The sequence below is a fragment of the Citrus sinensis genome, chromosome 1 (assembly GCF_022201045.2).
Source record: "Citrus sinensis cultivar Valencia sweet orange chromosome 1, DVS_A1.0, whole genome shotgun sequence".
Taxonomy (NCBI): Eukaryota; Viridiplantae; Streptophyta; class Magnoliopsida; order Sapindales; family Rutaceae; genus Citrus; species Citrus sinensis.
Window position 1 is genome coordinate 10394424 of NC_068556.1, and position 72089 is coordinate 10466512.

The 72089-nt window shown below is 32.6% G+C and overlaps 1 protein-coding gene across 1 annotated transcript; it reads right to left on the bottom strand.

The window, feature by feature from the left end:
• Nucleotides 1–30543: 30543 nt before the first annotated feature.
• Nucleotides 30544–57889, bottom strand: LOC102615601 (cytokinin dehydrogenase 3-like). Its single transcript, XM_015529405.1, has 6 exons — nt 56941–57889; nt 34894–35400; nt 32107–32234; nt 31698–31956; nt 31015–31288; nt 30544–30835 (listed from the first exon to the last, which is right to left on the bottom strand). Exons 1-6 carry the CDS (start codon nt 57887–57889, stop codon nt 30544–30546), a joined length of 2409 nt encoding a protein of 802 aa, XP_015384891.1.
• Nucleotides 57890–72089: the final 14200 nt, after the last annotated feature.

The window sequence follows — 72089 nt, forward strand, 5'->3', positions numbered from 1 at the left end:
GACAACATCTCTCTTGGCAAAATCTTCCAGTTTGCCAAAACTTGTCTTGATAAACTTTGTGAGCAGAAGCAGTTTTTCAAAGAACTGTTGAAAGACAAAGAGCCATTTCGGAGTGCTTGCAAAAAGCCTTATTTGCAGATCAAATGCAAAAAGAAAAAGGATTGTGATTGCAGTCCTAAAAAGAAAAGGCATTTTAAGAAATTCAGAAATCCAGAATTTTCATCCAGACCTCGTCGATCCAGAAAGCCTTACAGATTCTTCAGAAAGAAGTCATCCTTTTCTAGAGATTTCCAAAGGCAAAAATCAAGCAGATGTTTTATCTGCAAAAGAAAAGGTCATTATGCCAAAGATTGTCCCAACAAGCGAGAAAAATCTATTCAGTTAGTTGAGCATCTCCAAGCCACTACAGATTATTCTCCAGAAAAGGATGAACTGGAATTCTATTTCTCTGAGCAAGATGAACCCAATGATGAAACTGTGTTCGCCCTACAAACTTCCTTTGATGACTCAGACAGTGATCAGTCCCAAGTCATTTTCCATCAACAGTTACTGTCCCTTGACACTACTGTCCCTATACCTTCCATCAAACTCCAGATTTTACCCTCAAAATTCCAAAGGCCCATTCCAGCAATTGGTCTCATCGACACTGGTGCCCAGCACAGTATGTTAAACCCCCATATTCTCCCACCAGACCACTGGATAGAATCTGAAGAACATTTCAAAGCTGTCAATGGCAAACTCTTCACCACTTCTTTGATTACCAAAAAGCCCATTGGTATTCAAATTTTCCCCAATTGTGTCATTTGGACCAAAGTTATCGATTCAAGTCTTCCTAATAAGGACATCTTATTAGGTTTTGACATCCTTCACCAGATCAAACACCTCCAGATCATTCCCACTAGAATCCGAGTCAAGTCCATGTTCAAACCATTTACAAACATTCTGAAGCTCTACAATCTGTCTAAAACTCCTCCGTCCTACCAGGATATTTCAACTAAACTTTTGAGTTTCTGTCCAGAGTCCCATATTGAGTTCACCCATCCAACTCCATTGTGGAAAAACAAGTCTTTCTTCATTAAGTTACCGTTCATAACTAAATGAAGATATTAACCCAACTAAAGCTACCCATCCAGGAATGAGTCCTTCTGACTTACTCTTAGCCCAACAGGAATGTTCCTAATTGCTAGCCCAAGGCCTTATCGAACCCACAAATTCTCAATGGGCTTGCCAAGCCTTTTATGTTGAAAAACATGCTGAGATTGTTCGAGGAAAGAAACGCCTCGTCATTGACTACCAGCCATTAAACATGTTTTTGCAAGATGACAAGTTTCCTTTACCCCGTCGACAAAGCATGTTTACTTTTCTCAAAAATACCCAGATCTTTTCAAAATTCGATTTAAAATCAAGTTTCTCGCAATTAGGCATTGAACCCTCTGAACGGTACAAAACTGCTTTTTGTATCCCAAATGCCCATTTCCAATGGATCGTCCTACCCTTTGGCCTCAAAACAACCCCATCCATTTTTCAAAAATCCATGGTCAAAATCTTTCAGCCAATTCTACATCATGCATTGATTTACATTGATGATATCTTACTTTTTTCAGGATCACATGATGAACATTGCCAGCTGTTAACTCAGTTCTATGATATTGTCCAAAGTCATGGAATCATGTTATCGGTAAAAAAAAAGCACCATTGCGACAGACAATATTGAATTTCTTGGTATGGTCATAAAAGATGGCCATTATCAGCCAGGAAAACACATTGCCCAAGAATTGCTTCACTTTCTAGATCACCAACTTTCCAAAAAGCAAGTTCAACAGTTTCTCGGCATCATCAATTACATCAGAGACTTCATCCCACATGTGGATCACTACACTCATCACCTCTCGGCTTTATTGAAAAAGAAGCCCCCAGAGTGGAATGCTGACCACACAACTGCTGTCACTACTCTCAAGCAAATTGCGCAAAATCCGCCTCCATTAAAGCTGATTACTGATGGAAAGTGCATATTACAGACAAATGCAAGTGATGAATCATGGGGTGCCATCCTCCTTGAAGACATCTTCCACACCTCCTTAGGACCTCAACATGACCTCATCATGATTCCTACTCCATCCGCCATATTCAAACCAAAGTCCATAGGTATCATTATCAAGGAAGAAAAACCAGACTACACTGACTTCCTGTTCCAAGATTCCCAAGACCCATGGGATGCATTTCTCCCTCTAAGTCAACACCTCCACTAGTTTCCCCAACCGACAATGGATGAACCCGGACCCTCTCAACCAGGATCCTCCTTCCAACCAGCACCACCAACTCAACCTACCAAAGTTGACAAAGCCACCCAAACTTCCCCTCAGTATACTCTAAAGTGTACTCCCAGAGACTATAATTGCCCTCGTCCACCATGCCGTGGTCCCTCTTGTAAGCATCCAAAGCTTTCCAAAACCTTTTTCCCAAAGCATACGGACCCAGATACAACGGACAGCTCATCCGACGATGACTACCTGAATCTCTTCTCTCCATAAAGTAGTTTGTCTTGTTGTAATAATCGTATTTTACTTTATGGTTTTGTCTTGTATAATTATTGCACTTTGCTTTTACTTTTGTCAAAGTCATGCTTTAATTATTAAAGCACTTTGTCTCTTTGTAATAATTAAAGGTGTGTCATGATGTACCTTTTACTTTTACTTTTGTAAAAGATAGGGATCCTGTCCTATCTTCCCTGAGATTTCTCCTATATATAGGAATCTCCCCTTTGCTTGTAACATATAGAAGCTTGTAAGAAGTTTGAAGCAATAAACTCGTGTTTTTCCTCAAACCATGAATTTCTAAACTGTCATCTCTCTGTCTGCAAATGAAGTTCTAAAGAAAGAAAAAGAATAAAGAATTAAATTTGTTCATTTTGAAACCTAAGGAAGTATGCTCTGCACTTGCCTTATTGCAAGGATCCTGTGCATCAGAAAACTTTTGATCGTTTTCTTATCTGGTTTGGTACCTTGTTTTAGACTAAAAGAAAGTCTGTTTTGGGTTATATAACCCGAGATGAAAAATATTTTAGAGGTTTTTCTGATTCCCCATTTGAGTATATCGACGAGAAACCGACGACGTAAATTCCAGAGGTGATCCTGAATAGGCACTAATCTGGTCTGCACTGTCGGATAACAAGTCATGTACCTAAGTGGTATCAGAGCCATACCCATCCTTGAAACTTTCATGTTTTCTAAATCCCTATTTTCTTGCTCAAAATGGTATAATTTAAGTCTTTATCCCTAATTTGCTCTTTAGACTTCAGGCGCAGAGAGAACTTCTCAGAGACTCAAGCGTTTCATTTGCATTGGTTTTATCTTCAGTTCATTCCCGTCATTTTATTTTAAATCTTAAGAAAAAACAATCACTTCCAACCAACTCACATTTACACCTAGAAAATTAACCCTAAGCATAATTAAATCTACCTCCTCGTGGGATCAACACTCGTCATCACAAAATCTATTCTACAATAAATTCGTATACTTGTGAGTACAATAAAATTTGCACAACAAGTTTTTGGCGTCATTGCCGGAAAGGTAAGTTATTTTAATTTGTACAGTTAATTTTCTTTATAAATATTGTTTAAATAATTGTGTCTGCAGGTTTTAAGTGTGTTTTCATAGTAAGTGTCTAGCAGCGTGATAAGGTCAGTATTGTAACTTCTCTCATCTTTCTTTGTTTTCATCTATTTTGTTTTTATTTTTTACGTGCTCTTTGCCTGCATGCTCGAAGGTCACAGGCACCTAATCTAGAACCTGTAAACGACTGGTGTGTACAATCTTTAATACTATAAGTGTCAATATGCAAGTGTACACAACAAGTAATATACTGATGAATATTCATATCATCTCCACAGGGATTGATGTTATCAAATTTGCTACGGCAATCTTCGATAGTGCAATTTTGTTTTAATTGAAAATAAAGCAACTAATAAAACTAATAAACAAATTAAAATAAAAATGTAATAAATAAAATTCTCACATCAAACACAAGGATAAAACTAATGGGAATTGAGTAGTTGAGTGAATAAACTCATTTAATGGCTTTGACTAATTTTCAATTACAGTACCGTTGCTACATCATCTACAACAACACTGGGCAAAATCTCTCATACATCCTCAGCTGTCACATGTTGGATATTTTATATCTAATGCAACCTAACAGTGACTAATTGTTACACCAACATTAAATATAGAATTAATCGATCTAGCTTCTATTTACCCTACAAGGTGAATTCATATGTCTACTTCATCACTAATTTTAGATCAAGCATGACCCTATTCAAATTGAGATTCCCTGAACTTGGGAAACCCAATTTAAAAGCACGTATTGTCTTAATGAGATCAACTAAATCAGACATTTTTTAGACTCTTTTTTAGCTAGTATCCCTAAATGAGTAGTCAGCCAAAATAGAGAATTAAAAGAAATTTAAGTAAGAGAAAATACTATAGCAAACACAGAGCAACGTGCATATATCAGTCAATCATCCATTAAGATCGTTTATCACTCAACTATAATAAAATTAGTTCATGATTTGTGATAGAAAAAAAAAGGGTTTCAGCCATCATATTCATCCCCATAATAAAATAGAAAACAAGAAAATAAGAAGAATAACTGATTTCTATTTTACTTTTCAATTTCTCCTCTGTCCGCCTTTAATCTCTCTCTTGAATTTTGTTTTCTTGTTGTTTCTTTATGGTTATTCCTTTGGTTGACGGCTCTCCCTTTCTTCTTTGCGTGTGTAATCTTTTTATAGATTAAAATTAGGGAAATTATCATTCATATACCCTATATTTGCTCTGTTATAAAAAATACTACAACACTTTGAGGGTGTATCAATCGTCCACCCTAGTTGACAAAATGTATCAGCCGACCACCAAATAGTTAGTTGCCGTTTGAAAGTTAACGGAGTTACAGTGAATTGACGATTTTACCCTTGAAAATTATCACTTGTATACCCTTAAATTCTCCTTTTATCACTTGTATACCCTTAAATTATCACTTGTATCATATGAAAAGACCAAATTACCCTTTTGACGTCATCATACTTAAACGGCAACTAACGGTTTGGTGGTCAACTGATACATTTTGTCAACTTAGGGTGGACGATTGATACACCCTCAAAGTGTTGTAGTATTTTTGATAATGGAGTAAACTAATGGTATAGAAATGATAATTTCCCTTAAAATTAAGGCAATTGGAAGTCTAGGGCGCGCATCTTTTAGTTTTGGAACCTCCAGATTGCAATCTTCTAACTATCTCATGTGAAATCTTCTCTATCATGCTATAAGATTGCCACAGCAACAGTGCTACAGCAATGGCTACTTCATCTTACTTGTTTCAATTCTTCTGTAGCCAAGTTCTTTCCTTATCTTTGCAAGTCTTTGATAGTAAAATGCACTTTTTGGCAAACCTTGGTACTGACATGATATGTTAGTAAAATTTTGGTAGTAAAATGATAATATCTCTTAAATAATCAATTCAAAATGTCAAAAACCATAAAGAAAATCATGAAAAATTAGACTTAATGAAAAACTGAAATAACTCCTTAATCATTGGGTTGCCTCCCAATTAGTGCTTGATTTTAGGTCTTTTAGTTTGACCATCTTTAATTGCTCATGATATTGGATCCCTCAGGATCAAGTCCTCCTTTGGGTGAGTCACAACAACTCCCATGTAATGTTTTACTTTGTGCCCATTAACTTTAAATTCTTGACCCGTTCTTTCATCTAAGAGGTCAACGGCCCCATGATGATATACTTTAAGAAGCTTGAAAGGTCCTGACCATCTAGATTTCAATTTTCCAAGAAAGAGCCTTAATCTAAAGTTGTGAAGCAGAACTTGATTTCCTGGGATGAGATCCCTTTGCTGAATTCTTTAGTCATGCCATTGTTTAGTCTTCTCCTTATAAATTATTGTATTTTCGTAGGAAAATAACCTGAACTCCTCTAACTCATAAAGTTGTAATTTTCATTGCTTTGCTGCAGCAGTCATGTCCATATTCAATTACTTGACTACCCAATATGCTTTATGCTCTAGCTTCAATGGCAAGTGACATGCTTTTCCATAATTATAAGCCCATATGCAGTCATTTAATCTAAGTGACTAATCCTTTCTGTTGGGACTTACAACTTTCTCTAAAATCTTCTTTATCTCCCTATTGGATACCTCCGCCTGTCCACTTGTTTGCCGATAAGATGATGTAGCAACCTTATGCTTGATTTTATATTTGGCCAATACTGTAACAAATGTTCGATTGCAAGAGTGTGTTCCTTCATCACTAATTATAGCTCTTGGAGTGCCGAATCTAAAGACGATGTTCTTTTGAAGGAACTTCACCACTGCCTTGGCATCATTAGTTGGTAATGCTACAACTTCCACCCATTTGGAGACATAGACTACAACCACTAGGATGTATAGGTTGCCGAAAGAGGGTGGGATAGTCCCATAATATCTATCCCTAATACATCAAAAATCTCTACTTCCAAAATGTTAGTGAGTGGCATCTCATGTTTTTTAGAGATGTTTCCTGCCATTTGACACCTATCACAACATTTAACAAACTCATAAGTATATTTAAAAATATAGGGCCAGTAATAACCTGATTGTAGGACTTTTGCTGCTGTCTTATGCCCTCTAAAGTGTCTTCCATATGCTGCAGCATGACATAATTGCAGGATGTCTGAAATATTTTCATCTAGTACATTGATCACATGGTCTGAACACATATTGTATAAATAAGATCCATTGGTAACTTTTTACATCATGAAGAAACCTCTTTTTCTGTTGGTAACTCAAATCTAGCGGTAATAGTCTACTCACCAAATTATTAGCAAAGTCTGCATACCATGGGAATCTCGACTGTTGTAGCATCTGAGAGTGCTGTAACATCACCAATTGCTCATCCGAAAATGTTTCTGTGATATCTTTCTTTGTCAGAGTGCTTTCATTTGCTTCCAGCCTTGAAAGGTGATATGCTACTTGATTCTCAGTGCATTTTCTGTCTTTAATCTCCAAGTCAAACTCTTATAGCAATAGGATCCACCTAATCAACCTTGGTTTGGCATCCTTCTTCGAAATCAAATACTTTATAGTCAAGTGATCTGTGTAAATAGTCACTTTGGTGCCAATCAAATAAGCTCTAAATTTGTCAAAAGCAAAAACAACCACCAACAATTCTTTTTTAGTAGTAGTATAGTTGAGTTGTACATTAGCTAAGGTCTTGCTGACATAATAAATGAAGTGAAACATCTTGTCTTTCCTTTGCCCTAGCACTGCTCCAACAGAATGGTCGTTGACATCACACATCAACTCAAAAGGCATACTCCAATTTGGTGCTATAACCATTGGTGCTGTTACAAGAGCTTTCTTCAATACAACAAAAGCCTTTTAATAATCTTCATCAAAATTGAAAGGCCTGTCATGTTCCAGCAACATGCATAAAGGTTTAGTTATTTTGGAAAAGTCTTTTATGAACCTTCGATCGAACCCAACATGTCCTAGGAAACTCCTAATACCTTTTACTGAAATAGGTGGCGGAAGTTTATCAATCACTTCTATTTTTGCCTTGTCCACCTCTATTCCCTTTCTAGAAACTTTATGGCTTATGACTATCCCTTCTTGTACCATAAAATAGTACTTTTCCTAATTTAGCACCAAATTAGTCTTCTCACATCTCTTAAGCACATTTTCTAGGTTATGCAAACAATCATCATATGATTCCCTAAAAATCGAGAAGTCACCCATGAATACCTCAAGTGTTTGCTCAACCATATATGAAAAAATAGACATCATGGACCTTTGGAAAGTTGTGGAGCATTGCATAGCCCAAAAGGCATCCTTCTAAAGGGAAAGGTGCCATAAAGACAAGTGAATGTTGTCTTCTCTTGATCCTTCGGTGCTTAGCAATCTGGTTGAAGCCCGAGTATCCATATAAGAAACAATAGTTTTCTTTTCCAGCAAGTCTGTCCAGCACCTGATCTAGTAAACGCAATGGGAAGTGATCATTTCTCGTGGCCTTGTTTAGCTTCCTATAATTCATGCAAATTCTCTATCCGATCACTGTTCTTTTAGGAGTAAGTTCATTCTTCTCATTTGCTACAATAGTCACTCCACATTTCTTTAGAACACATTATACTGGACTTACCCATAAACTATCTGCTATTGAGTAAATAATTCCAGCATCAATCCACTTAATGATCTCCTTTTCCAAACTTCTTTTATAATGGGATTCAATCGTCTCTGTTGCTCCCTAGAATTATTATAGCATTCTTCTAGCAGAATCTTGTGCATGCATATGGATGGGTTGATTCCTTTAATATCTACCATGGTCCATCCAATAGCCTTCTTATATCTCCTCAATTGATCTTCTATTGATCTACATTCAAAGAAGATGAAATAATTACCCGGAGTGTATTATTGTCACCAAGATAAACATATTTTAAATGTGAAGGTAAAAGCTTTAATTCTAAAGTAAGAGGTGACATAATAGACAGAATAAATGGTTTTACTTCCCTGTTTGAGAGGTCTAAAGATTCAAAATGTTTGTCAGCCTTCACGAGTTGCTTCTCTCCTAACCATGCTATGTTAACTACTTGAGGATCTTCATCTTTAAGTTCTTCAAATGTTACAACATTGATTTCCTCCTTACTACAGCAACTGTTTAACCTTTCTGTTATAACAAAGTTCACAACACTGATAAAATTACAGTCTTCAACCTCATCGGGATTCTTCATAGCATCCAGCACATTGAATGTAACTTGCTGATCATTCACCCGCATAATGAACTCTCCTTTTTGCACATCAATTAGAGTATTTCCCGTAGCTAAGAAAAGTCTTCCTAGAATGATTGGTACTTCTTTGTCTGCTTCAAAGTTTAGCACTATGAAATCCATTGGAAAAATAAATTTATCCACATTCACCAACACATCTTCAATCTTCCCTTCTTGATAAGAATGAGATCTGTTTACAAGGTCACTATCGTTGGCCTAACCTCCCCAACTCTCAATTGCTTGAACATTGATAATGCCATAAGATTGATGCTAGCCCCTGTTGTGCAAATTTTATTGAACTCACAAGTGCACGAATCTATTGTAAAATATATCAATGGTGACGAGTTTCGATCCCACGAGAAGGTAGATTTTAATTGTGCGTAGAGTTAATTTTCTAAGTGGGTGGTTGGATTTATGGTGAAAGTGATTTAGACTATCCTAAAATTTAAATTAAAATGGCGGGAATAAATTAAAGTTAAAACTATTGAAATGAAGCGCTTAGGTCTCTGGAGCTCCACTCAACATGCACCATGGGCTTACTATTCCTTATTAGTGTCAATTAAATTATGAACCTTACTTCAATAAATGTGGTGCTAAGTTCTTATCTTGCCAAATAGTAATAACCTTGCACTAAGGAGACAATTATACCAGTGTAATATCTAGATAAGATTATTGCTATCTGTCGACGAAAGGTCAAAACATCCACAAATATTAGAGGGAATAGAAAGTAAATTTACCAAATTAAGCCCATGGAACATGTTCAGACTTTACCTTTAACTCAAACTTCAAAGAAAATTAACTACTCATAATTGAAATAAGGGTAAAATAGAAATTTATTAAAATATATAGAAAATATAAGATAGAGAAGGAATTACAGAAAATAGAACTCAAAAATAGATTCAGGGGTGTCAAATTAGGTGGGTGAGCCCCTTATTTATAGATACAATGAGTAAATCATGGCAATCAGATTAAAACAATTTCGACACTCAGGATTGCGACACGTGGCAAGTTCTAATTGGATAGAACACATCATCAGGGCTGTCATTCCGTGCATATGCATGTATCACACGCATGTTTTTTCAGTCCACTAACATACTGTCACATCACCAGTCAACGCCACATCATCATTTTAGTCCAATAGAATCGTGACACATCATTGGTCAAGCCATGTCATCAGTCAATGCCACATCATTTGTCCAATCGAATGCTGCCACATCATCGGTCAGTGCCACATCAGCGGTTAATGCCATGTTATCGTATCATATATGTGAACAGCATCGTGAACATTATCATGCACAGTACCGTATATGTGAATAATGTCGTTTATCCTTTTATACTCCTCGTAAGGTTTTTTACTGTGCGGAGTTTAAAATTGTTGTCCGTTTTGCTATCTGATCTCTTATTCATTGTGAAATGACCATGTGGCTCCTAAAATACATAAAATACTTAATTATAATAAAACACATAATTAAATCACAAAAGACTTAAATACACAAAAGTAGGGATGTTAGTGAGACTTGGAGTGTAAAATAACGATTTTCTCTTTTATAAAAATACATTTTCTAGCACTCAACACACCCCCTAACCAGCTTGTTGTTAGTCCCTAGCAAATTAAGCGATAACACAATTCAAACCCAAAATGATTTTTTTTAATGGGAAATTATCTACCGTCCACCCGTTTTTTCGAACTTTTTCAAAAATACACAATTCTTTTTTTTTTTAGCTGGAATCCATTTGAAGTTACATTTCTTTTCACTTTTCCACTTCCGTTTGGAGACAGTTAAGAAAACTAATAGAATATTGTTTAAATGACTTTTTTTACCCTTAAATGTAAAAGAAAATTTATCCACGGACCACCTGTTGTTTTCTTATTTTTTCAGAAATACATAATTCTTAATTTTTTTTGTTGAACTCCACTTGAAGTTATATTGTTTTGCACCTATCCACCACTCAGTCGTTGTGAAATGATGATTTTACCCTTATGATGTTAGAAAAGTTATAACGGTCTCCAAACGGAAGTGGAAAAGTGAAAAGAAATGTAACTTCAAGTGGATTCCAGCAAAAAAAAAAGATTTGTGTATTTTTGAAAAACAGTGAAAAAACGGGTGGACGGTGGATAATTTCTCTTTTTTAATTAAACAGTCATGTTTATTCAATCAGACTAATGATAGCAATCAAATAAAAGTATAAGCATTATCTCTAGCCTAAGGAAATATTACCCCGACATCAACCATCCACATGAATGAGTCCAATAGACTTTGTCATAGCTACAGTAATCAAGTCACTTTCAAGAATGACATGCCAAACCCCAAAATCTTACCGATAGTAGTGACACTCTCACAAGAAAATTGAACCCAATAAAATAGTCACTCCAATGAATGGTAAATTGAGAGAAAATAATAAAGAAGTAATATCACACACTCTCACCAAGATGAAAGAAATATGCCCACAGCTTAGAAATAATACAATCTTAAGTCAAACAAAATGCTAGTCAAACTAAATTTTTTTTTTTGTACCACTACATCTTTTTAGCCTATATAACTAGCTTCTACTTCAGACCATAGTTTCCTAAAATCAAGGACTTTTATTAGGACGTAATGTAGGCTAGGGACATGGCTAACAAAAGAGGAGAAATAGGAAAAAAAACAAAATATATGTTCAAGAAAAAGTAGAGATCTTTAGAAATTACAAGGTACATTTCGCTTATTTATTATTATTATTATTTTTCTTTCTTTTTCATTTTTTTCTTCACTTTTTTTTTCTTTTTTTTTTTAGTATGGCACAACTTTACTGAACAAAATAATTATTTACATTTTTCTCAAACATGAATAGGTGATGGAACTTGTAAGATATAGGGTAATATTCCTAATCGGAGTGGGTCAAGATGATAAGTTGACAAAGAAAAGTATATTTATTTATTTATTATTATTTTATATAAAATGATAAAAATGGTTAACTATGGATATTTCACAAAAGGGATGGCTAGAAAGGCTTAAACTTAAGAAAGAGTTTCATAGAGTGTCTAGTTGCGAAAGTGCTAATGAGATTTGGCACAAACTTGAAGTTGTCTATGAAGGCACGAACCAAGTGAAAGAATCTAAAATAAGTAGGTACACTTGACAATATGAATTGTTCCAAATGGAACAAAATGAGAATGTGTACTCTATGTATACTAGATTTACGGACATAGTGAACACTTTAGGAGCCCTAGGAAAGACTTTTTCAAAATGAGAAAGTTAAGAAAATCATTAGGTCGCTACCTAAGGAATGGAGACCAAAAAGGACTGCCATTGAGGAAGCCAAAGATTTAAATGTTTTACCTATTGATGATTTAATTGGTTCTCTCATTTCATATGAAGAAGATTTGGCAGCTGAAAAAGGGCATGAGGAAAAGAACAAAAATATTGCTCTCAAGGCTTCAAAACATGAGAGTGATGATGAAAGCGAAATGGATGATGAAGAGTTGGCAATGTTGGCTAGAAGATTCAGAAAATTCTACAAAAAGAATAATGAGCAGAAAAAGTTCAGAGGCTACAAGAATAAGAAGGAGAAGAAAGGGCCAATCACTTGTTATGAATGCAAAAAGCCCGGACACATACGACCGGAATGTCCTCTTCTCAACAAACTCAAGAAGACAACTATGGTGGCCACATGGGATGATAGCGATGAGGAAACAAGTGATGATGATGAGCAACAAGAAATGACAAATTTAGCTCTCATGGCCGTTGGGGAAGAATCATGTGATGAACGTGATAAGGTAAATGTTCTTCCTACATATGATGAATTACATGATGCCTTTAAGGATTTGCATGATGAGTTGATGAAGATTGGTAAAAAGAATATATGTCTTAAAAAGAAGATGATAGAGCTTAAAAATGAAAATGAATCATTTAGTGCAAAGATTACATGCCTAAAATTAGAAAATAAAACATTGCATGATAGCATTGCATTATTTGAGAATTCCAGCACTCCACATGAGCACTTAGAGTCACACATGAATGACTTGAAAAGTGAAAATGAAATACTCAGAAAGAAGAGCAATGAACTAAATGAAATTGTGCTAAAATTCACAAATGGGCAAAAGATGTTGGACAATTTGCTAAACTCACAAAAATGTGTATTTGACAAAAGTGGCATTGGTTATAAACCAAATTTGAAACAAAAAATTTTACACAAGTTATATTGTGAAGAATACATCTATTAACAATCAAATTGTATGTCATTATTGTAATCAAGATGGTCATATGAAAAATAGATGTGCAGTGAAGAGAAATGCATATTATGGTGTGAAATGTGTTTGGGTTCCGAAAGGAACCATTGCTAACTCTCAAGGACCCAAAAAGGTTGGGTACCTAAAACTTTAGATTTTCTCTATAGGGCTTGAAGAAGAAGAAGAATAAGTGGTACTTGGACAACGGTTGTTCAAGACACATGACAAGGAATTATTCTTGGTTTTCAAGTTTTACTAAGATCGAAAATGGTGGAGATGTATCGTTTGGAGATAATTCAAAAGGAAAAATCATTGGGATTGGAAATGTCGGTAATGTATTCTCTACTCTCATTGAAAATGTGTGTTTGGTTGAAAACTTGAAACACAACTTGCTTAGTATTAGTCAATTATGTGATAAAGGATATAGAGTTATCTTTGATGAATTAAAATGTGTTATTGAGAATGCATGTGATGGCAAAGTCTTGTTTGTAGGAAATAGATGTGTTAATGTCTATACCATTAATATAGATTGTGCATCAATACATGAAAAATGTCTCTCCGCATTGCATAATGATGGTTGGTTATGGCATAGAAGATTAAGTCATGCAAGCATGGATTTGATTTCAAAAATCGGGAAAAATGATTTAGTTAAAGGTCTTCCAAAAATCAGTTTTCAAAAAGATAGAATTTGTGAAGCATGCCAATTTGGAAAACAAATCAAAACTTCCTTCAAAAGCAAGAATCATATCTCTACTTCAAAATCACTTCAATTACTTCACATAGATTTGTTTGGTCCTTCTAGATATGCTAGCTTAAGTGGCAAATTTTATGCATTTGTAATTGTGGATGATTATTCTAGGTACACATGGGTATTGTTCTTAGTTAATAAGGATGATGCCATTGATGCATTTTGAATTTTCTATAAAAAGGTTCAAAATGAAAAAGGCTATTCTATTTCTTGTATTAGAAGTGATCATGGTGGAGAATTTGAAAATCATGCATTTGAAAATTTTTGTAATGACTTTGGCATTGAACATCAATTTTCATCACTTAGGACTCCACAACAAAATAGAGTAGTAGAGAGAAAGAATAGGTCTATTCAAGAAATGGCTAGAACCATGTTGAATGAAAACTCTTTGCCTAAGTATTTTTGGGCTGAAGCTGTCAACACCACTTGTTATGTTTTAAATCGTGCGTTGATTAGACCTAATCTTAATAAAACTGCATATGAGCTTTGGAAAGATAGAAAACCCAACATTGACTATTTTAAAGTTTTTTTATGCAAATGTTTTGTTTTGAACACAAAAGATAATCTTGGTAAATTTGATCCAAAATCTGATGTTGGTATTTTTCTTGGTTATTCAAATTCAAGCAAAGCTTATAGAGTTTATAACAAAAGAACTTTAGTTGTAGAAGAATCTATGCATGTTACATTTGATGAGTCTAACCCCTCCTCTATGGAGAAAGTCGTTGTTGATGATAATGCAGAAGAAGAACAACAAGAAGAAGCATCAAATGACAACCAAAAAGACGCACTACATGGAATTCAAGAGGAACATAATGAAGAAATAAATGTAGAGCAAAATAAAGGTACTTCTCAAACACTCCCCAAGGAGTGGAGATATGTTTCCTCTCACCCTAAAGATGTAATTTTAGGAGATCCCTCATGAGGTATTACCACTAGATCATCTCTTAGGAACACATGTGAGCATGCTGCATTTATTTCTCAAATTGAACCAAAATCCTTTGCGGATGTGGAAAATGATGAATCTTGGATTATGGCAATGCAAGAGGAGTTGAATCAATTTGAGAGAAACAATGTGTGGAAGTTAGTTCCTAATCCAGAACATCAATCCATTATAGGCACTAAATAGGTATTTAGAAACAAAATGGATGAATCCGGTGTGATTGTAAGAAATAAAGCTAGATTAGTGGCTCAAGGTTACAACCAAAAAGAAGGAATTGATTTTGATGAAACTTTTGCACCTGTAGCAAGGTTAGAATCCATTAGGATGTTGTTAGCATATGCATGTCATAAGGATTTTATTTTATATCAAATGGATGTCAAAAGTGATTTCTTAAATGGATATATTATGGAGGAAGTTTATGTGAAACAACCTCTTGATTTTGAAAATGAAAAATTTCTAGATCATGTGTATAAGTTATCTAAGGCTTTGTATGGTTTAAAACAAGCACCTAGAGCTTGGTATGATAGGCTTAAAAACTTCTTGTTGGGTAACAATTTTTCGATGGGAAAAGCAGACACAACTCTTTTTGTTAAGCATAAGAACCAAGACATACTTATTGTTCAAATTTATGTTGATGATATTATTTTTTGTTCTATTAATGAGTTGTTGTGTAAAGATTTTTCATCATGTATGAGCCAAGAATTCAAGAGGAACATAATGAAGAAATAAATGTAGAGCAAAATGAAGGTACTTCTCAAACACTCCCCAAGGAGTGGAGATATGTTTCCTCTCACCCTAAAGATGTAATTTTAGGAGATCCCTCACGAGATATTACCACTAGATCATCTCTTAGGAACACATGTGAGCATGCTGCATTTATTTCTCAAATTGAACCAAAATCCTTTGCGGATGTGGAAAATGATGAATCTTGGATTATGGCAATGCAAGAGGAGTTGAATCAATTTGAGAGAAACAATGTGTGGAAGTTAGTTCCTAATCCAGAACATCAATCCATTATAGACACTAAATAGGTATTTAGAAACAAAATGGATGAATCCGGTGTGATTGTAAGAAATAAAGCTAGATTAGTGGCTCAAGGTTACAACCAAAAAGAAGGAATTGATTTTGATGAAACTTTTGCACCTGTAGCAAGGTTAGAATCCATTAGGATGTTGTTAGCATATGCATGTCATAAGGATTTTATTTTATATCAAATGGATGTCAAAAGTGATTTCTTAAATGGATATATTATGGAGGAAGTTTATGTGAAACAACCTCTTGATTTTGAAAATGAAAAATTTCTAGATCATGTGTATAAGTTATCTAAGGCTTTGTATGGTTTAAAACAAGCACCTAGAGCTTGGTATGATAAGCTTAAAAACTTCTTGTTGGGTAACGATTTTTCGATGGGAAAAGCGGACACAACTCTTTTTGTTAAGCATAAGAACCAAGACATACTTATTGTTCAAATTTATGTTGATGATATTATTTTTTGTTCTATTAATGAGTTGTTGTGTAAAGATTTTTCATCATGTATGAGCCAAGAATTTGAGATGAGTATGATGGGAGAGTTGAAGTACTTCCTTGGACTTCAAATCAAACAAAACGAGGAAGGAATTTTCATAAACCAAGCCAAATACATGAAAGATCTACTCAAAAGATTTGGCTATGATAATGGAACCGCAAAAAGCACTCCTATGAGTACTACCATCTAGCTGGACAAAGATGAGAAAGGTAAGGAAGTTGATATCAAGACATATCGAGGTATGATCGGATCTTTACTCTACTTGACTGCTAATAGGCCTGATATTATGTTTAGTGTATGCTTGTGTGCTAGATTTCAATCTTGTCCTAAAGAGTCTCACATGCTTGTTGTCAAACACATTTTTCGATATTTAATTGGCACTATTAATCTTGGCCTTTGGTATCCTAGAGGAACTCATATTTATTTAACTTGTTATTCAGATGCCGATTTTGCTGGATATAAGGTTGATAGAAAAAGTACTAGTGGAACATGTCACTTCCTAGACCATTCTCTTGTCTCTTGGTTTAGTAAGAAACAAAACTCGGTTGCACTTTCAACCACCGAGGCAGAATATATTGCCACAGGTAGTTGTTGTGCACAAATTCTTTGGATAAAACAAACCCTTAGAGACTATGGTATTAAACTTGATCAAATACCTATCTTATGTGACAATATTAGTGCTATAAATCTTTCCAAGAATCCCATTCAACATTTTAGGACCAAGCACATAGAAATTAGACATCATTTCCTTAGAGATCATGTTCAAAAAGGAGATGTTGTAATTAAATTTGTTTCCACTAAAAATTAACTTGCGGATATCTTTACAAAACCTCTTAGCAAAGAGCACTTTATAAAGATAAGACATGAGCTTGGAATGATGATTGTTGAATCCTAATTTATGTTTTACTACATGGCTTGATATGTTTGTTATCATATGGATTTATGCTTCATGAATTAGATAGCTTGATATGCTTGTAATTTTATGATTTTATGTTTCATGCATTAAATGGCTTATTGAAAAGTTTTAAATCTCAAACTGATTTAAAATTAATCAATTTTTAAAGCCAAAAATAAAATGGTGTGTGTAGTACAAGTATAAGAGCTAGCCAATATTCAATTAGAGCCAAATAGATTTCCAAGTCCAAACCGGTAAGCTGAATCATCTTTTGTTTCTCTAGGGTGATCATTCGGATAACCGGTTTCTCAATCCGAAAAACCGGATTTGCTAAGCCTCATCTTTGCCTCATAACCGGTCTACCGGTTCTTCAAATCCGGCAAATCAAATTTGGAAGGCAACTCACTGCCTCACAACTGGTCTACCGGTTAGTAAAACCGGAAAGCCGGATTCGCGTGAAAACTTGCTGGAAGATAACCAGATTACCAATTCAAGACAATTCGGAAAGTCGAATTTATGGAGTCACAAATCTGTCTCGAAACCGGCCAGCTGGTTATGCAAACCGGCAAGCCGAATTCGCGCTTTTCACTCTCTGGACGATATCCGGGGGACCGGATCACAAATCCGGCAATCGATTTTCGGCTTTCACCTTTCTGCCCACTAACTGGCTAGCCGGTTAGTGAAATCTGGCAAGCCAGATTCGGGGGTTTCTTAACACTATTCATCTTTCTTCCTCATTTGGTCTTCCGGTTCTCTTTCTCTCACTTAAAACTGATTGTTCCTCACTTGATTTCACTCCAAAATTCATCTTTTTCTTCCGTTTTCGCATCAATTTGAGTCTCAAAAATCATTTCCCATCACTTTATTTACTCAAAATCATCCTTAAACTCTATTTTCAACATCCAAATATCTAGATCCCAAATTTAACCTAAGTTTCAGGCTGATTTTCCTCTCTCTAGATTTCTCCCTCTTTAGCCGTTTTTTATCCAATTTGTTTCTCAAACTATCTTTCAATCTTCATCATCTACGTTCCTTTTGCTCTCTTTAACTTCAAATCAATCCAAATCACAATGTCAAGCTCTCGGCCAGTTCGAAGAAAAGGTAAAGAACCGGTTCAACCAACCAACCGGTCACGGCAAGCAGGGGGCACCTCTGATCAATCCAATTTCGAGTCCACACACTTTCAGAACAAGAAACATCTAGCCAAATGTTTTCACCAACAGTTCATGACTCGTGAGGTACTCCAAACCTTTTTTGTTTTACCAGATTAGTTAAATCATCTTAGTATTAGCAATAGAACTTTATTGCAATTGTTGGAAGATGTTGGTTGGCTTAATGCACTTGTTGTTGAGGAAAATGTATATCCTGACTTGGTGAAAGTATTTTACTCGAATATGGATTGTTCCACGGAGAAAGAAAATCGAGTAATCACCACAGTTAGAGGAGTTTTGATTGAATTTGATGATTCGGAGTTGAACTCCATCCTAGGATCTTCCGATGATGGCCTAGACATTTTTTCTCCTAAGAAACCTCTTGACATTGATGACTATGTTTATATTGATGCTGTTAAGAATATATGTCGTCGTGTCGACCTTTTCGATGAAGATTGTACTGTCCATTTTCGAACCCAATGTCTTTGTTGTCAAACCCGGATATTACTTCGTTTTATTCAGAGTATTGTCCTTCCTAGATCCGGCCATTTGGATGAGGTCTCTCATATGGATGTCGCCTTGCTTGATTGTATTCTTAGACATCATCCAGTCGACTTAGGATATACCATTGTCCGAAACATGCTCAGTATACCTAAGTTGATTACCCGCTCTCTTCCATATGGTCATTTCATTGCCCGAATCCTGAAATTTTTTGATGTACCGATTAAAGAACCGTCGTGTAGACCATCTAAGGGTATTGGGGATGATGTTATTTTCAGCTTAGGCTTTGAGTGGAAAAATGGCACTTGGGTCAAATACAGTGAGAACAAGTTTACCTTTCTTGCTCTAAGTGATGATCGGCCACTTAATGTTGTGGTTCCAGCCAATCAGCTACCCATTTCTCACTCTCATTTCGAGGGCAGCGTAGACGCCGAGATCCTCCTGTGATTGCTTCAGCTCCTGGTATCTCTGCATCCACTTCATCACCTCCACAGCCTCCTCCCTCTGAAGAGGTTACTCTTTAGCAGCTTATGGATGAGGTGCGGACACTCTCGGTGCGGCAGACTGAGTTTCAGCAGCAGCAGCTCATTCATGGACAGCTCCTTCTCTTTGAGCACTTCGGCATTCCATATCCATATCCACCCCCATCACCACCATCCTCACCACTTCCATAGTCTCTTATGCTTGTATTTGGACACACCTACATCTCATTTACTGCATTATGTTCTTTTATTTTCGACTTTATGGATGGTTATTATGCTTTTGGATTATGTATTTGTTTTGGATGATATGGTTTTGTTTTGGATAATATAGATTTATTTTGATTGTTTGTTATGGATTATATGGATTTCCTTATGCTTATGGATATTTTTGAACTAATGTGCTTATTGCGATTTTGATGATTGATAAGGGGAGATCTTATTTTTTAATTTATTCTTTTATTCTTTTTTATGATGAAGGGGGAGAATAATTTAATATGTGTTATAAAAAGTGTTGTAAAAATATGCATGTATCCAGGGGGAGTATGCATGTATGCAGGGAGAGTCTGTTTTAAATCAATTTTTTAACCTTACATTGATTAAGGGGGAGCTTTTCCTAACTAGATTAAATTTTTGTAATGTGTTTTGTCATGATAAAAAAAGGAGAGATTGTTAGCTTATATAGCTATCGATATTGATTTTGATGATAAGAAACCACATGTATTGATTAAACAATGATTTATGAATTGTGTTTTTATAATAAGAAAATGATGTTATAGAATCAAAGTGTTTTGGACTAAAATGAATGTATTTTAGAACCTTTGATATTGTTTTAAATTTCGGATTTGGACCTAGTTGAAACTATTTAAATATTTTGGGTCATTTTATAATTTCACATAGTTTGGGTGAAATCATAATTTCAAAAAGTTTTGGGATTGACAAAGTAATATTTAGAAATTCTGAAATTGGACCTATTTGCAAAGTTTCATAACGTTTTGGGCCATAATATAGTTTTATAAAGTTTTTAGGTCAAACTGTAAAATTAAAAAATATTTCACTGTAGCAGTTACTGTAGCAAGCGGCTAACCGGATCCTGACAAACAGAAATCCGGTTGTTGGGCAGTAAGCTTCTGAGTATAAGCGGCAATCCGGATTTGACAAAGCGGCATACCGGATGTTCAGAAATTTAAAATTGTGGCTGTAACGGTAACATTAAGCGGCTAACCGGATGTCCATAACCGGCAATCCGGTTACGACCAAAATGTGTATAATGGTTAGTTTTTGAGCTCAAACTATAAGAACTAAAATCCAACTCATTTTCAGTCTCTCCAACAAGCATAAACAAAAAAGCTCTTGAGCCTTCAACTTGCAAAACAAAAAAAAAACCTTGAATCATTTCTTGTTCTTCATTTTTGAATATCTACTCATTGAGTGAGTTTCATTGTAATTTTCATTTCTTCATCTCAATTGTAAGAGTTTGAGTGTGTGAGACACTTGAGTGAAGAGATTGGGAGATAATCTCTTTGTTGTAAAGGTTCATTGACACCTTGAAGTCAATTGTAAACGGTTGAAGCCTTGGAAAGGCTTGGATAGTAAAATCCTCAAGCTTAGATCGCTTGGAGTGTGGACGTAGGCGGGGTTTGCCGAACCACGTAAAAATTCGTGTGTTTATTTCTCTTATCCCTTACTCATTAGTTATTGTGCTTTTATTGAACTTATTGCTTTCAATTTTTATTAAGACATTAGATTGCTTGTTGTGTGGATTTGCTAGGATAATTTTTAAAATTCCAATTCACCCCTCTCTTGGGTTGCACACTTATATTTCAGATATCGGGTCTACTTGCAGTTAAATAAAGTAAAGATCCGATCATACCTTGATACATTTTGATATCCACTTCCTTGCCTTTTTCATCTTTGTCAAGTTTGGTTGTTGTGCTCATTGGGTGTTTTTGGTCTTTGAGTCATCAATGCCGAATCTTTTGAGTAGATCTTTTACATACTTGGCTTGATTTATGAAAATTCCTTCCTCATTTTGTTTTATTTGCAGCCCAAGGAAGTACTTCAACTCTCCCATCATACTCATTTCAAATTCATTACTCATGCAAGATGAAAATTCTTTACACAATAATTCATTAGTAGAACCAAAAATAATATCATCAACATAAATTTGAACAAGTATGTCTTTGTCCTTATTTTTGACAAATAGAGTAGTATCCGCTTTACCCATTGAAAAATCATTTTCTAACAAGAAATTCTTAAGTCTATCATACCATGCTCTAGGTGATTGTTTTAAGCCATACAAAGCTTTAAATAACTTATAAACATGATTTGGAAATCTTTCATTTTCAAAACCAGGGGGTTGTTTTACATACACTTCTTCCATTATAAAACCATTCAAAAAAGCACTTTTCATATCCATTTGAAATAAAATGAAATCTTTATGACATGCAAATGCCAACAACATTCTAATTGATTCTAGTCTAGCCACGGGTGCAAATGTTTCATCAAAATCAATTCATTTCTCTTGGTTGTAACCTTGAGCCACTAATCTAGCTTTATTCCTTACAACCACACCGAATTCATCCATCTTATTTCTAAATATCCATTTAGTACCTATGACGGATTGATGTTCCGGTTTAGGAACTAATTCCCATACATTGTTTCTTTCAAATTGATTTAACTCCTCTTGCATTGCCATAATCCAAGATTCATCATTTTCCGCAAGGCTACTAACTCTGGTGGTTGTAGAGCCCAAATGCGATGTGTTTTACAAAATTGAATCTTCCTTTTTAGATGAGTTTTGACACGTTGAAGTGGTTTAAGAATGTTCAGGAGGAACGGTCTAAGTAAGGTACTCATGATTAAAAACGATAAAAGAAAACTTAATAGTTAAACAAACACACTTATGCAAAAATAATTTCAATTAGTAGAAGAATAATATAAAGAAAGAAAAAAAAATCAAATCAAATTTGGTGGGTCACTCAAATTTATTTCGGTGTCTTCTCCACGTGGTTGGTATTCTAGATATGGCTTTAATCTTTGACCATTAACTTTAAACGTGACACCGTTCTTTGGGTCCTTAATTTCAATTGCCCCATGTGGAAAAACAGTATGAACAATAAAGGGACCAAACCAACGAGAGCGTAACTTACCTGGGAATAGGTGCAAGCGAGAATTGAATAAAAGCACTTTCTGACCTGGAGTGAAAAATTTTCTCATAACGTGCTTGTCATGGAAGACTTTCATTCGTTGCTTGTAAATCTTGGCATTTTCCTATGCATTATTGCGAATTTCTTCAAGTTCTGCCAGTTGTAATCTTCTTTCTAAGCTAGCTTGCTGCATGTCAAAGTTGAATTTCTTGATGGCCCAATACGCACGATGCTCAAGTTCCACAGGTAGGTGGCAAGATTTTCCATACACTAGCCTGTAGGGTGACATCCCAATCGGGGTCTTGAAAGCCGTTCTATATGCCCATAATGTATCATCAAGTCTTAATGACCAATCTTTTCTATCCGGCCTCACCGTCTTTTCTAATATGTGCTTTATTTCTCGATTGGAGATTTCAACTTGGCCACTGGTTTGCGGATGATACGGAGTCGTCACTTTGTGTGTGATTGAATACTTTGTCAAAAGAGCTTTGAATGCTTTGTTACAAAAGTGGGCACCACCATCACTAATTATTGCTCGAGGGAATCCAAAGCGTAAAACAATGTTGCTTTTCAAAAATGCTATCACCACCTTGTAATCATTGGTCCTACATGGAATTGCTTCTACCCATTTTGATACGTAGTCAACAGCAACCAATATGTATTGATGGCCAAAAGATAGGGGAAAGGGTCCCATGAAGTCGATACCCCATACGTCAAAAATTTCAACCACTAAAATTGGATTTAGTGGCATCATATTCCTTCGCGTAATGCTCCCCATTCGTTGACACCTATCACATGAAGAACAGAAAGTGTAAGCGTCTCGAAATATAGTTGGCCACATTGTAAAACTTTAGTCGCTGTTTTCTTAGCACTGAAATGGCCTCTACAAGCTTGTTCATGGCAGAATGAAAGGATATTTTGAATTTCACTTTCTGGGACACATCGTCTAACAATTTGATCTGCACAATACTTGAACAAATACGGGTCATCCCAAAAGAAATTCTTTATCTCTGCAAAGAATTTAGCATTGTCTTGCTTGGTCCAATGCTCTGGAAGTTTACCTGTAACAAGATAATTAACTATATCAGCATACCAAGGTAATACTTCCACACTCATTAATTGTTCATCTGGAAATGACTCATTCAATATTAATGGCTCTGTAATTGTGTCAAAATGGAGACGAGAGAGGTGGTCGGCCACAACATTTTCTGTCCCTTTCTTATCTTTGAATTCCAAGTCAAACTCCTGCAAAAGTAACACCCAACGAATTAGTCTGGCTTTTGCATCTTTCTTTGTGAGAAGATATTTAAGAGCAGCATGATCCGTGAATATAATTATTTTACAACCAATGAGATATGATCGAAATTTTTCCAAAGCAAACACTACTGCTAGCATTTCTTTTTCAGTAGTTGAATAGTTCAACTGTGCATCATTTAATGTCATACTAGCATAGTAAATAATGTGGGGAATTCGATCAACTCTTTGTCCTAATACTGCTCCTACTGCATAATCAGATGCATCACACATTAGCTCAAATGATAAGCTCCAGTTTGGGGCCTAAATGATGGGTGATGATGTCAACAATTGTTTTAATTTTTCAAACGCCATAGGACATGAATCATTAAACATAAAAGGTACATCCTTAGCAAGTAAATTGCATAAGGGTCTAGAAACTTTGCTAAAATCTTTAATGAAACGTCTATAGAAACCAGCATGCCCAAGGAAAGATCTTACTTCTCTTACTGTTTTGGGTGGAGGAAGATTAGAAATGAGATCCACCTTGGCTTTGTTAACCTCAATACCTTTGCTCGAAATGATGTGACCGAGAACAATACCTTGTTTTACCATAAAATGGCATTTTTCCCAATTTAAGACCAAGTTCTTCTCGATACATCTCTGCAAAACTAGTGTTAAATGATGTAAACATTGATCAAACGAGTCACCAAAGACAGAAAAGTCATCCATAAAGACTTCAAGAAATCGTTCAACCATATCAGAAAAAATGCTTAGCATGCATTGTTGAAATGTAGCAGGTGCATTACATAATCCAAATGGCATCCTCCTATATGCAAAAGTGCCAAAAGGGCAAGTGAAAGTAGTTTTCTCTTGATCTTTTGGTGCTATGAGAATTTGATTATATCCTGAGTAGCCATCTAGAAAGCAATAAAATTCATGGCCTGCTAATCTATCAAGCATTTGATCAATAAATGGTAAAAGAAAATGGTCTTTACGTGTGACAGAATTTAATTTTCTATAATCAATGCATACACGCCATCCTGTAGTTACTCTAGTGGGTATCAATTCATTATCAGCATTGGTAACTACTGTGACTCCTGACTTTTTGGGGACGACTTGTACAGGACTGACCCATGAACTATCAGAAATTGGGTAAATGATACCTGCATCTAATAGCTTAAGGACTTCTGTTCTAACAACTTCTTTCATGTTAGGATTTAACCGACGTTGCATCTCCCTAGTAGTTTTAGCATTTTCATCAAGGTGAATGTAATGCATGCAGTCTACTGGATTTATACCTTTTATGTCTGCTATGGTCCATCCTAATGCTCCTTTGTGCTCTTTTAAAACATCCAACAACTTACATTTTTGTTCGTCATTTAGGGATGATGAGATGATTACCGGTAGAGTACTTTCTTCTCCCAAAAACGCATATTCCAAAGTGTTGGGCAATGGTTTGAGCTCGAGTTTCGGTGGTGATTCTGATGATGGAATGAGTTGCTTCTCTGATTGTGCTAGTTGCTCAACTCTTGACTTCCATTTATTAGTGTCCATAGATGGTGCTGAGTCAAGCAGGGCATTAACCTCATCGACCGATTTGTCAATATCAAAATCCAAACCAAAGTGAGTTAAACATGTTTGTAAAGGATCACTAAGGTTTGAAACAAAAGTATCATCAACTAATGCTTCAATTAAATCCACATCAACAATTCCATCATCTGCACTGTGAGGTTGTTTGGCAATGTTGAAGATGTTCAGCTCCATAGTCATGTTGCCGAAAGGCAACTGCATATTTCCAGTCCTGCATTGAATGTGAGCATCCGCAGTTGCCAAGAAAGGTCGGCCTAGGATAATAGGGATGTGCTTCCTTGAATCCTGTATTGGTTGAGTGTCAATTACAATGAAATCAACAGGAAAATAAAACTTATCTACCTGGATAAGCACGTCCTCCACAATACCACGAGGTATTTTCGTGGACCGATCTGCAAGCTGTAACACCACCGGAGTTGGGTGTAATTCTCCCAGTCCAAGTTTCACAAATACTGAATAAGGCAACAAATTTACACTAGCTCCTAAGTCCAACAAAGCATTCTCAATTGTGTGGTTCCCTATGCTACATGAAATAGTAGGGGAGCCTGGGTCTTTGCATTTTAAAGGAATTTTATGTTGGAGGATAGAACTAACGTTTTCTGTTAAAAATGCCTTCTTTTGAACATGCATGTTTCTCTTTTTAGTACAAAGGTCTTTAAGAAACTTGGCATAAGATGGAACTTGTTTAATAGCATCAAGTAAAGGGATGTTAACACTTACCTGTTTAAAGATTTCAAGAATCTCACCTGTGGATTTTCCCTTCTTGCCTTTAGCTAACCTCTGGGGGAATGGAGCTTTGGGAACGTATTCTCGTGGGTTGGTTTCTTCTTTCTCCTCCGGTGATGAGTCATCAACACTCACAGGTACAATTTGATTTTCTTTTGTTACCGGCATCTCTACTTTGTTGTCGACTTCTTTTCCTTTTCGCAAGGTCATGACTGCTTTGACCTCTCCATGCTGCTGTGGTGAACTGGTACTTGCTTCATGCACTCCTTTAGGATTAGGCACTGGTTGACTTGGAAACTTGCCTTTTTCAACAATCATTGCCAAGGTCTGAACTGAAAAAGCAAGCTGTCCCACCATCTTCTCGAGGCTTGAAACTGATTGAGCTTATGAGTTGAAGCCTGCTCTCAACTCATTTCGTAGTCCATCAATGGTGCGGTTCTGTTGCTCAATCGTGGAGTAACATTCCTGAAATTCTGGAATGCATCCTCCCATGGTCTAGGTTGAGAGTGGTTCTGGTTCTGATTGTATGGTCTAAATGATGGCTGAGAGACTTGAGGATTTTGTGGAATTGGTGGAGTTGGAGCTGCTGGTCCATTCTGTTGGAATCCTTGAGACCATGAAAAATTGGGGTGGTCTCTCCATCCAGGGTTATATGTGTTGGAGTATGGGTTGTAATTTGAAGGCTTTCTCATTACACCTATGGCATTGGCTTGATCTGGATATGAGTCAGGGTCATGTGGCTCTGTTGATTTAGCAGTCGATAACGATGCTATTTGTCGAGAGAGACCTTCAATTATTACTTTGACTTCTTTAATTTCTGAACTAGATTCGCCAATGTGAACCTCATTCACTCCCTTAATTCTTCTAGTATTCCTGAGTGATCGACTCCGTTGTTGGGAATTATCTGCTTGTCGCTGGAAGAATTCCCAAATCTCTTATGCACTTTTTGACATTAGCTCTCCTCCACTTGTTGCCATTAGCCATTCTTGCACATTCGGCAATAATCCCTCCAAAAAGTATTGGTATTGGTGCCATTTCTCGTACCCATAATGTGGACACTTCAAGAGTAGCCCATTGAATCGCTCTCATGTTTCGAAAAATTGCTCGTCCTCTCTCTGGGTAAACTCCGAGATTTCCCTGCGAATAACATTGGTTTTATGCACTGGGAAATATTTATTCAAAAATTTTGTAACCATTTGTTCCCATGATGAAATGCTATTGGCAGGCAATGTATTTAACCATGAACGAGCTCTATCCTTTAAAGAAAATGGGAATAATCTAAGTTTAACATCATCGTCTGAAAAATTCTCATATTTAAATGTTTGACAAATAGCGTGAAAATCATTCAGATGATTATATGGGTCCTCCTTTTCTAAGCCATAGAATGTGGGGAGACAATTTAGCACACTAGGTTTTAATTCAAAACTCCTAGCAACTACATTTGGGTATCTTATGCATGATGTGCTCAAATTAGCTAAGGGACTGAAATAGTCCTTAAATGGCCTCTCCTGTGGTTGCAAATCCATTTCAAATTTATTTTTAATGTGCTTTTGTGTGCGAAGTGTTTTCTCAAGTTCAAGGTCTATAGGTTCAAGATTTGGTAATAATGACCTACGACCATGCATGCAAAACAAATAAAATAAAAATAAAGAAGAGGGAGAAATTACGATACTAACCTTATTGCGCTATTACAACCTTTCTATAAAAATACACAAAAATAAATACGTGAAATAAATTAAATAAAAATAAATTAATAAGATAAAAATAATTACAAAGAAAAATAAATTGAAAATTAAATTACAGAATTTTAAAGAAGAGAAAAATAAAATAAAATTCTTAACTCAAAATGTAAATTCACTCTTTTTTTCTTTAATAAAAAAAATAAAATACAAGAAAACAATTTAAAAGAAATTATTCACAAAAATTAATTCTATGAATTAAAATTACTTACCTCCTCGGCAACGGCGCCAAAAACTTGTTGTGTAAATTTTAATGTACTTGCAAGCGCACGAATCTATTGTAGTATAGATCTATGGTGACGAGTGTCGATCCCACGAGGAGGTGGATTTTAATTGTGTATAGAATTAATTTTGTAAATGGGTTGTTGGATTTATGGTGGAAATGATTTGGTATATGCTAAAACTTAAATTAAAATGGCGAGAATAAATTCTAAAATTGGAATTGCAATGACGAGAATAAATTGAAGCGAAATCTATTGAAATGACGTACTTGGGTATCTGGATCCGTATCAACATGCATCATGGGCTAAATCATCCATATTAATGCCAATTAAATCATGAGGGGGGAATCCACACTTCATGAACCACGCTCTAATCAATATGGTGCTAAGGGCTTATCGTGCCAAATAATAATAACCTTGTACTAGAGGGCCGGTGAAACCAAGGCGGTACTAGACAAGAATATTATTATTTGTCGACGAGAAGTCAAAACATCCACAAAAACTAGAGGGGAAGAGAAAATAAATTTACCAAATTAAGCCCATGACACATGTTGAGACTTCACCTTCAACCCAAGCTTGAAAAAAAATTAGCCACTCATAATTGAACTAGGCGCAAAATGGAAATTTATTAAAATACATAGAAAATACAAGATGGAGAAGGAATTACAGAAAATGGATCCCAAAAATGGATTCAGAGATATCAAATTAGGGGGGAGAGGCCCCCTTTTTATAGATACATGGAGTAAATCATGGCCATCGGATTAAAAACAGTTTGGACGCTCAGGATTGCGCCACGTCATCAGTCAACAGTCCACGGTTTGACCACGCGGATGAACAGTAACACGGTTTGACCTGACTTTGAACAGTAACGCGGTTTGACCCGGATGAACAGTAACACGGTTTGGTTGAAAATAATCCTATGTGATGCATGCACCGTATGCGAGATTTTTCGTCCATTGATATGCTGCCACGTCACCATCAACAGTATATAAGAATTTTAGTCCAACAGGATCATGACACCTCATCAGTCAATGCCACGTCATCGGTCCGTCTATGTGAACAGTGTCGTGAACAGTAACGTATACAGTACCGTACACGTGAATAGTACCATTTTTCCTTTTATGCTCCTCCTAAGGTTTTCGACTGTCCTGAGTTCAAAAGTGATGTCTGTTTTGCCATCTGATTTCTCGTTTATTGTGAAATGACTATAATGCCACTAAAATATATAAAATACTTAATTAAAATAAAACACATGTAATTAAATCACAAGTAGGTTAAATACATAAAAGTAAGGGTTGTTAGTAAGACTTGAAATGTAAAATGACGGTTTTCTCCTTTATAAATATGCATTTTCTAACACTCAACAGTAGATTAAAAGAAAAAAGTGTAAACAAAACAAAACCTTAGAAAAATGGCATAAAACTTGTAAATTGACATTAAGTGTTAAATGAAACAAAAAGTTTGTAAACCACACATAAAAATACTAAATTGATGGAATAATGAGTAAATTAATGTTGTTGTAAATTTCAAGAAGAACTTGTAAGCAAAACAAAAACTTTGAAATATGACATAGAACTTGTAAATTGATATTTACTATTAAATGAAATAAAAAATGTGTAAACCATAGATAAAATTAGTAAAATGATGGAAAAATACGTAAATTAATATTGGAGTTGTAAATTGCAAGAAGAACTTGTAGATAAAACAAAAACTTTGAAAAATGATATAAAACTTGTAAATTGACATTAAGTGTGAAATGAAATAAAAACTTTGTAAGCCACATATAAAACTAGTAAATTGATGGAAAAATATGTAAATTAATGTTGAAGTTGTAAATTGCAAGAAGTAATTGTAAACAAAACAAAAACTTAAAAAAATGAGATAAAACCTGTAAATTGACATTAAGTGTGAGATGAAATAAAAAATTTGTAAAGCACATATAAAGCTAGTAAATTGATGGGAAAATGGGTAAATTAATGTTAGGGTTGTAAATTATAAGAAGAACTAGTAAACAAAACAAAAACTTAGAAAAATGACATAAAACTTGTAAATTGATATTAAGTGTAAAATAAAACAAAAAATTTGTAAACCATGCATAAAACCAGTGAATGGATGGGAAAATGGGTAAATTAATGTTGGAGTTATAAATTGCAAAAAGAATTTGTAAACAAAACAAAAACTTAGAAAAATGACATTAAGCTTGTAAATTAACATTAAGTGTTAAATGAAACAAAAAATTTATAAACCACACATAAAACTAGTAAATTGATGGGAAAATGAGTAAATTAATGTTGGAGTTATAAATTGTAAGAAAAACTTGTAAACAAAATAAAAACTTGTAACTGTTGCATAAAAGTTGTAAATCAACAATAACTTATAAATGTTGCATAAAACTTGTAAATCACACCAAAAATTAGTAAATGTAACTTAGAACTTGAACAAAAAATAGTAATTACTTGTTACTTAAGTAACATGTTACCCATTTATTTAGAATTAATGGTATAAATTTTTTATTGAAATCTAACGGTCCATATCCATTACGGCATCAATGCCGTAACTTTAATTACGGCATCAATGCCGTAACTTTAGTTACGGCATTATAGAATAACACATATTATTACAGAGGTTATCAGTAGTTGAAAATTCTCTGTCCTGGTGATAATATCATTCTAGGGTCAAAGCGAGTTTTCCTCTGTTGAAAAGTATTCCATTTGGAGCCAAAATGGATAATCCATTCTTCTTTAGTTGCATGATGGCCGAGATACTGCTTAAATTTAATGCCAGCATTAACACAAAACTGCAATATATCTTTGTTTTTGTTATCAAAGGCCTCCCAGTTATCAGCACTTGCATCCAAAAACCCCACAAAGTAGAAAACTTCTTCTTCGGCTGCTATAACTGCTGACATTCTTTCATCCCATCTGCAAGAAATTAAAACAATATTATCAATATTTGTGCATTGTTTTTTGGGCCAAAAGGTGGCAAAGCCACAATAAAACCATGTCATCATGACTATTATCAATCAAAATGATGGTGATTTTATCTCCCTTTTGTTCAAATAGCATTTTTCTTGATAATTATATTTCTTTCAGAGTCTTACTTGCTTCGGAGCAGAGGGTAAACAAGAACAGTTGATGAGGTAAAGTTTCTCTTAAGAAGAATGTTCCTGAAGACACCATTGTCGAAATCTGTGATTCGAGATTTTGGTATAAAGATATTTAGCCATGGATGAGGGATATCCCACAGTCCTTTCTTTCGAAGCTCTATCTCTTGATCATGAACTCTATTTAAAAACTGCAGGTATGTTACATCCTTCTCGAAAACAAATCCAGGAAGAAAACCCTTTAAGCTTTTCAGCATTTGTTTCACTTTCTGTCAACAAATACATGAAACGTTAATATTTTAATGAATATCATTAATCGTAATACATATTTATAATCAATATCTAATAAGAGATTCATCCAATTTGAAAAAAAAAAGATTCAAATAAAATACATTGCAGTGGAGTGCGTATATTTCTTATCTTTCAATTTATCTCATATTTTATTAATATAAAGAGTCATTATTTTGCGAGCGTTCTTGCACTTTATTTCTATGTATATCTATTCACTAAAATTATTCATACATTTTTTATAAGTCATTATTATTATTTAGTGTGGACTTTATTTCTATGTATATCTATTCACTAAAATTACTCATATATTTTTTATAAGTCATTATCATTATTTAGTGAGGGTTTCCGCATTATATTTCTTCACGTCTTTACAATTTAAGATGATTGATGGTTTACCTTAGCCTCATTTTTGTTGTCGTAATACGTAACTACCTCAATAATGTAAAGGATGCCGTATTGGTTTACGAGAAAAGTTATCTTTCGACGTTGTGACTGTGGATAAAAATCTAGAGGACTTTGGTTCATTAAAAGGTGACCTTCCAAAAAATCTGGCATCACTTTGTCGCTAGGTCCAGTAGTTGAGATCAAAGTTTCTTGGTCAGTGCTAAAAGACGAGAAATCACTATAAAGTATACGTAACCATTTAACCTGCAGACAAATTCACCAAGTAAAATGAATTAATGGATGCAAAGGCCATACATGTACAATTTGATTGTTCATTTTTAAACATAAATTAAGCACGAAAAAGCAAGCGTAAATTAGGGCGTAATTAAGTTCTGAAGAAAGCTAATTAAGTACCCTTTTTTTGGCCGGCCCGAGGACGATTCTTGCTCTAGTTATAATACCAAATTGACCTAAACCTCCTAGGACTGCGTAAAACAACTCTGAATCCTTCTGAGGGGAGCAAGTCACAAACTCTCCTTTTCCTGTGAAAATGAAAGGCGCACGCCACGCCATTCTTAGGTTACAATATTCTGACTCAATTGCAAAATAATTAATTAATACTAAATAAACTATTAATTCATACTAGAGCATTTTTATTTATTTTGTAATTTTTTTGGTTAAAAGTTTAAGGGATGGATAAGGTTCTAATTGGTTTTTGATCTCTAAAGGTCCTCTTTTCTTGTAAAAATTGAACGTCGGCTAGGTTTCATTCATACTAGAACAAATTTTACAAATTTTTAATATAATGGCTGAGTCATTTAATAATCTCTAATGTTATGATATGGTGTGAATATTGTTGGTACTAGTAAGTTCAACTGTTCAAATATATTATGGTGATAAAAGTAATATTGGGTCGGTGATATAAGAAATCTGGAGTTCATCATGCAACTAAAAGAAAATATTAATTAAATGGTCTATCAAATACGATGACATAACGTGCTTTATATATCTACATGCTATTTATATTATGACTCATAAATTATGTTATTTTTATTTTGGAATACAAATTAAATGTACCATGCACCAGCAATATTGTTTAATGTCATTAGATTTCTTTTCCACAAAAGGAAAAAAAATGCAATTGCAATTTCCTGCCAGACAGATTATTAATAAACGTTTTACAAAGGAAAGCTGAAGAAAAAAATAAATCCAATTAATTTCGAAAGGACAAATGACTGTTTAGTCTTTATATTTTAACTTAAGTGTTTGTTTAATCCCTATATTTTTAAAGTACCTTAAAACACCCCTATAATTAAATATGCTATACTATTCTAACCCTCACCTTTATTTCCTTTTAGAAAAATACTCTTTTTCCAACAGTATTATTGGCATTAATTAATTTATTTATGAAAAAGTTAATGAACAAATTAACCAATAAATATTTATTAGTAAATAATCAATAAATATTAGTGAGAAAAGCTAGTATATTTTGTACACGCGCAACAATCTTATTGATAGTTATTTATAAATAAATTAATATGGACGACCTTAAAGTAATGTTTAATATGTTAATAATATTTTACAAATAATTATATTATAAAAAAATTAATTTACAAAATTAATCCTAAAAATAAAATAATAATATAAAAGTTGTGTTAATTTTCATGTTACTTTTAAAGTTAATTTAATAAATTATATATTTTTTATTAATATCCCCAGTATTGTAAGGGTATTATGGTAAAAGGAAAGGTAAGAATAGAAGTGTAACATATTTAACAGCAGGATATCTTAAAGTACTCTGTTATTATAAGGACTAAACAACCATTTATCCGTTTCAAAATTATCTATATATATCTGAAATATTATGATATATCCTTGTAATATACTAGACACATTAGAGATAGAACACTTGACGAGTATGCAAATAATTTATTCTAGTATGGTAATAACATTGCGAATTGGCAATAATACATACTGGCCTAAAAATGCTCAACTATATTGAATTATTTCAAAGCCCCTGAAAAGCCTATGGCTTGGATCAAGCTCGACAGAATGATTTCCTGATGTTCGTCCTATATTTAAGTAGAGCTATTAAAGTGCTAAATTGAAATTAGAGCTATTAAAGTGCACGAAACTAATGGGGTTGGTAATTTTCAATTCAATCCAGCTTCAGTCGATAGATTTGGATCATCCTGAAATTTTCTAGTGAAAGAAAAATTTAATCAAATCAACCAAATTGACTTTTTTCATTAAGAATGTAATCAATTAAAATCCGTAATCTGTTACAATTACCAAATAGATTACATTCTTCAGTTTTAAACAAAATTTCTACGGCGATTAAAAAAATTAAAACAAATTTTCTACGCTTTATATTATTTAAAGCCTTTAAAAATTAATTAAATGGGGAATGCCTTATTTGCTCTCTTTCAAAATTTGTTCTTGTCACTTTATGCTCCGTTTGGCGTTAAGGTTATTGGATGGCTATAATTTTTAAGTTGTAATACACTAGAATATTTGGCAAACACGAATTGTTGTCTCTTGAAAGTCAAGTTGATTTGATCCTACGCTTGTATTATAAGAAAAACATATTATATTTATTTACTGCACAATATTAATTTTTATTTTATAATAATAGCTTTTAATATTTTCATTAATTACATCAAAATATTTATTTAAAAATAATAATTATTACACAATATTAATTTTTATTTTATATTTATGAATTTTTTTCTACCACAGTCACTTCTTGATACGAAATAGTACCTTAGTCCCAATTAATTTTTAATAAAAGAAAACATTGTCAGAAGATAAAATATGATCTTTTGGCATACAAATTGCTTGTCTGACGCTTTTACAGATTAAGACTAATTAATTTATCAGTTAAAAGGCCCAATTTATGTTCTGTTTTTTCTATTACTGTTTAAACAGTAGACAAGGATTAAAGTAGTATAAAAAAAATTCTAAGAAATAACACCTCATAGTATGTGATAGAGATAAGTATATTTTCCAGTATTTTTTTCCTCTATTCTTTCCTAGTAAAATATGTAGTTAAGATTAAATTTTAAATTTTGACATTGATTATTAGGTCAACTTTTTTCACTTTATTTATAATTAAATCATTTTTTTATTAAATTTAAAAGATGAAGAGAGATTAGGAGAAAAAAACACTGTAGAGGATCTAATCCCTGTTATAATAAGTACCTGTTAAAACGTCTAATTCAAGAACGTTTGTTATCTGCGGGCCTTTCTGGTATGTATGGCCGCTAATTCCAGCATTAGAGAGCGTCCCACCAACAGTGGGATACAAATAATCCGTCCAAGAAACCGGCGAAAGCCCCCGTGTAAGAGTGGCGTTCAGCACATCAATCCACAGTTGCTCGCCGCCGACGTCAGCGTAAAATCCTAAAGAACGGTCTCCGGAGATCAAAATTCCCGTCCCGTTTCTGAAACGGTTCAGAGAATTCATCTGCACTACGACGCCGTCATTGGCCTGAGCCTGGCCCCACGTGGAATGAGCCTGGCCTTTTGCTGCGATGGTGTATGAAAATAAAGAATTGTATGATAAATATATTAGGGTTCTGATGTCATCTACAGAGGATGGATAAAGAACTGCAAATGGTTTTTCTTTAATAATGTGGCCATAATCGATAGAGGCTAATTTAATGGCGCCAGGATCTGTGCGCAAATTATTTGTGGGCTCGGGTGGCACTGAAATTATTGGGGAAAAATCAGGTTTTTTTTTTAATTTTATAAAACCTTTTAAGGACCACTCTTATATAATATATAGGAATACGTAATCCAGAAATCGTACCTTGAAAATCTGAGTTGGCTTTTTCCGCTGAAGTGATTTAGGCTCCTAGATCACGATCCGCCACCACCACTCCTGTTAGATCACGATCTGTCACCACCACGCTTGTTAGATCACGAACTGTCTCCAATGATCTTCCAGGTTATGACTCAGGTTCGATCTGCACTTGACGTGTGGGCGCCTTTATCACTACCAAAGCAACTAGCACGAGAAAATTTTTCTTTCAACAATGGAGAGAAAAATCTTTTTCTTTGATCTGTATAAAGTGGCTTCCCTTTTTTTCTTTAGAGAAAAATAAGCCTTTTATATCATCTTTAGTGAAAACCCTAGGCTCCAAATAATGCCCAAAATAAAACTCACGTTATTTGCTTTTTCAATAGGGGACCCACCTTGTAAAATAACATAAGGCCCCTTACATAAAAGCTAATTAAATGGAGCCTCCCACTAAATGATATATTTAGGCTTTTGACCAAAATAGCTAGTTATCTTACTTATTAGTCCAGTAGTGGTGCAGTCAATTAAATGAGCTAACCCGGGGATCATTTGGGAACATACAATAGTGGCTACGATAATTAGGCATGTAATTAAACTAGCCTAATTATTTAATTCCAAATCTACTCCACTAAAATATTGGAACCGACTTCCATAATTATACGCTCGAATAATAATTCGTCCCAAGCCACATTGATTTCTTTACTGCACAATCCTTTGTACCGCATCGTTAATTAAATTGATATCTCAACTGTCCAATCAATTTAATAACATCTTATTTCTTGATCCTTACTGGTTTTCTCTAATGATCATTTTCAACATACTAAATATGTTGACACACTCTGGCCAGAGAATTCTATGATCAAGTGCCGAAAACCCATCAAGAGATGTGTTGTACAAATTCTATATTGTTAATCCATAACTCCAATACTCATAATTGCTCCCACCAAGATACTGGGTAATCTTGACCACAAGGATGTGTCGTACCCGTTGGTAACTCAAATGGAATAACAATTACAATCATGAAATCATAATTAACTCAAGATTAAGATTACAGTAAAATCAATGCTTATGAGATTTAATAAGTCTGACAGTTATTACAAAGTTAATTAAATCTCATATGTGATCCTGTTCAATGTAGTCGCACTACATCAATAAATTCATACATGATTAAGACAAATCATTTAATGAATTTATTACAGTCTATACCTAAATAAAGTGCCCAACTTTATTTATCAACTACGAACTAAATTTATTTAATCATAAGATAACTTGTATTTATGTCTTCTGTGAATCCACATGGTGATCACATAAATACATATAATATGATTAAATGGACTTTAATACAAATATTAATGCAATTAAGATATTTGAATAAAATACCTCATTTATTTTATTAATCAGAAAAATTGTTTATTACAATTAAATAAACACATATGCTTTTAAAGAGCATATTTTTCCAATAGAAATAGCCAAAATGGTTGATGTTATAAAGCTTGTGATGAATAGTGCTATAAAATATATGATAATTGGAGAGCTTGTAGCCATATTGCTTCGAGAAAATGAAGAGGAAATGAACTTGTTTTTGAGAGAGTGTGGTAAAGTTTATAAATGAGAGGTCTTTATATAGAGATTTAATTGCGTATCAAATATTGATCAAAAGCAATATATTTAGTCTTAAAAGCACGTGGTTAATTCCTCTTTGTTATCCAACAATCAAGACAAAATCTATAAAACCACTATGCAAGGCCAATGATCTTTTAGTTATAAGGGTTTGAGTTAATTACTTAATTAATCCCTGTATGACTGTCTTTAGAAATTACCTAAAATGTCTATTTATCAAGTAACGTACGATTTTATTAAAATATAATCAATATTTTATTTGGATAAATGCAAAAGCTCTACTAAGAAAGAAAAAGTATTAACACAGATTAAAGGCTGTCAAATCAATTAGGAAAATTGATAGTTTGTTAAGACTTAAGAGTTCACTTTCAAACCTTGAAGAATACTAGTATAATAATCATGTAAAAATCCAATATTCGCCAAGCTATTTACAATTGAATTTCCCTCCCTGAAAAGATGGGGACATCTGAAATTATAAGAGATAAACAACGTAAACACTTCCTCCAATGAATTGTGAAAGCAAGCAACATATGCTATGTGACCATCCCTACTGATAAGCTACCTCCAAATAACAATTGCACAAATTTCTGCATGAAAAGAAGTGTGTATATGTATTCCCAACAAAGACACGGACAACCCAAGAAAGATCCATTGACAAGACAGACCCACAAGAAGATGTGCCCGGATTCCTTTAGCCACTCCATCGAAGGGCGGTGCTAAAGGGTGCCAGAAGAGTTGAGGCCTCTGCTGATTTTATTTAAATTATTTTGGTTTTAATGATCCATTTATTTTTAATTGCTTCCTTTATAAGGTTATGAAATTTTTAAAATTCAAATGTTATCTTTTCTTAGTTCCTTATTTACTCTTTTTTTTTACCAAAAAAATCAAAATTTATCATTTATGTGTTACAATAGATTCTCTTATTTTCCTCTTATGTGTTAATTTCTTTATCAAATTAAGATAATTTATGATAATTTCTTTCTCTTATCTCCCTATTAATTGTTAAAGGATTTAGCACCATGACCAAACCCGTTGACAAACTACCGTTGCAAGCTTTTATCAGAGATAAAACTAAAAGTTTTCAAGATTTTAAATTCTAATGAACTAACAGTTCATCTACATCATAGGATAAATAATAATACATTTAGAAAACCTTAATCTATAACTAAGTATCATTGTTTGATAAACTAGTAAACCAATAAAAGTTACAAGTAGGCACTTATGGAATTTAAAAATTATTGTTGAATAAAATTTATCTAAGCATCCCATGTGAAATACTGGATAACAAAGAGTCAAAGACTTCCTAAGTATTCTACGTAAATAATTTAATAAAATATATAAAATCAAAGATAATCATATATAAATTTTATAGATCTAAGCATATGTAGATAATGATATGTAAACTTTATAGATCTAAGCAGAGGTTTATTGAATATTAATTTTAATTAGAGCTGGTAAAACAAGTCATTGGATCGTGTTGGTATCATGTCAAATTTAGGTCGATCCAAACACGACTCATTTAACAATCGTGTTAAAATATTGAGACCCAAATCCAACACATAAAATAAATGGGTTACCCAATAACCCCTTTAATAACTATATATTTAAAAAATATTACACACCCTGAATTATTACACATTTGCACTATTTAAAGTTTAAATTATATATATATGTAAATAATATTATATATCGATATCATAAAATAACATGTGTATCAATATTTTATACACTTACACTATTAAAGTTGTAAATTTATATTAAATTTTATAAATAAAACATTGTGCAGATGTTTGTCTTCCAAAAAAGATAAAAGAGAGAATTATGTCCAATATTTGAGTTTTAATGACAAAAACCTAAAATTAATTTAAAATGTAAAATTTAATCTTGTCATTGTTCAGGTAAATGGGTAAAGAACTTTAACCCTAACCTGACACAGAAAAAAATCGTGTCAACCCAAACCCGGCCCATTTAACAATCGTGTCAAATTTGACGACACATATCCATTTATTCATGTCGTGTTCGTGTCGGGTAATTGGGTCATGTTAGATTTTTCCTACTCTAATCGATGGAAATATTTAATAATATTCAACTAAATATGTGAAATAAGAACCATAAACATTAAAGTATGCATATAGGAAATTAATTGAATAAAAAGTAATTTATTTCATTGTCCAATTAATTAAATAAAAAGTAATTTATTTCATTGTTCAATTAAATAAATAAAAAGTAATTTATTTCATTGAACAATGTATCATTCTCAACCCCAGTATTAGAGATTAGAAAGACATAAGCAGATTGAGAATAATAAAATCAATAAAACCCATCATGTAGCTGCCACCTCTAAATCTCCTCTCTGCCGTCCGTCTCTTCTTCCCCAATCGGCATGGTTTGCTTCTCTTCATATATTACACAACTTGGCCGAATCCTTGTCTAATTTGAATTACAATTCTTAGAAGCTAATTCACCTACTTAATTTAATTAAATCCTAAAGCGATAACATAAGATAACCGACTGTAAGAAGCCAAGTCGTATTTCCATATGATTTAGATTTGTAACCAATTAAATTTTGGTTGTTTAACCTTAAATTCATTTACGTGTACGTTGGTCCAGTTGCTTCCAAAACCAATTAATCTTCAATGCTTCACAAATTATTCTTATTTACGCATTTTTATACATAATATCCAAGTGTTTTCTTGTTCAATACAATAATCCAACTAATAAAAGTATTAAATAAAAATAATTAACAAATATATAATTAGGAGTAAAATATGTATAAATTATATGCTCATCGTTTTCAGTTGTTAAACGTTTCTTTTATTTGTTTGACCACTTATATGGTCATGATCTAACCGTCATCATTATTAAACGGTTTTAATTTTAATTAAACCATTTTGATAAACCAATTAATATATATTTTAATTTCTTAGCCCATAGTTTCCAATTGCTTCATATTCTAAATACATTTGATTTGATTATAAACTAGAACAAGTATCCTCTTAGAACTGCGTAATCAATTCAGAATAAGGGAGAGCAGGTCACAAACTCTCCTTCTCCTGCGTAAAAGAAAGGCGCACGCCAATCCCTTTTTAGGTTAAAATACACAATTGAAAAATAATTAAACGACTCAATCATACTAATTAAAATATGTTTTGAACAGAATGACTAAGTCATTTTTCAATAGTTTCTAATATATTAACGAAGAGACATTGATAATTCTTTACCTTTAATATGTTCTTTACGTTAATTACCTGCCTTATCCAATGCATATTGTAAGTGCTTGAAGATTCAATTAATAAAATCTTTCGTTGTGATACAGGAAGTCTGGTTTCAATCCTAATGTCCTCACCTAAATGTTACACGTACACTACTCAACTTTACTCAGCAATGGATCAAAATTCAATTAGTTACCTTTTATTCGAATAATAAAATATATAGATAACTGAAAAAACACTGCAGCATCTTTTTCGTACACAATGCAGCCGTAATCGATAGAGGCTGATTCAATGGCAGCAACGTCTGTATGAACCTCCCTGAGCTCGGGGCACTGAAATTGTCATATATAGTTGGTGTTACCAAGCTTACGATGAGTAGTAATGTAAAATATATTTTAACTGGACAACTTGTAGCCATTGATGCAAGGTAAAGAAGACCAAACAAAATTGTTGCTGCAGCCTGCAAGGGAAGTTAATCAATGAGATTATGAGGGCGCCGAATTTTCTGCGCTGACGAGAATAGAGCACAACAGAAGTCGCTCTGCCAAAAATTCAAATTTCCAGTTTCTTGGCCACCCTCCAACTGCAATAAGATTTGCCGACATTCTTCTATTCTATATTCTAAATACAACATAAACTAACTCAACCTAAGCTAACTATGCCACCTTTGACTTACAGTTTATTAATCCTTTCATCTGGATCTGGGACACGAGCGTTGAGTCAATATATTACTATTTTTTAATACCAATTATCATAAAGTAAAAAAAAACATAAAAGTATATAGTAATTGTTGATGCAATTTTTTTAACAGTAACTATTTTTTTTCAGAATTTCAACTATATCAAGCTTTGAGGGTGTCCAATCACGTGGTTTCCTGTCATTAATTATTCTGCAAAAAAAAATAATAATAATTGTCAAAGGGTGCTAGGGTTAACAACAATAACTCTTTGGTGCTCTAGTTAACTCTTTGTACTTAATTTTTAGATAGAGAGAGCTTAGAGGGAAGTGGAAAATTTTTTTGTATTCTAGTGCTCTAGTTAACTCTTTTTATATCTTACCTCAAAATGTAGGGGTCGTAGCCTTTATATAGACAACTTGAAGCATTGAGGTAGAGGAGTTATCATGACACGACAAGTGTCCACAAAACCCATGCATAATGGCACGTATAAATATGTGTGAATACTTGTTTCTTGACTAGTATTTTTGGACACTTGTCTTGATTTTTTGTTGTTTTGATTTTTGGTTCATGACTTTTAATGGGTTTGGGCTTGACTTTGGCCCTTATATTGGTTCCTCATTGAGAGAATTGATTTAGTATCATATTGCTTATAAGTGAACTTTTGCAAAAGTCTTTACCCGTAGGCACTTAAAATAATTTCTACTGCACTTAAAATAATTTCTAAGTAACTAGCCTTAGTCCATTTTTGTATAGAATGGTCCTAGGGAATATTTTTAACAAGATTTTTCCATAAGCGTATTTGTAAAATTTTGCCCATAGGCACTTAAAATGTTTGCCCCTAGCACTTTACGTCAAGTGTTTGTTTGCCCATAGACTCATTCGTAATATGTTTGTTTGCCCATACACTCATCGCATAGAAGGTATGTTTGTTCATATGCTTATTCCGTAGAATATTTGTTGGCTCATAGGCTCATTTCGTTGATGCCTATAGGCGAATTTTGCATAATGTTTTTTGGCCTGTAAGCTCATCTATAAAATGTATATTTGCCAGTAAGCTCATTTCGTAAAATGTAATTTTTCCCAATAGGTACAATCCATAAAATGTATTTTTGGCCCATAAGCTCATTTGATAAAATGTTTGTTTGCTCGTGGTTCATTCCATAGAATGCTTGTTTGTCAATATGCCTATTTTGTAGAATATTTGTTGGCTTGCAAGCTCATTTTGTAGAATTTATGTACCCATAGGCTCTTTATGTAAATTGTTTCTATATACATAGGTCAATCTTGCGGGGAATAGAACTAGGTCATTTTTTTCAAATCATACAATTAGGTATTTTGTTAGTTCTTGCCTTTAGGCAATTTAAATAGAATATTTTCTAAATACCTAGGTCATTCTGGTAGACAATAGCCGAGGTAATCACTCCCTTAGGCAATTTAAATAGAATACTTTCTAAGTACCTAGTTCATTCTTATGGACAATCGACCTGGGTCATTTTATGTAGAAAGTTTTTGTTGAGTCTATCTTTTTATGGACTTTTGGGCTTTTTATAATTTGGTATAGTAGAGAACCCCCAAGTCTCACTTTTCAAATTTGAGAAGCAAGACTTTCTTTTCTTTTGTTTTCTTTTAGGGTTTATTGGGTTTTTCCTTTTATGGATTGAATTTCAAAATAAAAAAATTCTCTAAAGCATCCATCCTCTTAAAATCAATCTGTAACCAATCTTAAATAGCTTACTGACAGCCCTATAGAATTTATCTTAACAATTTTTAAAATTCGTAAAGAGAGGGAGAGAGACAGAAAGTACCTCTTTTGAAAAAGACTTTTGATTTTCTAAAGTGTGGGTGATAATTTCTACTATAAAAACTCTTTGACCACTCACTAGGGAAGTGTTCAATTTCCTTCTTTTGCCCTATTTTTCTTCTATCTTCTTATCTTCTCTGAATCAACATTTGTTCTTTTGTTGGCTCTTTCTTGTATAGCTGAAATCGTTTCACTGAAGGACATCACTCAAAATTAAGTTGCTTCAAAAGATAAGCAATTTTATAGAAAAGTGCTCTAGGCAATCCCTGTAGATACTTGCCCTTAGGCATTTTGAAATATTTTGTCGATACTTGCCTTTAACCAATTTTTTAAAGACACCCTCGGGAATTTTTTCCTTAGAATATTTTCAAGGATTTGTCCCTTAATTTTCTTGTAAAAAATAGGCCTGAAGGACTTGGTGAATTAATAATTGTCCTAAGGCATTTTGTCAAGATATAGCCTTAGGTGTTTTGTCAAAACACTCCGTTAGGCCTATTCTTAAGACATACCTTTAAGCTTATTAGTCGACTATTACCTTTAGGCGTTTTAATCAACATCCATGCATAAGCCACTTTAGTCACATTCACTCTTAGTCATTTTGTTCAAAAAATGCCTTAGTTAGCGCCTGCATTTAGGTATTTTAGTCAATATCTACCCTTAGTCGCCTTAGTAAGCACCTCATTTGACTTTAAATGTTTTATTTACAATATTTTCCTAGTATTAATTAGGTCAATCTTTTAAAAAGCATACCTAAATAATTTTTTTAGAATTGTAACCTTTTTGTTTTGTCGAAGACTAGCCTTTGTGGGCATTTTTACTTAGATTTTCCAAGTATTTAGGTGATTCTTTCTAAAGAGTAGACCTAAGCCATTTTTTATAGAATTAATTTTAGCTGTTTGTTGAAGACTTGCCCTTTGGGTATTTTGTTTAAAAGTACTTTCAAGTACTTAGGTTATTCTTTGCAAATAATGGGCCTGAGTCATTCTTTATAAAATTATATCTTTCGCTCTTTGTCAAAGACTCGTTCTTTAGGCATTTCAACTAAAAGTATATTCTTAGCAGTAAGGTAATTCTTTGCAAAGAATGGACTTGGTCATTCTTTGTAGAATTACACATTTGGTGCCTTTTTGAAGACTCCCCTTTGGGTATTTCACTAAGAAGTATTTTCGTAGTACCTAGGTTATTCTTTTTAGAATTATGCATTTTGACAATTTTTCTAAGACTTGCCTTTTGGACATTTTATTTAGAAATATTTTCTAAGTACCTGGATCATTCTTTTCAAATAATGTATCTAAGCCATTCTTTACAGAATTATGCCTTTAGCTATTTGTCGAAGATTTATGCTCTGAGCATTTTACTTATAAATATTTCTTAAGTGTCTAGGTTATTCCTTGTAAAGAATGTATCTAAGTCTTTTCTGTTGAATCAAAGCCTTAGGTGTTTTGTCATATTTTACCTTTCTAGACACCTTACGAACAATGTTTTTTTAACTTCTAAGGTCATTCTTATAGAGAATGGACCTAGGTCATTTTTGCATAATACGCTCGTAGGTTTTCTAATACTTGCCCTTCAACAATTTACTTAAAATCTTCTAAAGAATGGACCTAAGTCATTTTGTGTAATCACGCGCTTAAGCCCTTTAGCTAACATCCATGGTCCACCTTTTTCGTGCTTTAGTCAAAGTTTACATTTAGGGTTTTTTTTTTAGCATTCATCCGCATGCGCTTTTGTTAACACCTGTACTTAGGTGTTTTAATCAACATCCATCTTAGGTACTTCAATTAGCACCTGCACTTAAGTGTTTTAATCAACATTCACTCTTAGGTTCTTTAGGCAATCACTTGCCTTAAGATGTTTTGACATCCACCTTTAGGTGATTTAGATGTTTTACTTAGAATTCTTTCTAAGTATCTAGGTCATTATTGTAGTGTTATGCCTTTGGTGTTTCATCAAAGACTTGTATTTTGGCGTCTTATTTAGAATTATTTCTAATTATCTAAGCAAGTCTTATAAAGAATGGACCTATGTCATTTTTGTAGAATTACATGTTGGTGCATTTTTTCAAAGACTCACCTTTTAGGTATTTAAAAAAATTTTCTAACTGCTTAGGTCACTCTTTATAATGAATGCACCTAGGTCATTTTTTACCGTTATTAACTTAGCATTTCGTAAAAGATTTATGCTTTTAGGTGCTTTACTTAGAATATTTTCTAACTACCTATCTCTTGTAAAGAATGGATGTAGATAATCTTTTTTAAGAATCACACCATTGGCTTCTTTTTGGAAAACTTGTTTTCTTCTTGTTTTTGCTTAAAAATATTTTCTAAATATCAAGATTATTTTTGTAAAGAATGGAACTAGGCCAATTTTATTAATTACGCCCTTGGCGTTATGTCAAAGACTCCATTATTAGGCGTTTTTGTTTAAAAATATTTTCTAAATACCTAAGTCATATTTTTTAAGAATGGACTATGGTTATTTTTGTGAAGAATGAACTTAGATTATTTTTGGTGAATTATGCCCTTGGCATTTTGTCGACTACTCACCATTTGTCATCTCACTTAGAATATGTTTTTAGTACTTAAGTCACTGTCATGAAGAATAGACCTAGGTTATATTTTGTGTAGTTACACCTTTCCTTCTGTTAAGTTCATTATTTATAGAGTTGGCATCATATGGCAAGTCTAGTTAAATTAGAATTTTATTTATTGCATATCTTGTAATAGGGATTAATTTATTAATTCCTTAATTTAGTGAGATTCCAATATATTAGGAATATTTGTTTCCTAATTTAATTAGATGTCTAATTTAGAAAGTCTATTAATGGTGGGATTTTATAATTGGCGCATGAAATCTATGTAGAACAAGAAGTTGATTTTTTTATTTATCTTCTCTTTCATCTCTGTGGAGAGTCTATGTGAATCTTAGATCACTAGACATTGAAGAATTGTTATTGATCACTTTATGAAGTGTCTTGAGAATCGTGGATCAAGAGGGGTAGCAATTATTCAAGAGAAACAGATTCAGTCTAAGGTTGAGTAAATTGTATGGTGATAAACTGTAAGTGAGAGTCTTAAGTTTAATAAATTCATAGGTTGTAACATCTCAACTTAGTGAATTACTTTTCATCTGGGCGTAGCCTCGTGAATATAGGATTGATTAATCTGAACTACTTAAAAACTCCGTTTCATTTATTTTCTGTAATTTATTGTATTTCTAGAAAATTAATTTTTTTATGCGGATGAATAGTAACTGTGAACAGTAATCATGAACAGTAGCGGTAAACAGTATTTCTGAAAATTAATTAAGTTGTTAATTTTTTTAATTACCTACATCTATTTGCGATACATCTAAATTCCTTTCTCTTTTTTTCTTTAAGACTCTTTTTTTAAGTGTCTTTTTAGAAAATAAATATTTTAAAATATCTATACCACTCTTTGTAAAAAAAATAGACCCACACCATTTTTGTAGTTACTTCCTTAGTGCTTTATTGAGGACTCGCTATTCTACCATTTAGTTAAAAAAGAAAAGAAAAGAAAACTTCCAAGCACCTAGATCATCTTATAAAGAATGGACCTAGACCATTATATATATAGATTTACACCATTGGCATTTTGCGGAAGACATACCTTTTGGGCATTTTAACTAGGTCACTGTCGTAAAAAATGCACCGAAGTCATTTTTCATAGATCTATGCCCTTGGCATTTTTTTGAAGACACGCCATTTGAGTGTTTTACTTAGAAGTTTTTTCTAAGAACCTAGGTTAGAATGGACATATGTCATTTTTTGTATGGTTATACCATTGGCATTTTCTCTAAGATTGGTCTTTTGGGCATTTTACTTAAAAAATAAAATAGTTTCTAAGCATCTAGGCCCTCTTGTAAAGAATGGACTTACATCATTTTTTTTAGATCTATGTCCGAGGCATTTTTTTGAGTACATGCCTTTTGGTTGTTTCACATAGAAATTTTTTTCTAAACATGTAAGTCACTTTTGTAAAGAATAGACCTGGGTTAATTTTTTTTATAGATTTATCTCCTAGTCATTTTTTTCGAAGACATGCCATTTCAACATTTTCCTTAGAAATTTTCTCTAAACACCTAGGTCCCTATTGTAAAGAATGAACATAGGTTATTTTTTTACATAGATTACGTCCTTGGCGTTTTCTCCAAGATCACCTTTTGGGCATTTTACTTAAAAAATTCTAGGTCACTCTTATAAAGAATGAAACTAGGTCTGTTTTTTAATATATATTTATACCTTTGCGTTTTGTCGAAGACATACCTTTTAGGCATTTTACTGAAAAAGTTTTTTTGGGCATTTTATTTAGAATTTTTTCTAAGGATCTAAGCTACTCTTATAAAGAATGGACCTATGTCATTTTTATAGATTTATGCCCTTGATGTTTTGTTCAAGAGACGCCATTTTTCCAATTTACTTATAAATTTTTTCAAGCACTTGAGTTGCTATTTTAAAGAATGGACCTAGGTCATTTTTTGTATATTATGCCCTTGGCCTTTTGTCCAAGATTCACCTTTTGAGCATTTTACTTATAAAATAAATATTTTCTAAGCACCTAGCTCACTCTTGGAAGAATGGATTGAGATCATTTTTTTTTTATAGATTTACTCCTTGGCATTTTATCGAAGACAAGCCTTTGGGTGTTTTACATAGAAATTTTTTTCTAAGCACCTAGGTCACTCTTGTAAAGAATAAACTTAACTCTTTTTTTTTTTAATAAGTTTACACCCTTGGCGTGTTGTCGAAAGTACACCATTTGGGAATTTTACTTTGAAAATTTTCTACTAGCTTTCTATTACAAGGAGTGGACCTAGCCTTTTTTTTTATTTATAGGTTCATATACTTGATAAATTGTCAAAGACACACCATTTGGGCATTTTATGTAGGTTTAAACATCCAGGTTATATTATAAATAATGGACCTAGGTGGTATTTGTTTTTAATGCATTTATGCCTTGGCTTTTGCGAAGACATGTTATTTGGGCATTTTACTAAGAAATTTTTTTCTAAGCATCTAGGTCACTATTTAACAAAATGAATATTCTTTTACTTAGAAATTTTTTCAAGCACCTAGTTAACTATTGTAAAAAATGGACCTATGTCATATAAACAAAATGGATATCATTTTACTTAGAAATATTTCCAAACACCCTAGTTAACTATTGTAAAAAATGGATCAGTACCATTTTTTTTTTATAGATTTACGCCCTTGTCATTTTGCCGAAGACACATGTTTTGGGTATTTTGCTTAGAAATTTTCTCTAAGCACCTAGCTCTCATAAAAAATGGACATAGGACCTTTTTATAGATTTATGCCCTTGGCATTTTGATGAAGACACACCATTTAGGTGCTTTAATTAGATTTTTTTAAGCGCAAAGGTCAATATTTTAAAGTATGATCAAAGTCATTTTTTTTTTCAGATTTAAGGTTTTACTATTTTCTTTAATACATGCCTTTTAGGCTCTTTATATAGAAATCCTTTCTAACCACCTAGGTCAATTTTATCAAGAATAGACCTAGGACTTTTTTTTTAATAAAATTTTGCCTTGGTGTTTTACTTAAAAATATACTTAGAAATATTTTCTAAGTATTTAGGTCATTCTTTATAAAAAAAATGGACCTAGGTCATTTTGCATAATGAGTTACACATCATCGTTTAGTTGATTATTGTATTTCAAGTCTCACCTAGAATATTTTCTATGTACCTAAGTCACAATTTGTAGATAATAGACCTAGTCATTTTTGTACAATAAATTACATCTTGCCATTTTGTCGATGAATTGCCATTTGACGTCTTGTTGATGACTCACCATTTGGTGTCTTACTTAGAATATTTTCGAAGTGCCTAGCACATCATTTGTAAAGAGTAGACGAAAGTAATTTTTTGTAGTGTCACACCCTTAGCATTCTATTTTACTTTAAAATATTTTTGAAGTACCTAAATCACTTTTGTAAAGAATGGAAATAGGTCATCTTTTGTAAAGTTACGCCCTCACTATTCTATTAAAAACTTGCCCTTTAGGCACTTGATGTAAAAATTATTCTAAATTACTAGGTTACTCTTTGTAAAGAATTGACTTATTTTATTCTATTTTTGTCAATACTTGCCTTTAGCCACTTAGATAATATTATAGGCACCTAGGTCACCTTTATAGAGAAATGATCAAGGTTTCTTTATAGATTCATGTCATTGGGCATTCTATCAATACATGCCATTACACACTTCATTGAGATACGCTTATAAGCATTTTGTCAAGACTTACCACCCTTGGGCATTTTATCAATACACATCCTTGGGCCAATGGTAGAGTTGCAACTAAGCATAACAATGAGGATAATGAATCCCCTAGTTGTTACTTGACTCCACGGATAAAAAAATTAAGTTTTATTAAAAGTCAATATATGCAATTCGCAGCCATTAACCCTTGTCATTAGATATAGATCTCTACATCCTTTGAACTTTCATCATTAGTTACAATATTAGGGTATTTATAATTATTGTCCACAATCAAGATAAACCATTTTGGCCTTTTGTTCGTTCCTGACAGACAACGTCAATTGTTGATGCAAATTTTTACATAATAAATAGTAATTATTTTTGTTCTAGAATTTCTTATATATCAAATCTTGTGGCCCATTTTCTTTTTGAGGTGAGGATCTCTAATTACATGGCTTCTTTTGGTGAATTATTCTACCAAAAAAAAAATGTCAATGGGTACCAGGGTTGTCGGCGATAGCCCTACAAAGCCCAAGTTTGTGTTTTGTACTCAATTTCAATAGAGAGAATGTTTGAAGGGAAGTAAACATTATTTTGGTACTCATTTTATGTCTTACCTCCAAATATAGGAGGTCTTAGCCTTTATAGAGACAACTTGAAGCACTAAGGTGGACGACGTATCATGACATGTGAGGTTGCTATCGTGACAAGTGTCCATAAAGCCCTTGCATAATAACACCTATCAATATATGTCAATACTTGTTTATGACAATTATTGTTTGGAAACTTGTCTTGAATTTTGGCTCTTGACTTTTAATAGGCTTGGGCTTGAATTTGGCCCTGATATTGATTCTTCATTAAAAGGATTGATTTAGTGTCATATTGCCCATAAGTGAACTTTTTGCAAAGTCTTTTCCCATGGCACTTAGAATATTTTCAAGTAATTGGCATTAGTCTATTCTTGTAGAGAATGGCCCTAGGGCATTTTTTAATAAATTTTGCGCGTAGGCATATTTGTATAGTTTTGTTTATAAGTACTTTACATAAAGTTTTTATTTACCTGTAAGCTCATTCTATAAAATATTTGTTTCACCTAGACTTATTTCATAGAAAGTATATTTACGATGTAGGCGCATCCCGTAAATGTACTCTTAGCTCGTAGGCTGATTCCGTAGAATTGTTTTGGCTTATAGGGTTATTCCATAGAATATTCTTTTGCTCGTATGCGAATTGAACAAAATTTTTGTTGGCCCATAGGCTCATACGTTAGACTGTTGGCTTATTCATAAAATGTATGTTTGTCCATAGGAGTCCATACAATATATTTTTGGCCGGTAAGCTCATTCCGTAAAATATTTGTTTACCCATTGTCACATTTTATAGAACATTGAATGGCCCATAGGCTCATTTCATAGAATTTATGTTTGACCATAGGATCTTTACATAAATTATTTCATGTGTACCTAGGTCTATTCTCTGCAAGAATGATGCACTAATGTGTTTTTGTAGATTGTCAACGTTACCCAATTTACTTAGAATACTTTCTAAGTACTCAAGTCATTCCTGTAGACAATAGACCTAGATCATTTTTGTATAATCACGCCCTTAAGGCATTTATCTATTTTTTTGCTTAGGCAATTTAAATAAAATACTTCCTTGGTTTGGTAAAATATGGGGTTGGGTCGGGCTTTTCCAAGCCCAGGCCCAAGCCCATATTATTGACAATAAGCCCAAGCTCTTCAAAAGGATAGGCTGCGCTTGGGCCGAGCCTAGGCTTTTTTTTATTAAATATGAAATAATTTTTTAATAAATTAATAAATATTTAAATTAAAGATAACTATCCGATACATAATAAAATAATAATCCAATATAAAAGATATTAATAACACAACATAATAAATCACAAATACTAATATAAAAAATATTAATTTAATATTTTGAGTTTTTTCTTTTTTATTTAAATTTAATTTATCTAGTATTTGTGACTATAAGAGTTTATTATTATACTAGGTTTTAGTAGGTTTCGATTATATTGGGCATTAATATATTAGACTGCATAGACAAACTATGTAGTCTCCTAGGGCCCCTATTATATGAAGACCCTTTTTTTTGGGTAATTCTCTAATAGTACTTGAATTAATCAATTTTTTAAGTTAGGCATTGTGGGAAAGCTTATTTTTTAGACCTATCTATAATAAATAATTATTCCACAATTAAGATTGTTTTATATAGATTCTATAGATTGACAACCTTAATGTTAAAGAACTATAAGTCATAATATTGGCTAACCGTTAATTCATTCATTATTATTTTTTCAATAAAAAATTAAATTATTTATCTTTATGATTTAAAAAAGGAACTTAATTATTTAATATTAAAAGTTTATTGTGCTCTTCTCTACAAAGAAAATTATTATAAAACTATTAGCTCACTTTTGAAGTGAAAAAAAAAGTTTATTGAAATAATGGTTATAATGGATTAAAAAGAGATCTTCTTCACTATTTTTTTTTTTGGGAATTTCTTAGTTTCCTATTGATCATTGTTGAAATTCATGATATAATTAGGGATTGATCCAATTAACTTTTTTATATTTATTTGAGTGTTGAAGTTGCTAAATGTAAGGAAATCTTATATAAAAATTTCACCTAAGGCCCGTAATACTCTAGAACTGACCCTATTGGGCTAATTGTAGGGATGGCAAAGGGGAGAGGAGGAGAGGGGATCGACATCCATGTATCCATCCCCAATATCTACATATGTCTTTGTCCCCTCCCCGTCTCCATCATAATTGCTTGAGGGAATCCCCGTCCCCTTCCCAAATAATAATAGGGGATCCCCGAGAGTCCCTGATCCCCAAAAACCTTATACGTTTTTTGTTTTTTATTTTAATTTAATTATATTAAATAAAATTAAATAAAAGCAGAGTTAAGGCAGTTGCTGGCTGTTGTTGAAAGTTAGAAATTATGTTTATGATTTTGCTTTAACTTTTTTTTATTAGATAAAAGTTTAAAATATTTAATGAATATTATATTTAAAAACTTTTGGGTCAATAGGATCTTGTCTAGCCTTTTTAATGTCCTAAATAGAAATTTAAGACTACAACTAGTCAACTAGGCCCAAAAGTTTAATAATATAAATATTTTGATATTTGTTATTTATATCAATATTTAATATTTTACAATTAAAATTTTATTATTTATTCACTAATAATTTTAAAAAATTAAATTAAATTAAAAATTAAAATGGAGAAATGAGGAGGGGATGAGGATTCCACTTCATCCCGTCCATTTCCTGAATAAGAAATTAGGTAAAAAATCATTCTTGTCCATTTCCTAAATAAAAAAATTGGGTATAAAATGGTTTGCATATCTTTTCCAAATGGGAAAATCCCCAAGGGTCGCCGTCCCCTTGGGGATTTTTGCCATCCCTAGTTAATTGTACGTTTCTGTAAACTTCCTAGTTGATTGTCTACTCAGTAAACTTTAGTTGTAATTGACTTTGATTATTTTGTAAATAATATTCAATAAACAAATGGCGAGAGAATCAATATTTTCTTAAAGAAGATCCCAAAAAGAAATATAATGAATCTAAAGGTAAGATGATCAAAACTTTGACAAGATCACAATGAGAAATAAATGAATTTTTGCATTGAAATCTAGTATCATCTATGATAATGATTTTTAGTAGATGATAATGAAGAGAGCTTATTAAATGATAATTATCAAAAGTGGGGGCGCGGCTACAGTACATGCATGTATCTCATACATGCATAAAAAAATAGCCATTGGATTAAATTGGAGTAGATCGAATGACTGAGATTTTTTATTGTTATTAAATATGAAAGAAATGGAAACCTCAAAAATCGGTAAACATGAAACATGAGACCAATAAATATGAAACACCTACCATTAACTTGAAACTGGATCATTAAACTTGAAACCAAATGAACTTGAAACTAAGGGCAATGAACTTGAAACCGAGGGCAATGAACATGAATTTTAAGATCCTTAACTTGCAACCCCGATTAATGGACCAATAAACATGAAACACCTACCATTAACTTGAAATTGGGATCATTAAACTTGAAACCAAAGGAACTTGACTTAGAGCAATGAACATGAAACTCGAGATCATTAACTTGCAACCCCAAAAATCATGTAATTAATGGACCAATAAACATGAAACACCTGCCATTAACTTGGAACTAGAACCATTAAACTTAAAACCAAATGAACTTGAAACTAAGGGCAATGAACATAGAACTTTGGATTATTAACTTGCAACCCTTAAAATCATGCAATTAACCAACAAACATGAAACACCTACCAATTAACTTGAAACTGAGACAATTAAACTTGAAACCAAATGAATTTGAAACTGAGGGCAATGAACATGAAACTTAGGATCATTAACTTGCAACCCCAATTAATGGACCAATAAACATGAAACACCTACCATTAACTTGAAATTGGGACCATTAAATTTGAAATCAAATGAACTTCAAACTGAGGGCAATGAACATGAAACTTATGATCATTAACTTGCAACGCCAATTAATGGACCAATAAACATGAAACACCTACCATTAACTTGAAAGTGGGACCATGAAACTTAAAACCAAATGAACTTCAAACTGAGGGCAATGAACATGAAACTTAGGATCATTAACTTGCAACCTTGATTAATGGACCAATAAACATGAAATACCTACCATTAACTTGAAACTGAGATCAGTAAACTGGAAACCAAATGAACTTCAAACTGAGGCAATGAACTTGAAATTGATGGCAATGAACATGAAACTTAGGATCATTAACTTGAAACCCCGATTAATTGACCAATAAATATGAAATACCTACCATTAACTTGAAACTATAACCATTAAACTAAAATTCAAAGGAACTTGAAATTTAGAGCAATGAACATGGAACTTGAGATTATTAACTTGCAACTCTGAAAATCATGCAATTAATGGATCAATAAACATGAAACACCTACCATTAACTTGAAATTAAGACCATTAAACTTGAAACCAAAGAAACTTGAAACTTAGAGCAATGAACATGGAACTTAGAATAATTAACTTGTAACCCCAAAAATCATGCAATTAATGGACCAATAAACATAAAACACCCACCATTAAACTTGAAACTAATTTTTAATTATTATAAAACTAATTGTTTATTATTATGTTGCCTTTATTATTAAAATAATTATTATTTTATTTATTACATTATTTTATAATATAATATTTATTAAGGAGCAATGCTCCAAGGTTTTTTTTTATGTTTGGCTGCCAAGTGCCAGCCAAAGAATGGCCATATTTTTTTAATTTTTTTATTACCCGCATGTATGTGATACATGTGGGTATTGTAGCGTGGGAATGCCTAAGTTACGATCAATGTATCTTACGATTTTTGTCTTTTTCTTCTTTGGCTAATTTCTTTTGGGTCCTTTTATTTTTTAACTTTTACAATTGTGGATGTATTTGATTTCTTCCATCCCTTCTACACCTATTTCTTATTTTTTCTAAGATTTTGTTTATTTCCTTAAATAACATTAAATGGTTATCAAATTCATATAAATCTATAATTTCAGAGTAGATTTTTGGTCCTAAATTTATTATTCCTATTCTTTCTTGTTCTAGTAAATCTATTTTCTGATTTATTAGAGTTATATATGTATTTAATATGTTTTCCCATCCTAAAATCATATGATCTATACAATCTGCTAATTCATGTATTATATTAAATGCATGTTGATTATGATTCATAATGCTTCCTTCTTATACCAATATACTAGAAATTTTATAAATTCATCTATAAACTACATTTTCTTTTCTATTAATATTTCTCCTCCAGTTGTGTCTATTTGCCTTTCTCTAAGTTCTTCTGTTAATTCGAGTTCTATATTTCTTATATTATTTTTATCAGTTTTTAAAGCCATTATAAGGTTTTTTATTTCTTCTTTGTTATATACTTTTAAAGTATATATGCTGTTAACTATTGTTTGTATTGGATCCATCAATTAGACTTATATGAAATAAAATATTATTAAAGTTTTAATTCGTAAGAGTTATGATTCTAGTTATGGCTCTGATACCATCGTGTTTCTGATGAAACTAAGATTTAAACAAATTTAAACAAAACTAAGATAAGATTTAAACAAATTTAAACAAAACTAAGATTAACTAAGATTTAAACTGAATATCAAATTTAGACTGAGAATTAAAATTTAGAATGACTGAGTATTACAGAAAGATATATTTCATTTATTATGTGTATGTCAAAACTTTCTATAGTATATATCTATCATATCCCGTGTCACTATTATTTCTTAAAAATATGGCTATAACTTGTTCTCCATCAATTGTTCTAGGGAATGTATTAGGAAGAGTAGGAACATATAAGTCATAATAATTATTATCAGTTTCCAAAATATATGTAGGATTAAAACTTCCTGTTACATTTTCTGAATAAAATATTTCTACTTTTATAAAATATATATTATTGTTTATTATACTAGTGTAATACCTGATTTCATTATAAATTTCCATGATTATAGATTGATTATAGGTACGTGGCTTGTTATCCCAAAGTACAGAGGATACTAACGCCCAGTCGGGATCGTCTATCCAATTTACGTCATGGGTTGCTTGCCTATATACCTTATAATCCTTATAGTATATATTTTATAGTTCAAGTTCTTCATTATCTGAATTTTCTAAGTAGTTTATGTATGATGGTCCAATTTCTCTACTTCCATGTTTTACATATGCCAAGGCTATGTCAATTCCTTGTTCTACAGTTAACATAATTATGTTATGCTTTAAAGTGTCTATTTCTATATGGTTTATAATTTTTCTTTTTATTTCTTTTGGTAATTCAAGCTTATACACTGCTTGTAGTTCTCCTGTTCTAACAAGTTCGTCTTTATTTAAAAGATAAGAACTTTGTTTAAATGATCCTAAATTAAAGTCTATTATTATTGTATAATCATTATATGTTATCCTAGTTTTTGGGTTTACCATATATTCTTTAGAATTTCCTAATAAGATATCGTTATTCATCAAAATATTTCACTTCAAAAAATTAGCTCTTCCTCTATAAATCTCCTCATCAACTATCATCAACAAACTTCCACCAACAGATAAGGATTAAGAATTAGTACCTAAGTTATTCTTGTTCCTTTACCTTATGATCTTTCTCCAGTGACCTGCAGCCTTGTTGTCCTTATTCCCTCAATGGCCTCCTTGCCTCAACGGGATCAGCGGACTCGAGTGGCCTTACTGTATGGAATACGATCGTAGTGCTTAGGAATTTTGAATAAATTTAGGTTTCCCTTTCCTTTCTATGGTGATTTTTGTTTTTGATTAGTGATGTATTGATTTAGGATTCTGAGCTAAAAAGAGGTTTTAGCTGATCATTTTAGAACGAAGATGATGGAAGATAATGGAGTTATGGCTGAATGATAAGCTCTTAGAGCTTATTGCTTTTATTTATATCCCAAGTCACCTCGGGTTTATGTTTACATTTCTGCCCTTGATTATTGGGCTTTTACATTATTGTTACATTTTTGCCCTTGTATTATTGGGCTTTTACATCATTGTCAAGCATTTTGCTGTAGTTTTATCATGCTCCTTATCTTGTCAAGCAACTTTATCATGCTTCTTATCTTGTCAAGCAACTTTATCTTGTCTTGTTGTAGCTTTATCATATGCCTTATCTTTTTGTCAAACATCTGTCTTTCACACACTTTATCTTGCCCGCCACATCTTGCCCACCACATCTTTATCTTTTTATGTTGTCGGCTATAGCTTGTCAGTCATTGCTTTATGTCCATGAGTTGATAAGCCTGCTCTGTGGTTTTGCTGCTACTGGGGAAACGCATAGTACTTATCTCGTTGATGAAATCCAATAACAGATTTGAAGGTGTATGACCGTCCTCAGAAGTTATAAGGATGTAATTCTTAAATTTAATGATGGATCTGAAATTTCTTTTATATAAATCCTTAGCTATGCTCCATATGGCTTTTATTCCTCTGGCTCTCCGTGTTCTGATCCAAGCTTCATTTATGTGAGGAACATTTGTATATTCTGTTCCTACTTCGACTTTAAAATTTTTTGTAATATGGCCTACAGAAATCATATAGAAAGCCTGGTACTCTATATTCTGATAGTATTCTGGGCTTATAATGTAAAACTTCAAGTATATGGGTCTTTTTTGGGCAAATCTTGAGACTTCTTTTATTAGTAAATCATCAAGGCTGGCTATTTCTCGAAGGTCTACACCAGGATATACTAAGTCTAAATAGCCATATTTTGCTATTTTCCCAACAAGGAGTGGGTCTGCTCCTTTTGTAACAATCATCCTGGGGTACATATTTTTTCCAGGTGCTTTAAAAATTGTATTATTATGAGAACAAGTGGAATATACCCATGTAGAAAATTGTTTATGGTCTTCTTCTTTTGGATTTAAGGGTTTCTCCTCTTCTTCCATGTAAGGATTGTCTATTTGAATAAACTTTTTTGGAGGGTCTAATTTTGGTGACTCAACTTCTATGGATATGGTTTTATTCGGAATTGCGTCAGAGATTGGTTTATCTTCTCTGAAGGGTCCACTACTGCTTCCTATATTTGGGTTTGTTTCTATTGGGCTCGTGTTTATAGAGAGTGCCTTTGTTAAGTCGTCTATGTATGACTCTAACAAATTTACTCCTTTCTCATGAGCCTCAGAAGCTTCTTTTTTATATTGTATTGCATCAATTATGTCAGATGCTTCAGCCTTGAGTCTTTGTATCTCGGCTTTTATTTTCCCGATAGTTCTATTTGCTTCGGGATTCATTCTCCAAATTCTATGTTCCTGCTTAGAAAATCTGCAAGGAAATTGTTAGTCCCTTTTATATGTACTATCTTAAAATTATAATAAGATAGATAAACTTGCCATCTATGTAATCTTCTATATTGAGGTTCATTTGGTAAAATTTTATTGATAAGAGAATTTACTTGAGAATTATCTGTTTCTACAATAAATTGTTTTTGAAGTAAAAATAATGAGAATTTTTTAATTCCTTTGTATATTGCAAGGAGTTCTTTTTCATGTACTGGATAATTGATTTGTGCCTGATTAAATGTTCCACTTGTGTATCTACAAATTTCATTTATATCAGTTTTCAGAATTGCTCCCCAATATAAATCTGATGCATCTGTTTGAATTATTAATTTATCTTTTTCGTTAGGTAATCTCAATGCTGGGAGGTTTTTACATTCTTGTTTTAAATTTTTTACAGTTTCTGTATGTTCTTCACTCCATCCTCTAGTATTATTTTTTCTTAGTAATTTCTAAAGAATATTTCTCTTTTTGGCTAGATCTTTTATAAATCCTTCTGCATAATTTAAACAACCTAAAAATTTTTGTATTTGTTGTTTATTTTCTTATTTATCTAGAAATTTGATTATTTTTCTTCCTATATGGCTCTGAAGTCTAATGCCTTGTTTGTCGAGTATCATTCCTAAGAATTCTATTTTCTTATGTTCTATAACTGCTTTTTTACTAGATAATACTATACCTTCCTTAATACATATATTAATAAATTCTTTTAAATGGTGTCTATGTTCCTCCACTGTTTCTGATGCTATTAATATATCATCAACATATACTATAATATAGTTATAATTTCTAAATATTTTATCCATTCTACTCTGGAAAATTTGAGGGGCATTTTTTAGTCCAAAGGGCATTACTAACCATTCATAATGTCCTTGTGGGGTGCTAAAAGCTGTATAAGGAATACTATTTTCTTCCATTTTTATTTGCCAAAATTCTGATTTACAGTCGAATTTTGAATAATAGGTCTTGTTTTTTACAAGATTTATCAATACCTCTTTATTAGGGAGGAAATATCCATAAAATTTTGTGTATTTATTTAGTTCTTTATAATTTATTACCATTCTTGCTTTTCCTCTCACTTGCTCTGCTCTTTTCCTGACCATGAATGCTGGGCTATTATGTGGGCTATTGCTATTCCTAATGAGTTTTAAATTTAATAATTCTTTTATTTGGATTTTGAATTCTTCTCTATCTTCTTCTGTATACATCATGGGTTTTAATCTTATGATTCTGTTTTCAAGTAATTCTATTTTTGCTTTAGGATGATCTGGTTTCCATAATGCTAACGGATTTTCTCTATAAACTTGTTCAAGTTGTGACTTTATTGTTTCTAGTTGTATATTATAACTCTGACCTTTTTGTATTAAATAATATTTTTCATAAATGTGCTTATCACCACGCTGGGCTGGCTGAACTCTGTAGGGTCGAAATTCACGAGGGATGCGTAAAATATGATTACAAGGGGTTTTTAAGGTGATCATATATGTAGTCTGCTGGTAATATTAAAATTGTTGTAGAAAGTCATTTCCTAAAAGTATATCACAATCTAGATTATTCTATTGAAAGATTTGGTTAATACTAATTATTTTACTGCCAAATAATATTTCAAAGTTTAATATAGATTGATTTACTTGTTGTTTATCGCCAGTAATTCCTACAATTTTTAATTTTTCATTTGATTCCCATCTATTAGATAAAAAGGATTTCATAATAGTTATTTCACTACCTGTGTCAATTAAAGCACAAGTATCTATGTCTTTTTCTAGTATATTTATTTCGATATAAACAGACATAGGGTATTTTACATAAGCTTGTTTTAACATGTGTCGCAAACTATTCTTTGACCTTGTATAAGGAAAGTTATTTTATTTGGTTCAATTTTGTAATATTCTAAATCACTTAAAAAACTATTTCCTAGTACTATATGTTTTTCTAGATCTGTGGTCATAAATGAATCTATATAACAAGGTACTATTATTCTAAGTCCTTCTATGATTATAGGGACTTTGACTTCTTGTTTACAAATATGTTTATTACCATTGAAATCAGTGTATTCATAAGGAATTTCTTTTTCTTTTACTAAAAGTCCTTTATTTTTTGTATGGTTCATATAATTATGGCTGGTACCCGTATCTATTAATATAGGTATTTTTGTTGTATAATCTATCCCATTAAAGTATTGCCCTAATATTTTTATTACACTATTAGTAGGTATGGATTTTATTATTTGTTTATCAGTGCTTAATCTTCTAGATGAACTTCCTCTTATTAGAGTTCTTCCTGCAAAACTTATAGGAATTATAGAGTTTTCATTATTATTATCTAAAAATGGTTTTCTATCATCTATTTTTAATTCATAATTTATGGGAATTTTGTAATCTTGAATTACAGGTTCTATAAATGTTGCTATATCTTCACAATCCTTATTTATTTCTATATAAGGTTTATTCCCATATATTTCTCCATAATTCGAATTACAAAAACTATACAAAGCTGAGTAGTGTAATGTCATTATTCTATTTCCTTCTTTCATTAGATTTTTCTTTAGTAATTTAAAATGTAAACTTAATGTTTCATCTATATTTTTATCTTTTATATGTACGCAGTATCTAGGGTGGCAGGTAAATAATAATTTAGTGTAACATAAATTTCCTTCTATCGTCCCTAAATGTCCTATGCTAGGGTCTGTAAACCTTTGATCATGTAATGATATAACTATGGGGCTATCTATTCCTTCTTTAAAAAGGGATTTTATTAAGATTTGGATTTTTGCCAAATATACATATTGAATTTTTTCTTTAGTTGATTCACTTTTTATTTTTCTTAATGCTAAGTCTATTGATCTTTTATTGAGCAAACTGAATCTAATATTTCCTTCAACTTGTGTAATTGTTACAGCTTTTTCTTGTTCATAATATTCATGTAGTATAATTCTTTTTCTTTTAAATAGATCTCTAAATCTATGTAGTATTCCATATTCTGGTTTTTCCATATTTAATTTTAAAAGTTTATTATACTTTTCTTTATTAAAAGTAGCTACAAGACTATATCCACTTTTATTTTCTTCTTTTTCTATCTCTTCTATTTCTTCTACATTTTCATTTCCCATTATTTCTTCCCTATTCGGATTCATCTTCTGATTTTTCTATCATGTAGACCTCTTTTCCATCATGTTCTGAGAGATTACTTATTTCTTCTAAATTACTTTCTATATTTTCAAAATCTTCTTTTAAAAGTCTAACTTTCTTTTTTGTACAATCTGTACTGATGTGTCCCAATTCTCCACAATTCCAACATTTACATTTGGATTTATCTAATATTTTTCTTTGGTTTTTATATTTTCTTTTATAATATTTTCTTCCTGCCTTTTTATATTTTCGTTTAAAATTATTATATTTCTTATATTTCTTATATATTTTTTCTTTTTTGTAAGATTTTCTGTGCCGTTTATGAGGTGTATAACATCCCCATTGAGTAGGCATTTCTGTTTTTTCACAACATATTTTTATAATATTTTTACTCTTTTTTATTAGATTTCTTTGAATACATATTTCACTTAATCTTGTATTTAAAAATCTTATTCTAGATCCTAATGTGTCTGGGAGTCTATTTTCATTATTACTAGTATATTTTTCATATTCATTAGTAAAATATCCATTCCAAGGGTAAGGAAGTTTAGAATAGTACAAATTTTTATAAATATTTTGGTCTTCATGACTCATAAACTGGGCATAATAGTATTTAGAAAATTCACAGGTATATTCTTTAACATAACACATATTACAAATTGTTAAATTTATTAGTTTCATTCTTGCTTCTAATTTATCACGTTTTGATTCATTTTCTGAGTTTTGTAACCAATCTTCTCCTAAAAATTCACTAGCAATATATTCAATTATTCTTTCAATTCCTAATCCTTTATTTCTTCCTAATGCTATTTTGGTTGAATCCTTTATTAATCCTTGTGTATCTTCACTTAGTCCTTTCCACCAATTAAATACATTTCCTGAGAAGCTTGCTATTAAAATATCAGCAAATATATTTATTTTTTCTTCTTCTGTTTCAACATTCCAATCTTCTCTTGATCCATTAAACAGAAAAAATAATTTCATTTGCATTCCCCATTCTACTAAGGCCTTTCGGGGGTCTGCTTTGCAGTCTAAATCTAAAAATGTATCAGCATTGCTTATTGGTATTAGATGGTCATTATTAGGTTGGTATTCTTTTTTCCATTGGTTATTTTTGGTGGGTGGATAATATTCAAAAAATGGTCTTTTCTTCTTATGTGTTTCATACCTATGGCTTGGTTTTGCTACATTAGGTTTCATTTCTGGTCCTCCAGCAACATTCATTTTTACACAATATTCTCTTTCAAATTCTTCCAAATCACTTAGATTTATATCACTGAATTTTTCAATTAATTCTTCTAATGTTTCATCCATCAATCAGTATCACTAAGTGATGTTTCTTTTATTTCTAGTTTTTCTTTACCTTTTTCTTTAGTTTTTAATTCTGCTTTCAATTTTTCTGTTTCTTCTAGTATTTTTGGGTATTGAGTCTTTACGAACCAGTCGTCATAGCTGCCTGGTTGAGGTTTTTGTATGGGTTCTTTAAAGCTTGTTCCAATTATTCTAGATTTTAGTATTTCAAATTTTTCTACTCTTTTATTTTTCTTTTGGCTTAATTGGATTACAGATAATTCTATTTTTATTTTTCCTATTTCTTATTTAATTTCTTTTATCTCTTCTTTGAGATTTAAAAGTATTTCTTTTAATTCAAATAGTGTGGTTTCCATAAAAGTTAAGAGTTTTTATTGATATTATCCTTATTGAACGTATGTTACGTTCAACGTAACATAGAGTTAGCCTTGTAGCGTTGGCCCAAAAGTGGGCTTCAGGAAAGTACTTAGAAGATTTTGCGTGCGACAAGAAATTCTCCAATGTACATCCAATCACTAGCTGGGCTTTCATTTTTCTTTAATTTTTCTTTCACCTAGAATCAATTACAAACGCCATGCTTCTTCATGATGAATACATGACAGATAGCGACACTCTATGGGCACTAGGTTGGTACCTTGGATGGAGTATTATTCTAAGATATTGACTACCTGGGTCCCGTGAGCTCATAAGCCTAACATATATAAGTCAATTTCTACTTACTTTTAATTTAAATTAAAGTTCGAACTAATAAATAGATAAGAGATTTTTTGCATATGGGCTTAGATATTCTTAACTAAAATTTTCGTGAATAGTAAAAATAAAAATTGAGTGTGTTATGAGAAAAATAAAAAGTATTTAAGAAATTAGATTTTAACGTTAAACTCACTTGTGATTATGACCTAAAAAAAATATTTATCTAACATATGCTGTTGTAATTTAGTTAATTTAAAAAAAATGAACCAGGAAAAAGAGGTCGATATGTTCAGAATTAATGATTTAATTAAAAAATTGTTTGGTCTTTCTCTGTTGTTACAATTATTTTGCTAATTGAATTTCTCTAGCCGAGTGATTAATATATGGCTATGATTTTAGTTGAGTTTGGAGTTAAGTCTAAGAAGTGTGATAATGGTGATGATGATGATAATGTTTTTAGAGTGGAGCCATTGGCAAGCCAAATTCCTCTTAAAACATTTATTGTATATATTGACAATTGTAATCTTAGTTGAAATTACATAAGCGGACAAGATAAACCTAACAAAACCTAAAAGATCTTATGGCTTGAAAAAGGCGATCAATTCTATCTTTATCCCTTTTTTATTGACAAAGCATATATTGATTGAATCTGCATTCAACTTTACTAGTTATTGGATAGAAATATAAAACCAATAATAAATCTTGGTCGTGTATCACTACATATACATGTGACAAAGTAAATATTTTAAAAAGATACAATTACTAGTTATTGGATAGAAATATAAAACCAATAATAAATCTTGGTCGTGTATCACTACATATACATGTAACAAAAAATTATGAAAAAAAAAGTAGAGGTCAACTCAGCACTACTAAATCTGAATCTCATCTTATTATTGGGACGTGGTTCTCACACATTATCGAATAAACTTATAAACCACCGAAATACCACATTAAAAGACGATCTTGCAGAGTAACAAGGTTCCCGTAATTGTGTATCAAGTTCTTCTTCGTTAACAGTTCTTGTTGTTGTTTCCTTGCAATTTGGACAGTTTATTATATGGTATTTACATTCCAGCTTACAAGACAAGCTTCAAGCTAATTAAATTTATTTTTACACCATCAATAAGCAAATATTTTTAATGAGAAATTAAACAAACATTTTAATGAAATTAAACGATAAGAGCAAGGAATCAACAAATTCAGCACCCAGTTCATGGGATGAGAATTCAGTGGTTTTTTCTTGTTTTTTCCGTCTTTTTAGTTGAGCATGAATCTTTGAGCATCAAGAATAACCATTGCTCAATTTATGTTTTTTGGGAAAAAATTACTCATTTTTACTTTAATGAGAGAATAGCAGAGAAAAAATTATTTATTTATTTATCTAAGACAGTTTGTGAGAATCACGCTGATATTGGGGTCTAAAATACAATGAGATCTCTTGAGGATTATTTTTAGAATTAAAATTTAAGAGTGCCAATTGGTATTTATATTATTTTGAATTTATGATTGAAGAGGTCCCGATGATTTTACTTATTTTTTAACAGAAACATAGGCCCATGGGCCCGCCCAGTAAAACCCTGGCCCTTATGTGCTCTGCTAGGCCAGACATTCTGCTTTCCATCCCTGAAGGTTCACAATAATTTCCACAAAATGCTATGACAAGAATATTGTAAAAGATATGATTTTTTAAATGCATTTCACTTGGAGTCCACTTGTTCCTTCCTTATTGGCCCTCGTGCAAGGCGACACTCGCTTAGGAATCCATTTGCAGTTGCTGGCTTATGTGGACGAATGAGAAATTACTTCGTCCATTAATTCGAATACCTTGTTTTGCTTTGCATGAAAATCTTTGGGTAAGAGCATTTTCTTGAACTTCTAGTTTCTCTTATTCTTTAAGCTTTCATAAGCATGGCTCAATTTCCATCATCGACTTATTTCATTTAGGCATAATATTAGTTTTGGCGTAACAATATATATATATATATATTTTAAATATTTTTCACAAAGATAGTCTACTCACAATCAACATTGAGAGAAAATTAGGAGTCCATTTATCCATCGCATTAATTTTTGTAGAGAGAGTTTGTTACTACTCCGGCTATGCACTTTAAATATTTTTTAAATATTTTTCAACATTGATATTATTGAAAGTGGCCATAAATTAAACCAATCATATAAAAATCAACAAATATTCAATATATGCACTTTCAATAATATCAAAATATGTCAAATTCAACTTCCACCATCAACTAAACCAATCATTTAAAAATCAATCTATGGCAATGGAAATATGTCATGACCCAACCCAAAATTTGGTAAGATATTATCTGCTTTGCACCTTAACAAGACCCACACGGTTTTGTTCCCGAGGCAACCATACACCCCAAAATGCGTCTCGCCAATTAAGGTATGGATCACCCTTATAAACCCAGTATCTCTCCCTTGCTTTGCCGATGTGGGATTTGCTTAGGGTGTTACATACACCCCATTAGGGACTCAGCGTCCTCACTGAGGTTTGCCCCACCATCGCTCAAGAGAACACTCAAAGCCGCTCTGATACCACAAATGTAACACCCCAATTCCACTAACAAGGCACTATGGTAGAATTAAAGTGAAACTGCATTTCATCATTCTCATATCTAAAACTCTCAAAGTAATAACCAATAATAAAATGTTCTAAACCTCCAAAAGAATATAAATAAACTCATTAAAGTGAAGTGCATTTCATCATTCTCATCAACAAAACTTTATTTATTTAAAACTTGTTTGATAAATTGTCTTAAAAATGAAAACTTTTATTAAATTGTTTTAATTCAAGTACTTTGAAATGATTATCAAATATTTAAATGTAATTTACGGAAGCTTACAAATGATTAAGAGTTCAAGGATGATTTTATATGTTTTGGCTCATTGTCTGTAGTGATGTTATGTTATGTTATGGAAGGCTAGCCGAATTTTGTGCACATATGATGTTAATGTTAATGATTCCCGCGAGATACAATACCCTGAATGATGTTATATTGCTGGGTCACTGGGTCTATAGGTGATACTATGTCACGTGAACTAATTACATTTTATGTGTTTAAAATGCTTTTGTTATGTTTAAAGGATTTAAATGGCTTTATGATGATGTGATTTATTTTTGCTAAAGGATGATTTACAAAGGTAATTTCTCTTATTATTATGTATATTTAGGGAAAGTTTATTAAATTATATTTTAATGGCTTTTCTTTATAGTATTATGCATGAATTTACTTACCGAGTTGACGGCTCACCCCTCATTACCACATTTTTGCAGATAGAGTTAGATGATGTGAGCTCATGGTCTTAGAAGGCATAGTAAGAGCTTTGTTTCTTTGAAGATTAATGTTATGTTGATAATCTAAGAATAATTTGACTTCCTATAAAGTGATATTTATTTGAGGATATGTTATTTTAGAATTATTTATATTCTTTTGGAGGTTTAAAACATTTATTATTGGTTATTACTTTCAAAGTTTTAGATATGAGAATGATGAAATGTAGTTTCACTTCAATTCTACCGTAGTGCCTTGTTAGTGGAATTGGGGTGTTACAAAATAAATACGTAAGATAAATGATTATCCACAATATGGAAATTTCTATGAGGAAACCTTTGATCCTCATGATCTAGGGAACCTTGACATGTGATTATGTCCAGGGTAGATGAAATAATTCACTTTGAAAATAATGTAAGTTTACAATGATATGAATACTTACAAAGCATCGCACTCCTAAGCACCTCCCATCTAAATCCTATTGTTTGATCCCTTACGGTCCTCACAAACTTTCCTATGTGTGAATTAAGTGTTAAAATCTCTTCATGAAATAAGGGTAAAAAGGCAAAATGGGTGTAGAAATATTGTCTCAAATTAACAAGACCAAGTTTGAAAAAAAAATAATAATCTATGAGCTTGACTAAGCTAAAAAATGAGAGAAGAGAATTGAGGCTTATTTGACTCTTGGTGTTTAAAAATAAAACTAGTAAGCAATCACCTAAAATTCCAATCTAAACTAAAGCCTCTAACCCTTAAAAATATTTCTCTAAAATCTAAGGTTTAAAAAATAAATTTTGGGAATAAAAATATTAAAGTCACTCACTAAAATCTTCCCCAAGTAAGGTGGCCAAAATAAGTGTATGTCATCAATTTGAGCTCAAAAGCATAGCCCTCTTTTTTTGCTTTTGATTCCCTAGAAGTGATTCATCTCTTAGGGCTGGTTGTGATAAACTTATACCATTGGATCATCTAGAATAAAAAACGTTCAAAGTTCAGGCGATGTGGAGGCTTTAGGAGGGTATGATTGTGGTCAAAATAGGCAAATCTAGTGGTAGAAAATGCTTGGTCAAAGTAGACCAACAATGGATGATTTGGTCAAAATCTTATGATGTGGTAGAATTAACACTTAGATCAAGAGTGATCAACGGTTCAAAGGTGCAGGTCAAGGTATTAGGTCGGGTCAACCAACGGAGGAAGGTACGGATCCATTTCTGGGTCCGTCAAATCGACGTAAATTGGGGGCTGCAATCTGCTGCTTCATGTATACAGTAAGCTTGCTGCAGGAACCAATAATTGCTTCAGTCAAACTAATGGTCAACGATATGCTCAATAATTCCCTGTACATCAACACCATAGAAACCTAACCTCTACCACTATCCATTTTCAAATCTATCTCTAATTTAATCCTAATTATCACGTATCCTAAGGTTTTCAACGCTCTGAAATCTAAAAATTACATCCGTTCATCTATCCAAAAACTCAAAAATACTAAAATGATTATTTTGCTCTAAACTTATCATTGATGATTTTTTATACAAGCTTTTGACAAATCTTAATATATGGGGCGTTTCATAAATAATCGTCTAAAAAATAATAATCGAAATAGTAATGACACTTTAGGAAAAATCTAGAGAAAAAAGTAGAGCACTAATAATACACCAACAAATAGTGGTTTTTGTATTAATAAATGCACTAATCCTAAGTCCAACTAGCTATGTAGGCCATCAATGCTATCAATTACTGCACGCTGGAGGTAAAGGTGTTTGAACCTCTATAGAGTAAGTAAAAAGTCTAGTCTCATCATCGAATCCTCGTTAGAAGCAACATCTCGATCCAACAGTGGTAAACCTAGATGACCATCACCACTTGGACAATTACCCTTAGTAGTCAAAACATCATAATCATCAACAGCTAAATAAAACTAAATCTAAGATGCAAAGTCAACCTAGGAGTCTTGGCCAACGGGATTGTTGTGTAAATTTTATTGTACTCACAAGTGCACGAGTCTATTGTAGAATATATTTTATAGTGATGAGTATCGATCCCACGAGCAGGTAGATTTAATTATGCGTATGGTTAATTTTCTAAGTGTAAATGTGAGTTGGTTGAAGTGAATTTTTTATTTTTTTATCTTAAGATTAAAAATAAAATGGTGGGAATTAATTAAAAATAAAAACAATGTAAATGAAACGCTTGAGTCTCTAGATTCACACTGAACATTGACCATGGGCTTAATATTTCCTCTTTAGTTCCAATTAATTCATAAGGGGGTTCAAAATCCTTACTCTAATAAATAATGTATCAAGCGCTCAGTGTATCAGAGGTAATGATCTTCCACTAAGTGTAGTGTCAAGAACACGCTGTGCCAGACGAGAATAATCCTTTTGTCGACAATGTGACAAGACCATTCAATAAATAGCTTAGATACACTCTTTGTCGACACTGAGTCATTACGACCTACAAAATACTATAAGGGAATTTGCTCTCTAATTAATATGGTGCTAAGTGCTCATTGTGCCGGACAGTAACGATCCTTCACTAGGGAGCGGGTATACCGTGCAAAATCTAGATAGGATACACTGTCTGTCGACAATGAATTAAAACAACCACATAAATCAGAGAGGAAAAGAAAATAAACTTACCTAATTAAGCCAATGGATCATGTTGAGACTTCACCTTCAACCCCAAGTTTGAAACTGAATTAGCTACTCATAATTGAACTAGGGTAAAATGGTAATTTTATTAAAATACATAGAAAATACAAGATGAAAGGAGAATTATAGAAAATGTACTCAAACATGGATTCAAGGGTATCACATTGGGGGGGAGCCTGATATTTATAGATACAATGGATAAATCATGGCCATCAAATGAAAATAATTCTGACGTTTAGTATTGCACCACGTGGCAAGTTTTGATTAGTTGGAACACATCATCAGTTAACACCACATCAGCATTTTGGTCCAATAAGATGCTGCCACATCATCGGTGAATGCTACATCAGTATTTTGGTCCAATAGCATCCTGCCACATTATTGGTCAATGCAACATCATAGTTAATGCCACATCATTGGTCCAATAGAATACAGCCACGTCATCTGTCAATGCCACGTCATCGTATCGTATATGTGAATAGTACCATATACGTGAACAGTGCCAAATATCCTTTTATACTCCTCATAAGGTTTTCGACCATCTTGAGTTAAAAAATGCTATCTGTTTCGCTGTCTGACTTCACCTTAGTCGTGAAATGGCTAAAATATCCCAGAAACACATAAAATACTTAAATTATAATAAAACACACCTAATAAAGGCTTAAAAGATTTAAACATGTAAAAGTGAAAATGTTAGTAAGACTTGGGTATAAAATGACAATTTTATCCTATACAAATATACATTCTCTAATACTCAATACACCCCCCAACTAACTTATTGCTAGTCTCTAGCAAATCAAGCAATGTAATCTAGCAAAATTCAAATTAAAATCTTTTTACCAAATCAATGAACTTTTCCAAAAAATTATGCCCTTTTTCTTTTGCTACTCAACCATCAATCAAAACTTCAGCAGACCGTCTTTTGTGCTTAGCAATATTTGACATAATGATTATGGGTTCAGTCAAAATAAAGCAATACTTTTATTCTTATCGTCTCATCAGAATTCCTTCCATAGACAATAGATTTATTTATATTATTTCTTTAACCAACTACACCTGTTTTACGTGAACACTCTTTGCTTATTGAGGCAAGAGGCTCAGTTACTAAGAAAGAGCTGGGTTGAACAAATCAAACTCTCACTGTTTGATGCGAATACTCTCCGCTTCCTGAGGCTGGAGGCCCAATTACTAAGTAAGAGTTCTTACAATTTTTATCATCTATCATTGTTTGATGCAAATACTCTCTACTTATTGAGGCAGGAGACTCAGTTACTAAGTGAGAGTGTCTTTTTTCTTTTTCTTTTTTTCTTTTTTTTTTCTTTTTTTTTCTTCTTTTTTTAGGGTATAATGACCACTGCCTTTAGTTGTTGCTTATGAATGAAATGAAAGGATTAGGTATTACAAAATCTCAACTTACCACCACTATCACTTGTTTTGTTTGTGTGTCTAGCCTGGTCTGTTAAATCTCTTAAGATAGCCAGGCAGACAAAGAGGGTTAGTCAATAATATTGGGAAAAAAATTCAACTATTTGTATTTTATTATTTTTTTCCTTTTTAATAAACACTAAGACTGAGAAGATGCGTTTCTAAAGTAGCTAAACTGCATATTCAACCATCTTTGACTCAAAAATTTAGAAATGGTTAGTAACTATAACAGCACAACTATAATTTATTCCACAATTGTTAGATATTCCCTCCCCCCAACCAAAACAAGACATTATCCTCAATGTCTTGAGGAAAGAAATAGAATTTAAAATACATCACCTGAACACTGCAACAAAAAATATTTATAAATGGAGAATTAAATCTAATTTGTTCAACTTACTACTACTGCTACCATCATCAGTCGACCAATCCACTGTAAGAGTCTTGAGATCTAGCTCTGGTCTGCAAGTTTCTAAAAGATCAAGTAACTTATTAGCAATAGGAGCACAAATAAAGAGTTGCTTCATTGAAACTGAAATGAAATAATTTTTAATTACGTGATTAATAAATGTTATAAAGCCATAAAAAAAGTTGTTGACATTTAACAAACTGATGAGTTTTTTATGAATGTTGAGACAGGCCCAAGAAGTAAAGGTAATTAGTGCCTCTAGGGTTGCATGATCTCCTAGTAAGAAAATGAAAGCATTAGCATGTTTTAGCATTTCGGTTATCGTTTCTTGCATACTTGAGACAACTAACACTTCTCCAATTGGTGAGCTAGACATAGCTTTTAGGGCTTTTGGGATGATGCCTAGCACTTGACTTCCTCTAGTAAAAGTGGCTTTTGAAGCAAGTCTTGATAATTCTCGGTCACCTCCTGCATATACTAGGTGTATCTTTCTCTCTGCTAGTACTTGACTAAGATCTATAACTGCTTGAACAAACTCTCTATATTTTCCATAGTGAAACTCAGAAAGCGCACAAATGTTTTTGAATTATCTGCTCGAAGTGGCTACCATTTGGAAAATCTCAAAAATCATATGTGAATGCTTGAAAAAAATGCTTATATTTAAAGATTTTGGTGACAGATATAATGATAGACAATTATAAATCTGTTGGGTTTGTCAAATGACGTGTAAAGCTCATAGGCTCATAGCTCAATTATTCAAAAGCAAACAGTAAAAAGAAACAAACAATAATTAGATAAAAGTCATACCATTAAAAGCAATAAAGCAAACAATAAATTAAAAGGATATGTACTGGTAATTATGATTATGGCTCACATCTTCCTCTGGTTTTACGTCTAGAAATGGCTTGAACACCCTTTATGGGTCGAGAATATGCTTCCCATCTAGTTTTCTTATAAACTGACAAACATAGTCGTTTATAGTTAGATTCCCAAGACTGTATCGTACACGTTCTTTTTGGAACATGGCCATAATTGTTAAATTACTCTCTGTACAAATCCTCTCTGTACATATCCATTGGGATGCGTTTCAGGAGACAAAATGATATCATCCAATGACTCCTTATTCAAGATATCCCTAACGAATTTAATCTTATGTTCCCTGTTATCGGACACCATTCCTAGAGTGCATGACTTTCTGTAGCATTGCTGGGTAATATCAATTATTGTGGGAAGCTG

What these genes read in the sequence shown, in the direction of transcription:
- LOC102615601 (XM_015529405.1), bottom strand. Translation starts at nt 57,889, where the DNA reads ATGAATCCCGAAGCAAATAGAACTATCGGGAAAATAAAAGCCGAGATA. An exon ending in AAATGAGGCTAAGGTAAACC is followed by an intron (nt 31,289 to 31,697) that starts ATCAATCATCTT and finishes GTATTTGTTGAC; the next exon opens with AGAAAGTGAAACAAATGCTG. An exon ending in TACCCTCTGCTCCGAAGCAA is followed by an intron (nt 30,836 to 31,014) that starts GTAAGACTCTGA and finishes AATTTCTTGCAG; the next exon opens with ATGGGATGAAAGAATGTCAG.